The following is a 72,089-nucleotide window of genomic DNA, read 5'->3' on the forward strand; positions in this document are numbered from 1 at the left end:
GTAGTACTGCCTCCTCCATTTTCTCCCGTCCTAGGTGTCCTTCCCCATCATCCCCGTGAGCAAGGTGTAAGACCTGTTATCTATGACTCATGGGTATGACTAACTGTAAGTTTTTCCCTCCTGCAGTGGTGGGTCTTCTATACAGTAGGTTATTTTGTATTATGAACCTGGGACCTACCACAGGATTTTCCGTATTCAAGGCTTGCTGCCATGCATGTTTCAGTGTGGGGTCATCGTGTTGACTCCGCCGGAAGTCCCCCGAAATGGTACAATCGACACTGGCTGCTTCTGAGATGCCGGGTTTTGGGACCTTCTGGGGCTGGGTATATTTTTGCTGCTGTTCCCTTTTTTGCTTCCTACTTAGGATAACTCGGGGTTCTCTGCTCTCCCCTCATCTATTCCAATAGGTACCTCTTCCCACCATGTCTTCAGGGTGTGTTCCTGTCCTGCTTTTGTTAAGAGGGAGGGAAATCCTCATAATCAGTCCCGAGGATGATGTCCTCGCCCAGATGGGGAAGTATCCCACCCTTATTGTCTCCTCTTTTCCTCTCCAATTCAGGCGTACGGTCGCCACGGGATAATAATGTTGATCCCCATACACGCATGCAATTAATACTTGTGCCTGTGGGTCCCCTTGTGCTGGTAATACCAACTGCTGTCTGATTACGCTCTGACTACACCCTGAGTCCACTAAAGCTATTCTTTAAATGTCGTTGATGAGGACAGTTAGGGTATGCGTTGGTCTTTCCCCTCCAGCCCAGAATACCCGCCCTCTCGTTAACCCGATCTCCATGGGTTCTTCCGGATCCTTTTTTAGGGGGCTGTGTCTAGCGATATGGCCTCATTTGGAGCAGTGGTAGCACTGAGGTCCTGTGGCCAGATAGCTCGGAGACGCCGTCGCTGCAGACAGGGAAGGCTCAGGACCATGTATCATCACTGGATGTTGGGTAGTACTTTTTGCTATGGTTGGGCGGACGGGGGAAGGGAGAGGGTGGCTGCTGGAAGTAGCCCGGAAGTCTGGAGACCGGTGCTATGCACACGCTAAGACTACTGCGGTCTGATTAGTCAGCCCTGGGTGTTGTCTGACCCAGTTGCAGGTGGTAGCAGGTAAGGCATCCAAATACTGTTCAAGAACTATAGTGTCAAACATCTCTTCTCTGTTCTTTTCTGTCAGATGTAACCATCTTCCTGCTGCATGCTGAACTCTATAATATAAGGTGCAAGGGTTCTCTTGATGTTGCCATTTGATTTGGCGGAACCTTGTACGATAGCTTTCGCTATCCAGCCCGACGCGTTCTAAGATAGTTTTCTTTAGTTCTCTGTATGGAAGAGTGCCCCCGGGGTTGATAGCTTGGTAGGTGTCTTGTAAATGTCCTGTGAGTAAAGGTGCTATATACTGGCCCCACTTTTCCTCAGGCCAATTCGCTGTGCTGGCTACTCTTTCAAAATTCGTAAAGAAGGAGTCCGGGTCCTCCTGCTCTTGATACCTCTGGAGCACACTACTCGGCACATTTGGATGGACCTTCGTATGGGCAATCGTATCAGTAAGTTTGCCCAATGCTGTCTCGTGCACCAGCTGGTTATTTGCTATGATTGTCGCCTGGCTTTTGAGAGCCGTTTGCAAGGCCTCGCGTTCTTCCTTGGCCTCCTTCATCTGTTGTTCCCATACGATTTGTAAGTGTCGTTGCCCCTCAGCCAACTCGGCGATCATATCCACCATTGTCGGTTTCTCTTCCATATTGGCGTGTTTCTCAAATATCGCACTTCTGACACCACCTGTAGTAGGCTAAGGGACAATAACCACACGGATGTCTGGCGTCCAACAGATAAATGATGTTTATTGAAATGTATCTTTCAATTGTCTTTGGATTTTCTCTTTGCTCTTCTTGTCTCTCTCTCTCTGATGGGCTGATGCTCCTTTGCTCTTCTTGTCTCTTTCTCTGATGGGCTGATGCTCAGTTCCCTTTCTCTTATGCTTCTTCGTGGCTCTTTCCTTCTCTTAGCGCTCCCGGGAAGCGCATGTGGACAGAAGAAGAAACATACCGGTAAGTGCTTAGGTTCACTTGCTGGGTTTTCCTTTTCTTCCTTATCTATCTGTCCCTGAGTGTCACTCTTCTCTCTGCTTTTCTTTTGTCTCTTTTGGTCTCTGATCTTTCTGACACTCTGTTCTTTCCTGTTCTCTGTTGGTTTCCTCTTTTCTTTCCCTTCCTGTCCGTGGTTTCCCTTCTCTTCCTCCTGTCTCTCTCTTTTCTCCTTCTATCGTATTTTGTGGCCCTTCAATAGACCGTACTTCCTATTTTCCTTTGCTTGTTATCTTGGTCTCTATCACGCTGAGCCTCCTTGTAGGTACTTTTCACTACAAATGCCCCATTCCCTTCCAGCGTTATCTCAAAGCAACCCACACCCAATCGAGTGCTCGCCTCTTGTGTCCCTTCTCTTTACCACCCTCCGCCCGCAACCCTCTTGTTTCCCCGTATCACGCCTCCCCTCCTCCCTTCCCTCAGTATGGTGGGTCCATGCACCTGGTTATGCAACGCTTCTCCAGAAGCGTGGCAGGATCCTGCATTCGGCCTCCCAGGGACACCGCGGACTTCTGACGTCCGTCTGCAGTGTCGCCTTCCTCTTTTCCCCGGCCTCCGTTCTCCTCCTCGTCATCCTCGCGTTCCTCTGAGTCTCCTTCTCCTCATACCTCGACACCGTCCGTCTCCTCGTTGTCGTCCTCCTCTCCTTGCTCTGCTGATCTTGACCCTTTTGTCCATCCTCCTTCCTGCATCGTTTCTCAATCTTGTTCCTCATTGGCGCTCGTCCCATGGTGTTCCTGGACACCATAGGCAACGTCAGTACAAGTCGGCCTTCTGTGCGGGCTGGTTCCGGCCGGCCCGTCACACCCACCATGACTGAACTCTTCACTATTCTGTTCAGTCATGTCCCTATTAGTATTCTGTGCACCAATTCACAATAAATACCACCAATCACAAAGATTGTGTCTGCTTGCTTCTGTTTCAATTGTTGCTATATAGAGATGTAAGACCATGTGAAGCAAATGATGAGGACACAAGCTACTAGTACAAGGAGGGATGTGTTACAGTTACAGTGTCCTGCTGATGATTACAACCAACACACGCAAGCACATTGGTACAAGTGTCTGGTCACACCCAACATTTTATTTCACTATACAGCACATAGGCTGTTGAAAGGTCTGGACTGTCATAGCCAAGAATGGCTGACTCATTTTGTCACAAAGTAGGTATACAGAGGTAAAGTCATCCAGACCACAGAATGAAGGGCCTTGTCAGACACTGTCTTGTATAATAGGCAGAGAGATGAATGGTGTCACCAGCTTCAGCCTTATCACTTACCCACTTACCAAAACCAAGTAATCCAACATCACATACCCACATAGCGCCTTGAGACCCGCACGGGTGAGTAGCGCGCTTTATAAATGTTAATGATTTGATTTGATACCCAAGGATAGAGACAGAGGGCAATACAACAGTCCCTGATCACAGGTCCATCATAATCCAATGACCATGCATCTGGTGGTATGATACAAACATATGTCAGTGTTGTGGCACAGTCACTGTGGCCTGCAATGATGAAAAATACCTAGAGCTACATACAGGCCATACAAGAAGAGTATTTATCCCATGCGAAGGGTTAATGGCTGGCTTGCACTTGCTGACAACAGATTTCATGGCACATGTTCACAAACATGAAGCAATGGGCCCACCACAGCCCACTAAACAATTAGAATGTGGGCTTCAGTCCTTCCACCCACACACTATACAATCTGGCTTGGCACCGGTCTCATACACCCCAAATCTGTGACCTACATTACCTAGAATAATCCACGTCCAATTCCTATGTTGGAACAGCATACGATACCTGCCAATGTCACAACTCTGAAGTGCCCACATGAGGATGTCAGGGGAAAGGTATCTGTAAAAAGACAAAACAAGGAGCATAGATTTGAAAACATATCTATTACAGAAATCATATAGCAAGCATCTGGAAATGGTGTTACACTGCAATGAGACTGACACAAACAAAGCAACTACATTAAGGTGGGGATATGTCAGAGGCTAACTCTTCAAGCACCCTTTGGCTGAATATTGCTGAGCATGAGCATCCCATTGTTATGCCAAAACACTTGACTCCACGCATTCTGACAACTACAGTCCTTCGTCCAGTCACCGTCATTACATCACATGACATACTTAAATTCAAGAAAAGTAGTTAGTGATGAGATCTTCCTGATGGTCGTCTCCTTCCTCTTCACCACTGTCATCCTCACTTGGCACTTCAGGATGCTCACCCGATGGCACCACAGGCTCCCTCTCCTTTGAGATGTATAAGATGTTCCTCCTCAGGGCAATGTTGTGGAGCATGCAGCAGGCCGCAATGACCTTACATACTTTGCCAAGTGAGTAGAGGAAGGCTCCACCAGTCCAGTCCAAGACACCAAAATTTGACCTTCAAGAGCCCAAAAGTCCCCTCCACCACCTGCCTTTTTCTTACATAAGCCTCATTGAAGTGGACTTCCCCTGGCGTAGTTGGATTCCTCAGTGGCATCAACAACCTAGGACAGTTCAGATATACTGAGTCTCCTGTCAAGAAAAGGGGAGATATGGGCAACAATGAGTCCCTCTTAACAGAAAATCCTCACCAGACATTACACACACACAAACAGGACAGATGTGACTTACCAACCAGCCAGGCCCTTTCTGGGTACAGTTATGACATCAGCTGGGCTATGATGCTATTCTGCAGAATGAAGGCTTCATGGACTGAACCCAGAAAACGGGTCCAGACATGTTAAAAGTAGAGATCCACCAAACATACAACTTGGACATTGATGGAATGTCAGTTCTTTCAGTTGCACTATACTTGTTCATTGGCATGCGGTGGGACCAAGACAACATGTGTACCATTAATATCCCCCACCACATGTGATATGCATGCTAAAGCGTAAACGTTAGCCTTCACATGGGCTTAATCCCCACATCGGGGAAAATGGATGTAGCTGTCCTGGTGTTTCAACATTGCAGAGAGGGCATCCCTCAACACCAGACTGAACAAAGTTTGTGACATACCACCAGTTTGGGCCACTGTATGTTGGAAGGACCCTGTGGATAGGAAGTGCAACACTGCCATGACTCGTACAATGGGTGGTATGCTGTTCGGATGACTTATAGCTAGCATCAGATCTGGCTCCAACTGACGACATAGATCCACTATTGTATGCCGATTCAGATGATACAAGAGGATGATATGTCTTTCTTCCACGGCCTGAAGGTCTGGCAGTGGACAGTGGGAAACATCCTTAACAATACATCCTTAAGGACACAGACGTTTCCCATGTGAGCAAAACCATGCTTGCCTGAACAACGCATGTCTTTGTCTGTGCTTTAACCACGCAAGTGCTGAACTACGCATATGCGAGGTTAAGGCACAGAAAAGCCATGCAGTGTTCCGGAGAGGATGCGGAGGACGAGGTGAGGTAAGTGGGGCTGAGGCAGGGGGTGGATTATGGGATTGGGGTGGGGGTTCAGGGTTGGGCTATTTTTAAGGGGTGGGGCGGGGAGTTTGGGTATTTTTTGGAGGGATTGGGGGATGGTCATGGTATTTTGTTTTAGGGGCGTGGTGGGGGTTTGGGTATTTTTAATATTTAGGGCTTAGGGTAGGGGGGCGGGGTTGTTTATTTTTAAAGGGATGGGCAAAGGTTTAAGGAAGGGCGGGAGGAGGGAGGAGAGAAGAAGAGGACGGATCTGGTGAGGACACAGTGAGGTTAGTGGGGTTGGGGCAGGGATGGTGGGTAGGTTTTAGTGGTGGGGTAGATTTTTGGCTTAGGGTGGGTTGGGGTGTTGGGGTACTCTGGTTTTTAGGAGCAAGGGTGGGGGTCAGGTATTTTTTTTAGGGCTCTGGGTGGATGGAAGGGTCAGGGTAATTTAGTTTTATGGGGCAGGGTAGGGGGATCAGGATAGTTTTTTTAGGGCTTAGGGTGGGTGGGGGTCAGGGTAGTTCACTTATTGGGGGAAGGTTTTAGGGCTCAGGGTGGGTGGGGGGTGTTAGGGTAGTTTAGTTTTTAGGGTGAGGGGTCGGTAGATTTTCTTTAGGGTTCAGGGTGGGTGGGGGTGTTGGGGTAATTTAGGTTTTAGGGATGGGTTAGGGTTGTTTTTTAATTTTTTTTAGGGAAAAGGGTGTGTGTGGGTTTTTTGGGGTAGTTTGGTTTTATGGGGCAGGGTTTGGGGAGTCGGTGGTTTTCATTTTAGGGTTCAGGGTGGGTGAAAGGATCATGGTACTTTAGTTTATGGGGCAAGGATGGGGGTTAGGATAGTATTTTATTTTACGGCTCAGGACGGGTGGAGGGGTTGTGGTAGGTTAAGGTGGGGGTAGTTTTGGGCCTCACTGCAGGTGTGGAGTTGGATGACAGAACCATGCATGCCATTTCGCATGTGTTTCCACACATGCTTTCTCTAGGCATGCTTTTACAATGAAATTGGTTATAAAGACATGCATGGTAAAGACATGCGTGGAAATGACACAGTCATGGCTCTGACTGCGTTGTTAAGGCAGTGGTTAACCGAGGATGGTAGATCGGTGGTTGTCACATCCTCCCTCTCCCTTGGTACCTCTATGTGACCGGAAATGAGTTCTGACATTAGTCATTGTGTCCACACCAACATACATGCTTCATGTCAAGGTTAACATTTTGCAAGACTGTTTTGGAGGGATGGACATGACAAGCAGTACACATCACAGCTGCTAATGACACAAGGGTCACATGTTACCCCCCATTGGTTTCTCACACATGTGTACACATCATGTATCTGGATCTAAATCATAAATTTGTATCACAAATGTCACTCGGAATGTGACTGGATGTCCCGAGCACAAAAATTATCTTTGACGGGGGTAGACTGTACCCCATTGAAAATTGCCATCTGTGCCCTGCAACATTCAACAATGGTGTTTGAGTAGTAAGACCTACATGACAATATGAGCAGAATGTTTTGTAAAATTCAACATTTTCTGAGGTGTGAAGCAGTGTTCATAATCCAAACCCACATCTCTTGCCACTAATATGGTGGCTGCCTAACCTACTCCACTGGACATTAGGTACCGCCCGTGGCCACAAGTGGATGTCGTCATGGCAGTAGGCGGTTGCCACTGTGGCGGGCACAGCCAAAGGCTAACATTGCTGCCAGTGGTGTTTGCAGGCGAATGGCTGTGTCCGCCAGTGGTGAGGACTGCATATGTGACAGATGTGACCGCCATGTTCTGCAAAATCCTTCACATGACTCCTGACACTGCTGCCAGCAACACCTCAACTACTGAGCTGCTGTGTACTGCCTCTGTGAGCAATCATGCCACGTCCAGCAGGTGACTAGACCCCTGCCTTCTCACCAGCGGAGTTGGAGAGGCTGCTGACTGAGGTCCTACCCCTGTATGCCACCTGTGTGGTGCACCAGAGGAGCAGAAAAGTGCCTTGTGCGCACAGTTTTCTTTGAAGTCCTTCATCCTTTCCCTTCTCACAGGATAGAAAGTGCCCATGTGTGTCAAATTGAATACTCATGGGCCTGTAGGGGCGGTCTGTGTGGCATCAATCAGAGAGTCAATGTGCATGTATCAATGGAGAGTGCCACACGTTGAGTTCAGAATGACTCATTACCTTAATCAGATTAGGAATGGGTACTGGGTTTACTGATCTGTGACAGACGTGCACTTAGCATCATTGTCAATGTGTGTCTTTCACTCCTGACAAGTCCCTGACCACCACAGCCCTGTTGTCACCTTCAGACAGGGACAGGTCTGATTTTTCCTGTGCAGGCTCATTGTAAAACTAACATTTCTACAGTGCTGACAATGTGTTGATTCCTGGGAAACCATGATATATGACGCAGTAGCGTGGTCACATAGAAAGAACTGGTTAATGCATGCCTTTGTTTGTTGGATGCCATCTCTGTAGGATGGACACATATGTCCAAAAGTGTGTTCTGTGATACAGATTCATAACACAGAACCCCACCCCCTGAAGTGGCATAAGTCTACATTTGTTAGACCACATGTCCACACATGGACAGGGTAGACACTCTCTGTACCCACTATGCCATGCTTTCATTAATAGCCATGTGCGATGTTTGAGTTTCTACTCTGCCAGTAGCATGTGGGTACTGTATGCAGAGAGTAATTCTCACAGAGTGTGAATGTGTTGGTCCACTCATGCCCAAGGAGTCTATGTTGCAGAAGTCAAGGAAGTGTGAGATGTCTCATAGTGGCTCACATCTCAGTCATGTTGCTAAGGCATGTCCCACAAGATGTCACTAAGACTACCTAGTCATTGTATGCCCTCAGCAGGGTGGTGGGTTGGTCTGCTGATTGGGAAATGTATGTCTGTAGTAATGTCCCTGTACTTATTGGTTTGTATGCATCAAACCTAAGGAGTATTGACAAAATGGGAAATTTCTATCTTGATATAAGTGACATAAATGTAACTTAACCATTTGTGATGAAACTAGTGATCATGATCTCTTGATTTGTGTTTTGCTTTCATGTAGGTCAACACCCATTAAAAAAAAAGGATATGGAGAGCCATCGGAAAGAAGGTGCGGACCCTGAAGGTCCACAGCCGGCGGAGCGCCCACTGCAGATAAAGGTGAAAGGACCTGAGACGATGGGCCCGAAAGATCACGGAGGGCCAGCTGGGGCTGTCCTCCCAACATGGGCATTCTGGTGGTGACTGAGTGAAGTTTTGACTGATCCTCCTGACTATTAGGGATTAGCCATGTGTCACACAGTAGAGGAAAGATTGTTGGTGTTGACATGGCATGTGTCCTTTTGGACCAGGGACCTAGCACAAAACTTGGAGGAATACTCCCACCTCTTGCTCTGAAAGGACCACATGTGGCTGTGTACAGTTATCATTTACATACTGTTTGTTGTTGTAGTGTGTGTATTTTCAAGAGAAAGACCACTACTCCTCAGTGTTGCAGGCCAAAGGTAAGCATGTAATGGATCACTGTCCTCAGCCATTTGACTGTGTAAATGTGTACGTTGGCATCTGCCACCAAGCTTGTTTTTTGCAGTGTATAATAATGTTTGCAGGTTAAATCTTATATCTTAAATCTTGAATGGACTGATGGCAAGGCAGTATAATTTACTATTGACTCCTCCCTCAAATATTTATACCATTTGCTCCACAAATTTAGGAAAACTATAGAAAAAACAAAGATCTAGATGCCAAGAGAGAATTTCTATTAATGCATCAGACTGAAGTAAATGACAATTTGAATGAAGCCGTATAGAGATACAACTGGCCTGTTGGCCCTAATATCCTTGGTGTGGTTCCCCCCAACATTTTGCCTTTCTTCCTCCCGTTTTTGCAGACTTTGTTTTTGCAGACTTTGTTTTTGCTGACCTTTAGTACTGTCAACCAGTGATAAAGTACTTGTGCTCTCTCCTTTAGACATTCAAACATTGGCTTACACCCAATTGGCACTTTTTATTTACTTGTACATCCCAAGTAAAATTGTACTTTATGCACCCAGGGCCTGTAATTAAATGCTTCTAGTGAGTCTTCAGCATTTATTCTGCCACACAAATAAGTAGCCTTTTAACACATCCCAGGCCTGCCACTATAGCTTGTGTGTGCAGTTTTAAATTGTCATTTCGATACTCCTCTTGCTAGACCACAACCTCCCTTTTTAATAAATATGTCACCCCATAATGTAGGCCCTAAACTGCCCAGAGGGTTGGGTGCAGTGTATTTAAAATGTTGGCCATGCACCTTTAACTTTTACATATACCGAAAGTAGATGTGTTCTTCTTGGAGGCCTACCTCCCATAGGACAGCATTGGGTTCCCTTATTCCCTTATTGCGTTTAATAAGTGTTTACTTCCAACTGGGAGCAGATAGGACTGTCAAGTTTGGTTTCAAAGGAATTGTAATTTAAAACCCTCTTAAATAGCCAAGTTGGATTTTTAGTGACATTTCTCAAAAACAACTTTTAGAAGGTTGCCATTTTCTTATCCTAACCATTTGGTGCCTGTAGTATATATAGCTGGCAGCTGTTTTTTGTGTATTGCTCCCAGACAGCAAGACAAAGGGGGGGGGAATATGTTTTGGAAGGATGGGCCACCTCTGAGAAGATGAGGTGGAGGAGCTGTCACCTACCCACACATGCCCATCACAAAGTCTCTGCCTGAGAACACTCACAAAGGGTCTGTGAGAAAGATGAAGTGCTCAGCAGTAAAATCCATGAGAAGATGAGTGTTTGACATGTTCTTTAGTGTAGTAAAGAAAAACTCCATCCCCACCAGCTTTGCCTCCGCGAGCCACCCAGCAACTAACAAACATAAAGCCATAACATTGCTAACATTCCATAAAGAACATACCAACAATACATTACACTTAAACTACACACCCACCAAATTAAACAAAGAAAAATAAAATCACAAACAAAAACATAGAAAAAAATTATTAACAACTAATCTGTGGAACTATCAAATTCTCCCATTGCCCAATTGTGCACCTCCCTTGAAAACTTTTGCAAAATGATGAACATTGAAAGATTCAGAACCTCCATGCATCTTCTTCAGCAATTTAACTTTAACCATGTTGTCCACCTTGACATCTACTTTCTTTGTATATTTATGAACATCATAATGTTCCAGCCTAATTCTCTGCAATAAGAACTCTCCAGTCCTGCCCTTCATAATCTTTTTCCCATTAGTGGAAGACTGATCACAAAATGCACTTATGCAAGGAGAGCACACTTTAGTATTAGCCTCACATTTCTGAAATGCTTCAAAAGGATAAATTCCAGTGGTGGTATGTGGAGTGAACCTATATTCTTCCACTCTGCTCTCAACCATCCTTACCCAGGCCATCCCCTTCAGCCATGCAATTTGGATGGTTTCTTTCAACATTCTATTGAACTTTAACACCATTTCATTTGTTTTGGGATAATATGAGACAATTTATTGTGCACAGTTCCTCTCTCTTTCAAAACCTTCTCCATTTCCACAGAGGTAAATTACACTCCATTAACAGTAAGGATGCAGGATAAAGATTACCCTCTCTAAAAATACTTCCCAGACAAAAATTAAATTACAGAAAAAGTGGTTATGTCTAGCACAACTTTTACTTCAGACCACTGAGAGAACAACAATAAGTACAAGTAAGTACTTATTTGTATTTCCTTTAGTTTCCAAAAGACACACAATGTCCAGAACTATCTTCTCTCACATTTCAGTAGGTACCTCACAGTAAACCATGGGAGCTGTCTTCACCTTTTGAGACTCATCGCTTACTTTTCATTCACAGCACTCCCTGACTACACTCTCAAGTTACAGATTCTTGCCCTGCCACCAATATGTACTTCTCAAACGTTCTTTGTTTTGCAAATACCTTGGTGTCCCTCATGAGTTAAACACATCAAATGATCTCTTACATACTGAGGGGTGAACCAACCTATCCCCCCACATTAAATGTTTGTTACAAACAGAAAACCTTCTTGATTCATGCAGTCCATTCAACTTTTGAAACACATTAATCAGTAATCATATAAACTTTAAACTCTTCTTCCTTCCACCAGGTATACCCATCATCCACAGACCATTGTAATTTTTGACTAGTCTAGAAAGACAATCCACAGCCTTATTCTCCACTCCTGCGATGAGTACAGCAGAAAAATTACAGTCTTGCAATGCAACCAAGCATCTTGTTATCCGGGATGAAACATAATGCACCACTTTTCTTCCAAAAACGTCCTGAAAAGGCTTGTGGTCTGTTCCTACAATAAAATTACTGCCCACAAAAACTGTCTGAATTTTTTAATGGTCCAAAATGCTACCAATATTCTACTCTGGAGTACCTATTTTCTATACCCTTCAAAGACCTAAAGGTAAAGGATATGGTAACCTCGTCAACCTCCTGCTTCTCTTTCAGCACTGCACAGAGCAACTTCTCACTTGCATCAGTAACAACACAACATGACAAACCCAGGATAAAATTCTTCATATGTTGCACTAAAAATAAACTTTAATATCTGCAAATTCTTTCTCTCATGTCTCATACCAGTCAAATTGCACTTCTTTTTAAGCAGCCCTTTTATAGCACATGTGTGACTGGCAAAGTTAGGATCAAACCTACTATAAAAGTCATCCATCCACAAAAATGCTTGTACAGCCTCTTTCTTGTTAGGATGAGGTATATCCTAAATGGTCTTTATGAGATCATCCTTAGGATTAACCCCATCACCAGAAATAGTATGCCCCAAATAAGCAATCTCAGGCAGACAGAATTTGCATTTGCTGAATTTCAATGTAAATCCCTTCAAACAAAAGATCCACAATACTTCTCTAATCTTGTCCAGATGAGCAGCCAAATAGTTGCTGAAGATCAAGATGTCATTTTGAAAGAAGTTCACTCCTGAAACCTTCCCTAAAATATCATTCAGACGCTGCTAAGCAAAGAAAAAATAGCATCCAGTTGAAGCAAAATAACCCAAAAGGTGTCATGAATTCAGTGAGGTTCTCTGAGTCTTCACTGAGGCGAACCTGCCGAGGTAGATCTAGCATGGAAAAGAACTTATCACACACATACTCCTAGCACCCCTACCATCTCCATTATATTGAGAAGGAGAAACGTTTTCCACTAACTTTTTGTTGAGCTGTCTGAGGTCCACACAGATTCTGAGCTCCCTAGAGCTTTTAGTCACCACCACAACAGGAGCAACCCATTCAGAAGCTTCTACAGCTTTAACTATCCCTTCTCCACGCAAACATTCAAGCTTTACTTCACTTTGCAAGTTCTTGGGAATATTCCTAACATTACATATCACCGGTGTGCACCATCTTTCAAATGAATGTGGTGTATGTAACCTCTGACACAGCCAAATTAATTGAAAAAAACCAGGGAATTCTTGAAGAAAATTGTCAGCAAAATTGCTAGAAAGTATTGGAATAGAGTGAGTCTTTCTGACCTGAGCTTGGGGCTCTGAATTAGGTTCAAGGTAAATCCCTAGCATTTTCTGATGTGTGCAATTCAACACCCTATCCCCTTATCTGGTACATACATCTTACCCTCCACCATATTACCACAAAATTCAATTTGTGCCTCAAAACTGTAGGGCATGCCATCAGGATTCTTCAGCTCAACCTTCCTTTGAAAACAATTGGCAAAATCTTCATAGGAAACTAAGGAAATATTTGCTCCTGAATCATGGCCAAGAGATACTTGGTTAAATGAATGCTCACAAGCAATGCTGGACAGACAAATTATATCATTAATAACTTGAAAGACTAACTCAGGAACATCTGCACCAATTTTACAAATGTTCTCCTTATAGGCACATTAGATATACAACAGTTAACAAAATGCCCCTTCTTGCCACATTGCTTATGAATTACTTTTAAGGCTGGACACTCCTTGAAATTAGCAAAGTGATTAGGACTCCCATACCTGATGCAAAGATTTTTCCCTTTTATTACAGTTAGAGATGTTATATTCTATACGTCTGAAGTAGGATGCACAGTAGATGAAATACCCCTGTGTTTCAGTAGTTCCTGAATACACAACAAGGAATGTTCAGCTCTCATGGTAATAGTTAGCAGTTGGTTAAGATCAGGATCATTTTTGTCACGTTTCTATTTTAACATGAAATTGGTCTCTTATCCTTTCATCAGTGTTTTCCCCACAATTGCAGGAAGATGCCAATTTTTGCACTGCTGTGATAAAATCCTCAACTGATTTCTCACAAACTTTGGGAAGAAAATGATTATCTAAACTTTTTATTGAATTTTCAACCTCACTGTGAGCAATTGCAGAGCATCCCATTTACCTACAGGTTCTACTGGCACCTTTTCAAATGCATCTTGGCCCTCAGCAGCTAAGCAGTAGAACAGCATGGATGTTTTTTGTCTGTAGACAAATTCTGGCCACAAACTCTCAAATAATTCATAAATACATTTCTCCATTTGGTGTCAAGATCCTGCTATCCTGCCACTGGGTGGTCCTACATGAAGACCTTCTATACTCCTGCTGCCATCATGAATACTAGTTTGGAACCTGCTCTGAACTTTAGTTTTCAAACCCTCTCAGAAATCAGATCGACTCTAGATTCCACTCCAGGGTTTACTTATCAACAACTAATGCATTATGATACTTGTATGCCTCACCTGATCATGAGCACTGGAGAGGAGACTTTGGGTGATTCTTTTTATACCTACAACTCTAGCCTACCACTTCCAGCATGCCCATGTGCTGCCTTGCAAGAATTCCTGTCATATTACAAAATAAGCTCCAATCCAAGTTCCACTATGGCTTTTCATTCTGCCCACTGGTTGTTTCCTGGAACCTCTGTGCACTTCTTCAGGCAGAGCTGGAGGAGGGACTTTGACTGCTCTCACCTGCATTGTGCTGCAGCCTGCTCACACCTGTTCTGAATTCCAATCACCCTCTGTGGCTGTGAGCTGGGAGAAAGGAATTAAGCCTGGCTTCTGCTTTCAGAACATGTGCCTTAACTGCTGTTGCTGGATGTTCCTGCTTTTCTCTCCAGTTGCCTGCGCTCCTGAATCTTTGAAACCTTGGGAGGAGTTTCTGATTCCTAGTACTGATTTTTGCAGTACCCTGTTTTCTTGTGGCTGCCTTAAGCAGCATTGAGGTTATGTGTTTTCCTTGTTTCTCAGTCTCACCTTCCTTTTTAGCCTGATAGTTTGATTTCTCTGTTTTCCCTGTTGGGCTTCTGACCTTGTATTCACTGAGTTGGCAGCAGTTCTCTTTTTTCCTTGTTCTGAATTCTTGTGTTTATCCCATGTACCAGCAGGGCATACCTTGTTCCAGTGGCCATTGGGTACAGCCTCAAGTTCCTTGCTGTGATTCCTAGTTCCATATTCCATATACCAACATGGCATTACTTGTTCCATTGCCTGTTGGTTACATCCTTGAGTTCCTTGCTCTGAATCCTAGTTCCAGTTTCTGTGTACCAACATGGCATTTCTTGTTCCAGTGTCCTTTGGGAACAGCCTTGAGTTCCTTGCTCTGAATCTTAGTTCCAGCTTCTTCCACCAATGGGGCATTACTTGTGCCAGTGTCTGTTGGGTACAGTCTGCCCTTGATTCCTGTATTCCTGTTCTTTATTACTGAAGCCCTGTTCATAATGCATTGTCCTGTCTTGTCTGTCCTATATTCTGGTTAATCTTTCCTCTGGTTTTCTGTTCCATTCCTGGTTTGCTCTACTGTCTGTTGCAGTCCCACTCCATTTACAGTGTGGCCTCTGGCTTGGTCTCCATTCAGATTAGGTAACGGATAGACTTCAGTTGTTGCAACCAGGTCCTTTGGAGTCTTACCTGTCTCAGTGCTGTTATCAGTCTTGGTCCACCTTGCATTGAGTACAACAGTCTCTGTACAGCAGCCCCATTATTACTTGCTGTATGACTGTTGTTAAGAGTAATGTGCTGGTGTCAGTCCTAGGGCTTTCTGTAAGCTACCAAGAGGCCTCTTTTTCATGTACTAGTACACCCCTTAGTTTGATCATACTTTGTTGTCTATCTCCTGTGATGTTTAGTGGCTGCAGTTATACCTTGATTAACCTGGTATTACTTTATCTTGTCTCCTTGTTAAGTGTTACCTCTGGAATCACTTGGAGCTGACTTTGCTCCCTGACATTTGGCCCAAGGAAGAAGAGGATCACCAGGAAGGGGTAGAATAAATGGTACTATGTTATACGTGCCATGAATACGAATAAGAAGCAAAACTAGAAGAAAGAAAATAAGACAAAAACACAAACAAAGTGCTGAAGACATAAGTCTGTCATCAGTTTCACTTGAGGACTGGCTACAGAAGTCTGTCATCTGTTTCACTGGCAAAAGTGGGAGGAGCTATTCTGATCAAAGCTTCAGTGAAATCTGAACAATCCTCAAGGAAGGGTACCACCATATCTCCGAAACATGAAGATGAAGATCCTGAAGATCCTGAAGGTAAGTGAGTGAAAACTAGTAGCAGAGATTAGGCATAGACCAATGTTGAGGGACACATGTAGATGATTGCTTGCAGGAAGCACAAGACCAAGTGTGGCTGAATTCCAATGCGCTCCATGAATTCCACTATGTGATGGCAAGGCTGCTCTGAGAACAAGAAGCAAATACTGAGCACACACTGAGTAGTACTGTACACACTCAAGCAGGAGAAGGCACCTGCTTGAGCGCTCTGAAGAATACATGTAAGCAGTGAGTGCAAGGAGCAGCAACAGAATTACTCAGCAGCGCAAGCACAGTGCTTACAGATGAGACTCACTTGTGACACATAAATCACACAAATTTGTGTAAAGTCCAGGTGACAAAGGGGCACAACTTGTAGTAAAAGTACCATTCCTTAGGAGCGTAGGAAGAGCTACAGAAATCTAAATAGATGACCACAACAAATTTGATTTTTTTTTTTAAAGTGTTAAAGTTTCTCCTGAAGATTTGCAAACACAAGTAAAATACACAAATCATTGCCAGTGTGAAGGTTTAAGTGGTCACCAGTAAAATCCACAAGAAAATGGAAGTTTGACAAGTTTTTTATTGCAATTAGGAGAAACTCCATCAAAACCAGCTTTGCCTATCTGAGCCACCCAGCAACTGTCAGATTTCAAGCCAAAGCATCCCCAGCATTTCATAAAGAACATACCAACAATACATTTAGGGTAATACTTAGGAACACACCATATCTACCATAAAATTAATAACAATAACACAGTTTGACACTAGTTTTATGACCCCAGAGAAGCTGGGCTAGGGCAGGGAGGCAGGAAATTCCAGACACCTCTGGTGGTGGAAACCTCCAGAACTTTCTCCTACTTCAAAGTGGGTACCAGGTATCAGTATTGGACCCCCAGACCTAACTCTTCAGCACACCTCTGGATCTGGGGAAGACTCAGAAGAACTGCGGGGCTACTCTGCAAGAGGGACTGCTACTCTGCTGCCCAGCTGTCCAGGACCCTTTGAAGTGAGACTGAAGGTGCCCTGCCAACCCACCTGCAGTCCAAGCAGAACCAACGCAGGACCTTGCATTGCAGCCCTGCCGCTTATCAGAACCGCTGCTGCATGACGCATCCTTGGAGCAGGACCTTGAATTGCAGCCATGCTGCTTCTTGGAACTGCCGCTGCGCAATGCATCCTTGATGTAGGACCTTGCAGCTGCCATTGCGTGATGCATCCTCGACATGGGACTTCACAACGCTCTGCAAACCGTATTTAAAGTACTTTGTACAGCCGGCCGAACCTGGTCTCTGCATACGGCCACACTCCATCGCAGTCATCCTGAACTTGTGAGTTTGTCACAGCCTGGCACAGCCAGATAACCACAGTGGGCGCTTTGTGCTTCTTGGCACTGTCTTCACTTAAATATTTGAAATGGTATATTTCTGCTTCTACTGATTAGGATTATTTGGTTTTGTTATCAAATATTTCTTTTACATTTTATTCAGTTTTTCTAGAATCAGTGTGGAATTTTGTGTGTTCTGTTTTCAGTTTATTACAGTTCAAGGTACTGCATAAATACATTATACTTTGCCCCTAAGCAAAAGCCTTACTGCTTCTGTGACATACAACCAGAGGGTTAAGCACAGGTTCATTTAGGGTTTTGCTTGTGTAGCAAGGTTACGCAGAGGTAACAACTTTTCACCCAGGCCTAGATAACATTCTACCATGTATCAGAACCTCATGAAATAAAATGGCTGTTTGTCATTGGAGCTCTGGCCTAGGTCTTTGCTTAAGCCAAATTTATAATCAGCAATTTTCCATACCAGAACTAAGAAGCCGCTGGTGGTAGTCAATTACGGTGTGAAAACAAGCAGAAAATAATAAAACTTAACAAGCAGCAACAGTGAAGGAAAAGTAATTAATAAATATTTACTATAGCACGGTCTACTATAAATTGGTGCTCTTTCTTTATCTGCTTAATTCCTATACCTTTGACAACCATCCCAGTCAATAGAGTTTTCATCCAATGCAGATATTGGTGTGTGACCCAAAAATCTTCCCTTTGGTGCAAGAGGACTCATCCTCTAATCTGTATAGCAGTGAATGTATCTTTCTTACAAATGAGTAGTTTCAAAACCACGGGTTGTGTTCCTCTTGCTGTTGGAGATTATGTAAAAACAGGTTTGGTGAAAGAGAAGGTCACGTTTTTACTAAATTGTGCAATGCTGATGAATTTAATGAAACACGAGGGTCAACGTTTACACTGCACTGGTGGCGAATGAATGGTCAAGCTACACCAAACACTGTAGGTATGGCCTACCTTGTACTGCATGTACATTAATCCATTGCCTGGGGAGGACTCAATTCAATTACCTTTTATAAAGCGCAACTTTAAAGGGTCTCAAGGCGCTGTTGGGGTTAGATCCTGTGTGATTCAGCTGAAGAGCCAGGTCTTGAGGTCCTTCCTGAATTGAGGTAATGATGGTGACTGCCTGAGGTGAAGAGGCAAGGTGTTCCAGCTCTTTGCTGTGAAATAGGCGGAGGATCTTCCAACAGCCAAAGTCGTCCATATGCAGGGAATGGTAGCAAGGACTGGAAACGGATTGTGAACAGTGTAAAACTCCACCCTCTCACAGGATCCTAGTGTTCACTAGTAGTTTTTTTTTTAAAATATTCGTCAGCAGATATTTGGAACGGAAGCAGACACAAATGTATTTGCAATCATTTGACAACACATGTTATAATGACGTCAAATTGCGTTTGAAAAGGTAATAACCATTTGATGGGGTTGAATGGAAGCACCTGTGTGGGGAGCTATATTTCCCATTCTATAAACAAACCGCTACATGAAAGGTCAGAAATATCAAATCAATAATAAAGTAAGAAGAAAGATTGTGTGGATTTTTTGGTGTTCTATTTTCACTTTATTATAGTCTGGAGTACTGCAAAAATGCATTACACATTGTCCCTAAATAAAGGCTGGCTGCTTTTGTGCCAAACAACCAGAGGGATAAGCACAGGTTTATTTTGGGATTTGCTTGAGTAGCAAGATTAGGCAGAGGTAACAACTTTTCACCAGGCCTGGATAACATTCTACCACATGAAATGAAATGGATGTTTGTCATTGGAGCCCGAAATACCCTACAAAGGCATGGGCTTTTCTAAATGCGTTGATAATTGAACTTGAAATGAACGTTTTTTCTTGCAAGTGCATGAAGGAAAGAAAATGAAAATGAATATGAATACTGTAAAAGTTTCCAAGTTCGTTATATAATATGGTCTACTACACATGCATGGCCAAAAGCTTCAACACAAGGCTCCGGAAATATGAATTCTTGATTATTTTGTCTTCAAATCTGAAGTATAAATATGCTCGCTGAAATGACCAAAAAATGCCAGTTGATCATGTCGGAGAAAGCAATCATTATTTTAATAGAGTTCATTTAAGCTCAATATAGTGTCACAAGGAAGAAGCTTCTTAGAAGGATTGCCAAGTAGTTAGAATAGTCCGTATTTTGTCATAGAAGGAGCTTTGTCAACAGGAAGGGCAATTTTGGTTCACATGTGAATCATGGGGTCAATGTTGATTGCAGAACGACGCTGTATGTGCTGAGACCACTGGATACTAGAATGGGCAGAACTATTACATGCTCAAGGGCAATGCGAATTACTTGCTGGTTATCAATGCAAATTACTGCCAGATATGTTGTTTTACATACTGCGGTTAACTGTGGATACTGGCATCGGAATGGGGGAATCTGTTAAGCCTCTTGTTTTACATGCTGTGGTTAACTGTGGATACTAGCATCAGAATGGGGGAATCTGTTAAGCCTCTTGTTTTACATGCTGTGGTTAACTGTGGGTACTAGCATCAGAATGGGGGAATCTGTTAAGCCTCTTGTTTTACATGCTGTGGTTAACTGTAGGTACTAGCATCGAAATGGGGGCATCTTTAAACATGATAAATAACTGTGCAGCCTGAGGCCCAAGTCTGTAAATCACGAGCCTCAGTGCTAAATGTTAGAACCCCAAGAATGCATGCACTTCAACGTAATGCAACGGAATAGTTCAACTTTCTTGTATATATTCAGTATACCTTGTCATGGACCGGGAGAACCCCCGCTCATAAAAGCATGGATTCTTTTCTGGCACTAGAGTTGTGATATGAAATGAAATGACACAGAAAATCTTGGAATTTGTGTCCTCCCAAAACTACTGTTAATACTCCTGGTCGGTTAGTGCGAGGAGCGTAGCTCGGTCAGTATGGAGGGGTGTTAGTTTCAGATTTCCTGACATTTACGCTGACATATGATTTTAAAATACATTATACGGAAAGCAAGGCGCATGAGAGGTGCTTAAGCGACAGTGGAAAGAAATAGGAATGCGGATTGGTAGGTGTGCTAAAATGGGAGAAAGCGCTTTATTTTGTGAAACAACCAAAGGAAGTCTTTCCTGAGAGAGGGAGAGAGTGTGTTCGTTTCTGTGTGTGTAAAAATTATTGATGAAATCCTACAGACACCTTACCATACCCGACTTAAAGCACATGCATCCAACTAATTATCACAAAATACATTTACGCTACGCCCCTGGTTAGTGCACATCAATTCTAGTGTGACACAATTACTGAGACAGATGCTGTTGTACCAGTGGCTCAAATCAGTAACTGCCAATCATTCAGTGTATTCTATACAATACACAATGTTTTTATAGGTATAGAAAATGATTTTCTTTTACAGAGAACTGAGTGTGAAAATGTTTTTTTAGTTTGTCTTGGCATCTGGCATTAGTATACATTACGTTTGATCGAATATAAGTGAACAGTGATTCTCTAAACTGCCCATTTACCCAAGTATTTGTTTTGAAACCTTTGATAGACTCACACAGACACCCTTGCACTATAATGGCGCTTGGCAGTGTAATTTGTGCTGGCACTAGGGAGTCTGATTTGCCCTGACACTAGGGAAATAGAAAGAGAGCTCCATACCAATATGGAGCATTCCTGCACACTCCTTGTCACAGTGCAGTACAGCAACTTTGTGATGACTACTTCTTTGTTGTGACACTTTTGATAATCTGGGCTGTATTCTTATTTATTCCATTATAAAACATGACTACAAGTCCCAGAATTCAAAGAAAATACCTGGACTGGATCGCCACTTTACACATGGACCTCGGAAACTTGGCAGCTATGGTATTACCATCTAATTACTTGACAATTAAAAACACATATTCAAGAGCTTTAGTAGCTCATGCTTATTTTGTTTGTTTCTTACACTGACTGTAATATGCACAGACAATAGTATTTTTATTGTAAAATGTTGGATTTTGAACAGTAAAACACTGCCTAAATTTCCACTTACCTATAATGGCAGCACTCTTTTTAATCACAAATATCCCAATGGATATACATGGATCTAAAATCTTTCTATTTGACACAGGAAAAGCAGATTAGTAGAGCTTACCTTTTTTAAAATAAGACCCGGGATTTACAATTCCTAATCTAAATGTAGAAAAATGTGCGGTCTCATTGTAACACTTGGGTGTGATAATGGGTGGTCCTCAAATTACATGTTGTGAAAGGAGAATCCATTACAACCTGTTTAAATGTTTTAAGGAGATCTTTTATTCAAATCAACAACATGCGCAAGTTTGATAATGGTCGGGAAAACACTCTGTAAAGTATTGCACAAAAGATGGATGGCACTGTCCTAGTAATTAATGTAATTATCTTGTTTAGGAATGAGAATACTTTCTAAATTCTCATATTCACGTCCTGGCTTGTCACCTTCTTCACCATATCATTACTTTCTCAGCTTCTGCTAGTACTTCTCAATATGTTATCACATACCAAGTGAAGATGTAATATGCACTAAATTGATTCATAAAACATACTACATCAGAAAGGATGGTACAGGGTCTCACTTATGAATGTAAACCAGTGCTTTAAATGGGCAGGTACTATTAGGTATTCAGCAGCTGCACTTCTTTAATTTGTCAGATATAGTATTGGTGCTTCTCAGCACTACTTCTGTGCTTTTAATGCAAGAGCACTGGCTCTTCTCAAACAGGTACTCTGGAACAAGCAGTTCAATATTTCCATTTCAAGGCCTGCCGCACCCACAGTCTAATGCAACAGTGAAAGGTTAGAAGTTACTCTACAACCCATCTTGTCATATGATGCCCCCTAAAACTAAATATACAGTGGGAATGCAAAAACAACAAACTGCTCATGCCAAATAAAACACAACATGCAGATATTTGTACTTATTGTTCATTATAAAGCATTTATGTCATAGGCATAAATTACATTTTTTTTTTAGTTATAAGAATCAAGATTTTTACACAACATTTAACAGTGTGGTTAACCTATGTGCAAATCTCAAGTATTCATTTGTGCCTTGAAGGGCTTCTGAACAGGCATGTTCAGGTCTGCTGACATGTAAACCTTAAGGCTGCTTGCTGACATTAGGATCTAAATAAAATGCTGCAGTGTGAGCCCCTGCTGTGACAAGGTTAGTTAATGAGTCCCTGTCCTCAGGAAACTGGATAATTTGAAAACCCTACACCTGACACACATTCACACTTCCGACACACCCGCACACTGCACTATAAAACACACCCCTTCCCACCCCACAATCCCTTGCAACAAAAATACATACACAGCAAAAAAAGACCACACTCATAAATCAAAATCCATAGATTAGTCACCCCCATACACTTCACATAGCAGACATCACACACCTGCACAACACACCCAAAAAAACAATTAGTACCCCACCCATTAGATACCACTGGCCACCCACTCACATCACAGCACCCACACCTTATCACCAATTATCTTTTTCTCTCTTCTTTTCGTATCCTCCACCACTTCCATGTCATTCCTATTTCACAGATGATTAATTAATGGTCATGGTGGACCAAATCATCAGAGTAGAGACACACCTATTTGGAGCACAAGTCTAGCAAACATCTATCACCAGGAAATTGGAGTTGTGGCAAAGAATAGTAGACAGGGTGAATTATGTAGACACCTATCCAAGCACAAGGGAGGACATCAGGAAGAGTTGGAACAACCTCAGGGGAAAGGTCCGTTCCATGGCTGGCAGGCACCAGCTGGTGGTTCTCAAGACTGGCTGTGGGCCCCCACCTCCTCCCCCTACTTTCACATCATAACAGGAGAAGGTCTTGGCCATCCTGCATTCCGAGGGCTTGACAGGAATACATTGGGGGGTGTAGTTGGGTAAGTCACTATGCCAACAATGTCAACCTAAGGTTCTGTCTTGCCGGCTCACTGATCACCTTTTGACATCTTAACAGCCAACCCACTCACCACTCCTGTGTCAAACAGTCCAAATACCCCTCTCTGGCATCCCACATGTCAAATAAACTCACCTGGGGCCACAGTGCTTGTGTAGGGCATGGGTAGTACAGGGACCGACAACGCTACAACTCCCAGCAGGCACTGTTCCACCTGTAAGAAAACCAAAACAGTGTACTACAATTTAAATTGCATTGCATATTAAACTAACAATAAATTTCAATTCACTTCAATGCTCCACATTTGTACTGTCTATGGCAACGACAGAAATGCAATGGGCATCTGCCAGTACAATACCATCCAACACACAGCTCCAGCTGTGTTCCTTGCTAAACTGGCCTTTAAATCTCATTCAACCATTGTAATCTGCTCCAGGGGGTGCACACACACACATAGGAAGTTGGATGTAATTGGAGTAAACTCAAACAGAGGCCCAGGTACAATGGTCACTCCTTTTTCTGACAACCAGCTCTGTTTCCATAGTACATTGTGCAGCTGTTAGTTGACTCAATTATGCTATACACCTAACTTGGAGATAACATGAAAAATGAAAATTCATACAGCAGGCAAGATATGAGTCTATGAACTGACATCTAACAACCAAGATACTACAACATCCCGTAGCAGGGTGTATGATAGAGGGAATCTCTGCATCCCATATAGCTCTAACCAAGGTGTCATTGTCATATCAGGGGATCAAGTAAAGGCTTTCAATGTGTGGCACATAGCATGTCTACTGGTCAAAGTTTGATATCACTTGTTGCATTACTTTCAGTAATTCTCCTACAGGTAACCTAGCCTTTGTGGCCATAGAAAGGACAGCAGAGACAGTCACTTCCCCTCTGGATGAAGCCCTCAGTAAGGAAATCACCCCTAGATGTGTGGACATTGAGAATGTCACTGGCCCATCTGGGACTCTTGGTCAGTCAAAAACTGTCAGCCTCACCCTGTCTACGTCTACCCCTCCCAGCCCTATTGCTTCTACATCTCAGGCAACCATTCACCCCCAGGCCTGTGTTCCACGGATAGTTTCAACCATCATGTGTACCACAGTATAGGTACTTGAGTCACCAGTCGTAAACCCAGACAATGATGGACCTAGCATCAGTGGGAGTGGGAAAACTGTGCCAGAGCACAGGCATGTGGGGGCAGGGTGCGTGGGAGGAATTGTGTGGGCCAGAGGATAGATACTCCTAGGGATACAACTGGCCAGGACACCATCTCCCAAGTCTTGGGAGCTTACCAACAATCCCAAGGCATGATGGGCCAAGTATGTACCTTGATGGGGGATATCAAGCAGCTGCAGAGGGACAACTACAAGGAAGTTATGCAGCAGTTGAAGGCCAAAAATGTCAATTGGGCTGCCATTGCAGGGGTGCTGAGAGACATGACCCTGAGTAGGTTACGTGCACAATAGCTGGCCCCTTCCACCAACAATGTGACATCTGCCCCTTCTACATCTGTGGCAGCCAGTGGAATGGAGGCCCTGCCAGGTGAAGAACATACCTCAGACACTACTGCCTCTATAACTAAAGAACTCACTGCTGCAAACGTAGACGTCCACCTAATCATCCAGGAGGAGCAGATGCCAGGACTTCAACAACTGCAAGGAAGTGAACCTCTACTGATTGGTTCTCCTTGTGTGTCACTGATACACCATGTTGACAGTCCTACAACCAATCTCCATTTTCTGATGGCACAAGAACACTGGACTTGAAACTTCAAATGTTGTAGCAGCTACCCTGATGATTTCATCCACCATGACTGAACCCTTCACTCTTTATATTCATTTGATTTTATCAAATTCCCATCAAATGAATGTACACTCCTTAATAAACACTATTAAACCACAGATCCTGTGTGAGAGTCACTTTTCAGCTATATGTAACTGTAAACTGTAATATCTCTTGCACATAAAAGATATGCACAAATGTACCAAATTAGTAAAGTCCCATCTCACATGGACTGTTTAATCAGGATACAATTTACATTTGATGATGCTTATGGACAAACCAATATTCACAGTCATTGCACATTCCTACACATAGGTTTGGAATATGGCAATGATCACACAGTGAAGTACTGCTGTTCACTTTAGTGACTTAGCATAGGTGTGAATTACTAGCACCCCGGAGACCACTGACGTTAGGGACATGTCAGTCTTTCCCAGTCCCAATAGACAAACTGATTGGTTCAATGTATCATCAGCTAAGGACCATACCCAATGATTCAGACAGAGGTCAGTACTAATTCCCCCAGTCATGGAACATTCCACTCACCATGAGTCAGGCATCAGTAGGCATGCTACTCACCTATGTCAGTTCTGATGCACATGCACAGTGGTCTGCAATGAGGAAATACAGTGATAGCTACATACAAGTTAGCTAATACCAATAACAAGCCAATGTGAAGGTTGAAGTTATGGATTGTGCATGATGACACGTGTCAGAGACACAATACCACACACATGCACCATTGTGCCCACCTCCCATGGCAAATAGGTCTATAGTGTGGAATAGGACACTACCATCCCACACTCCTGACCGTCTGGGTATCGACGTCAAAAACTACAAACCTCATGCCTGACAGTACCTAGTTCAATCCATGTTCATGTCACATGTCAGTCTGCGAATCTCACATGCCTGTGACACAGTCAGATACTGCCAAATGAGGATGCCCTTGTGAAGTAATCTGCAAAATAAAAATGTCATACATAAGGTAGAGACAGGAATTGATTATAAAACATCATACAGTTATGTCCTATATACAATGGTGACTCTGATGTTGCATTGTGACAAACTTTGACTATGGTGATCAAAAAGCTTCACACTCCCCCATGTACTACTCTGGATGCACATCTGAGTTATGTGTTTTGAAGCTACTTATGACTTGTCTGATGGTCATACTAAGACCTTTATCAAACATCGCTAACCCCCCAGAATGCCCCTCAAAGTTAGTTAAGTTACATGCCATCACATACCTACAGTCAGGTGAAGTACTGATTGGTGAGATCTTTCCAGCTTCATTTTCATCACACCCCATTTGGCAAATCTGCATTCCCACCCGCTAGAACTGCTGGCTCCTCCTTATCTGGTATATATGGGATTTGATGTCTCAGAGAGAGGTTGTGGAGCATGTAGCAGGCCACAATAATTTGACATACTTTGTTGGGTGAGTAGAGGAGGGTGCCACCAGACTCATTGATGCTACAGAATCTTGCCTTCTGGAGCCCAAAAGTCCACTCCATGACATGCCTTGTCCTTCTCTGGGCCTCATTGATGTGGGCTTCCCCTAGTGTGGGTGGGTACCTCACAGGTGACAACAACCAAGGACGGTTTCGGTAGACAGAGTCCCCTATAATGAATAGTAACAAAAATGCAAACATAAATATTGGGCATCCCAACATTTGGTAGCAGATATAAGTTACAGACACACATAACATATACAACTTGCTAACCACCCAGGTCCTCTCAATCTATTGTCATGTCATCAGAAGTGGGATATTGCTGTTCCGCATGATGAAGGCATCATGGACTGACCCTGGCTGCCTTGCACAAAATTGTGAAATATAGAAGTCAGCCAAACAGACTACTTGGACATTAATGGAGTGGAAGTGTTTCCTGTGCCTAAACACCTGTTCATTGGCATTTGGGGGAACTAAGGTTGCATGGGTGCCATCAGTAGGATGTGTGCAAAAGCATAAAAAGCAGCCTTCACATGGGCCAAATCTTCACGTTGTGGAAATCGGATGTAGCTGTCCAGGTGTTACAACAATGCAATCAATACATCCTTCAAGACCAGACTGAACATAGGCTGTGACATCTCTGCAGTTAGGGCCACAGTATTTTGAAAGGAGCTTTAAGCCAGGAAGTGCAGCACTGACATGACTTGTACAATGGGTGGTATGCTATAATAATTACGTATGGCAGGCATCAGATCTGGCTCCAACTGAAGGCAGAGATCCATGACTGTATGCCTACCTAGGTGGTAGGTTTGGATGATATGTAAATTCTCCATGGTCTGCAGGTCTGCTAGTGGACAGTACGCTGGAGGTTCTCTCACTCTTCTCATGCGAGGGTAACTATGTGAGATAAAACCAGGATGAATGTGTATCACTCATTCTGTTCATTAAAAGTGTTAACATACATATGTCACACATTATGCTCGGACATGCCATATGAAAATGTAGAATCATTGTGCACAGCACATACCTAGGTAAATAATGGCATATTACTGCAATCACATCCCCTTTCCTCTATCATGATTTAGAAATGAATAAGCATGTCACTAAAAGTCTCTGTGATAAGGACATACTTACCATGTTTCACATTTATAGGACACAAATACCATCTTTCAGATTGCCATCGGGGTGCTTACTGTGCAACTAAAGATACATTACTTTTATTTCATCAATTTTACAACCTGTATATTAATCCTGCATATTCCTACATGTTTGCTCAAAGCCAGCACTTAACACTATGGCGTAGATATGTTTCACAGCTTGTGACACAACTTAAAATAATTTTTACAGATTATCTATGAGCCTCAAAATGGCAGCTGCCTGACCTACTGTACTAGACATTACGAAATGACCTACGTCCGCCAGTAGAAATTGTCATGGCGGTAGGTGGATACAACCGCGGTGGGCATTGCCATTGGAACATATTGCTGCCTTTGGCTGGCTTGGGCCAGTGGTGATGTCTGCCGGCAATGACTGTGTGTTACGTGGCAGACGTGACTGCCATCTCATACATCTTCTCTCGCTTGACTCCAGACACTGCTGCCAACAAGAGGTCCACAGCCTGAGCTGCTGTGTACTGCCTCTGGGATCAATCATGCCACATCCTACAGGTTATAGGGCCCCTGTCTTCTCCCCAGTGGAGCTGGAGAAGCTGGTAGAGGAGGATCTACCCCTGTATGAACAGCTCTATGGTGCACCAGAGGAACAGGTAAGTGCACCATGTGCACATAAGTATATTTGCTAATCTATCCTTTGCTATACCAAGCAATGGTTGATGATGTCCAGGAAATGTGAAAGATTCAAAGGTTGTGGTAATATGGGTGCATACATGAGCATGTGCATATGTGTTTTGATAGATTTTAAGTCCTGAGTCATAATAGAGAGTGTGTGATGTATGTCCCCTGACCCACCTACTGACTATAATACATAATCACTGAAGGTGGTATAACAAACTTTGCCAGGAATACTATGTTTACAGATGTGTTTGTGGTATGGTCATATGTAAGAAGCTGACACCTGGTGCTGGAAGTGCATTTTGTTTGCCTATTTCAACATCACACATGGTCTGACTGCATATGGTCATCTATCATTGAAGGGGATGTTGAGGATAGTCTGCGTATCACTAGTAGTACTAACTTGTTTTTAAACCTGCTTGTTTTGGTATGGTGCAAGTGGACATCACATTCTTTTCTTGTCTGTGTCATCCATGCAATTCAACACCCATGAGAAGAAAGGGATTTGGTGTGCCATCGCCACGGAAGTGCGGACCCTGGGGGTCCACAGCCAGCAGAGCACCCACTGTAGGAAGAGGTTGGAGGACGTGCAAGGCTGGGCCCAGAATACCACAGAGGCTCAGCAGGTGATGTCCTCCCAAAGACGACGCGGTGCCCATCGGACCTTGACCCACCTAATGGCCCGCATATTGGCACTGGACTACCCGGAGTTGGATGGGCATTTGAGGGTAGCACAGCAGCCATGAGGGGGTAAGCACAGACCTAACATAATTTCACCCCTTTACCAGGTTAGTGTCTCATGTGACATATTGTTAGCTCTGACAAAGTGGTAAGTGTCAAAGATCTCCTGTCAACACATTGATGTACAGTACCCAACAGTGGCACACAGGTGTGTATATACTAATGTGTTTAGGGATATGTAACTCACCTATGTTGTGCCCACTGTACAAAAGCATATAATGATGCACATGTGACTGTACCATATGTGTACCACTAAACAGCTTTTCATAACTCGGTGGTTGTTTATTCCTAGCTACAGGTCAATACCCCCAATATCATGATAGTAAGTTGTACATGTCCTTTCTCTCGGTCCATTGCAATGTCCCTTGATCCATGTAAATGTGTAACAATGAGTCAGAGATTTTGCAGTAATTCCTACTTTTCAAAAGGTTTCTGATGAGTGACAGCATCATGTGAGGGTTTGACGTCCATATGACATTTCACATGACATACTAACTTAACTTCTTCAGACCTGTTACAAGATGATCCCCTTGGTAAGTGAGGGATGTATATAGACATTTGTTATGTCTCATCTGAGTAGATGACCTACATGTTGGAAACCATGGAGGTTTTGCTACAGTACTATTGGATCACATATATTGGTGTCAGGGCTATAAATATTAGTACCATGTTCATGTTCTGCAGGTGGAAGTGGCTTCACAGCATTGTCCTTAGGCATGCTGTTGAAGGCATGATCCATAGGAAAATATGTCTTATTCACAGTTACAATCTTAACAGATTTTTGCCATCATGTGTAACTTAAAAGATCCTCTAACGATTCCACATTGTAAATAGTTATATACATACTTTCTGTTGCTGTCACGGTCTGCACGTCTCTTTTTTAGTTAGAATTTGAAGGAACACCCGGTCTTTTACTGGTTCTGGACTGGCCAAGATAGGAGCAACCCTTTCTAGTAGCCACGGTGCTGCTGACTGGAAAAGACGCCAAGGAAGACCGTACCCTCCAGAAGGAGTCCCAGAGGAAAAACCCCAAAATTGGGAAAAAGCCTTTACCACAGGAACTCCTGAAAAAGAGGAAAAAACATTAAAAAAAGGGGAAAATATAATCTTGCAGAAAGAAGCAGGAGCATGGAAAAACTGAAAACAGGAGTGAGGATCACCACCAAAACGGGAGTGTTTGCAACGCAAGGAAGAAAGGAACTGCAGTGCTTATATATCAGAAAACAGGAAGTGACACAACAGGAAGAATTTATGATACCATCTTGGATTGGGAAAGACCATATAGAAATGAATAGGAAAAAAGACCAAGTAGAAAAGGAAAAGGAAAAAGACATGCAGGGATGAAGAACAAGGGGGAAGAAGTCAATATGAAGACCAAGAAGAAAGAAAAGACGAAGTCAGAAGAAAAAGAAAAAGGACGAAAGAAGAGGAAAGACCCAAGGAGGTGAGTAGAGGGAAAATCAGGGAGGCTGGCAGGGGCTGCAGTGAGACCCAGACCATGAAATGTGCCTCCTGGGCCGCACCACAGCAAAATGAACACAGAAAAACAGGCTGCAGCGGTGTCCGCATCCCGAAACCATGGTCTGATAGAGAGACACCGCAGTAGTTTGCGGCATCACAGTTGCTATTAAGTATATGTTTACTGAATCCTGGCTGTATGGGAACCTATTGTTTGCACTGACACCAATGTGGTGCAGGTGTGGTAGTTCACATACACATGTGAGTGGTATGGTATGTATATTTAGGCATTTGGCTTGCATCATGATAGGTGTACCTGTCATGGTAGCATCACATATGCTTGGTCTCTCAGATTTCTTTGCAGACAGATATAAGGCTAGTCATGTCTCATGTTTGGATAGCGATGTTGCCACCCAGTCAGTGGGCTATTGATGAAATAATTGCATGATTAGTTAAGGCTGATTGTCACCTTCATGCACGTAACAGTGGTCCAGTGACTAGAAACAAAAGATAGACAACCTGTTTTTGTGTGTGAGACACTGCTCTGAGCTTATTTGGCTCTCATATGACTGATAAAGTTTGATTTCTGTAGGACAATGACTTAGAGGGATTGGCCCACAATGTAATTGCAATCATTCATACATCATTATTGGTACATATGTGTGTGTGTCTGTGTGTGACATGTATTCAGACTCTTTCATCTAAAAAAAATTAAGTATGCCAATTAGAGGAGTTGCATGTTTGCATATATGGCTTGTATACACCAGGCTGTTTTGAGTTTACTATACAATAAGTTTCATTGCCTTCTACAAGAGATCAGGCTTAATTATTTGCATTTGTTCAGTTGGTGTATTTGAATTGTGGAAATCAATGTCATATTTCTGAACTATAGCTTGATTGGTGCTTGATTATGTTCTGTGGATAGGGACCCTGTATCATGTGGCAAAGTCATCTTGTCATGGAATGGTCAACGTGAAAGGTCTACTAATATAATGGCATTGTAGGTAAGACTTAGGTACCTTAGCTGGTGTGTAAAAATGTAATTAAAGAGAGGACTACTTTGTATCTCGTTGTGGCATGATGTTGGCACTTAACTGGTACTACCTGGGGGTGTTGGTCAACTGAATGTGATGTTTCTAATGTCTAAAGTATGATGGAAGTGTAATCTAGTGAATGTGATGACCATACCTCACTTTCTGTTTTGCAACATCAGCATTGGCAGGAGAAGGAGATGGGGCACAGCTGAGGGGGAAGCTTCTGGCCACAGGACCTCCAGTCACGAGAACACCAGCACTGAGAGACCCAGTGGACCGGAGGGTGAGGGGAGTACCAGAGGGGAGACCAGATCCAGGACATAGTCACTGGAATCCTCCTCCAGTGGTAACTCCCGGGTAGTGGTGGTGGACCCATCTGGGACCACCCCAGCACCATCTCTGTCCGCCACCCCCCTTTCTATCACTTCCCTCCCTGTAGCTCCCCACCCGGTCGGCCGTGCCCACCCATCCAAGAGGCTCCTTTACTGCAGGTACCCCTGCCCCAGCCCCTGTAACACTGCTGCCCTCAGAGAGGAGGCTATTGACCTCCTGAGATGATCTCTGTGGGTCAGTCGGCCATTGTGAATGACATCCAGGGACTGGCAACTCAAATACAACAGAATAATACATTCCTGGGGGGCATTCACTATGCAATGGCTGGCCTACAGAGATCTTTTTAGGGTCTGGCCTCCATACTGATGGCAGCCAGTCATCCTTTGTCTACCATCCCCCTCCTCCTTCCTCTTCCTCTTCCAAATCCCCCTGACCCACCCAAAGCACACAAACAGACAGTCATGCATCCACCTCAACATCCAAGGGTAGTGCAGACAAACATAAGCACCACAAGACACACCACCGGCATACACACAAGCAACATCCGCCTGCAGACACAGCAACAGTCACTACCTACCCTGACACCCCCACCACCCACAGAATCGCAGACACAACACCTGACACACCTGTAGACACCACACCAACATTCAGTGATCCAGCCACTACACCTATCCTACCCACAGACAGCACCCCAGCAGATCCTCAGAAATCGACCCCAGTCACCCCACCCATAGACACCACGAACTCTGACATGCCTACATGCAGCACATACACCATACCTGTAGTCACCCCCCCAACAGACACCCACACTCCCACCACAGCATCCCCCAGCACCGCCACCTCCTCAGCCCAAGACACATAAACAAATGTATGTTGGAACAATGCATGCTGGAACAACGCATGCCTGAACAGCGAGGTCGGAACAAGTCATTCCTGGTAAAGGCATTAGTGATAGGCATGCATGGTTCCAGCATGCGTCCCTCCTGGCCCCCCACCCCTAAAAATTACCACGACACTCCCACCCCTCCCCTAAAACCACCCGACCCCCCACCCCAAATACAAAAAATACCCGACCCCCCAAAACTAAAAGTGCCCGACCCCCCCTCCCCGCCCCTAAACCTAAACCACCCCCACCCCTAAAACTAAAAATACCGCGACCCCCCACCCTCGCCCATAAAACTAAAAATACCCCTCCCCCAAACCTAAACTGCCCAACCCCCACCCCTAAAACTAAAAATACATCGACCCCCCACCCCACCCCTAAAACTGAACCACCTCTAAAACAAAAAATAACCCGACCCCCTCCCCTAAACCACCCTGACCCCAAAACTAAAAATACCCCAACCCCCCACCCTCACCCCTAAAACTAAAAATACCCCTCCCCAACCTAAACCGCCCGACCCCAAACCCTAAAACTAAAAATACCCCGACCCCCCACCCTCGCCCCTAAAACTAAAAATACCCCTCCCCCCAAACCGAAACCGCCCGACCCGCACCCATAAAACTAAAAATACCTTGACCCCCTATCCCGCCCCTAAAACAAAAAATACCCCTCCCCTCCCCCCCCCGCCCCTAAACCTAAACTGCCCGACGCCCCTCCCCTAAAACTAAAAATACTGTGACCCCACACCCCGCCCCAAAACTAAAAATACCCCGACCCCCTTCCCCCACCCCTAAACCTAAACCGCCCCTAAAACAAAAAATAACCCGACCCCCCTCCCCTAAACCACCCTGGCCACCAAAACTAAAAATACCCCAACCCCCCACCCCGCCCCTGAAACTAAAAACACCCCGACCCCCCAGCCCCTAAAACAGACCCATTTACCTGACTGATTGTGTCGTCCTCTTCAGCCGACTCCCTTCTTCTGTGCCTTAACCACGCATGTGCATGGTTCAGCACATGCGTGGTTAAGGCACAAAACAACAAAGTCGTGGTTAACTTCGTTGTTACAGAGTCGTGGTTAAGGTTGTTTCCCCACATAAACACCCTCATTCCCCCACCCAACAGACAACCACCATCCACAAGCATACCTCCCACAAACATGCACCAAGACATTCACCAACACCTCTTACAACCACATTCCCTCTCTCTCCATCCCCAAACTTTTTTGTTATGACCATCCCTGTGAGTGTAAAAAAGCTTTCCTGTTGGAGTTTGACCTTTTCCCTACTCTTCCCCTGCGACACCCCTAAGAGATCCATTATCCTCCCCAAGGCCATCTCTACCACCTCCAAACCCTCTGTACCCCCCTGCCACTACCCATTCCCCTCCCCACCAAAATGTCGACCTTTCCCAAAAAGACCCAACCCTCTCCCAAACCAAAACCAACCCACCCCAAGCCTAAGCCCAAACCACTCCCATCCCCAGCCTAAGGACCTGATTATGAGTACGGTGGTCCTGGTATCACTGTACCCTTGGTAGCAGTCCAACTGCAGCCTCCTAGATGGTCCAAGCACCAGATTACTAGATTACTAGGATAGCGTTTGGATGGCCACAAGACCACCACAACTGCCAGGATCTCGGATCCCGTGGCTGTAGGGAAAGCTGTTGTCACACAGGGTTTTGCTCATGCCAACAACACCATGCTGATCATGACTTGCTTCTCTGCCAAGCTTTTCATGGCATGGACCACGTCATGAAAAACTCAGCAGAAAGGCAGAGAAGGGCCCCAAACCTGGCTCCAGGGTGATTTTGCCATTTGGCAGTGTAACTAGGGGCATATGTTGTGGCCCCTATGCCTGCACTGTTGGTGCACACTGTTTGCCATGCACAACATTGTGCATGGCAACAGTGCCCCAATGTGCATCTGGCATTCCACTGCCATAGCATGTGCTTCAGGCTCACTTTATGAGCTGAAGCATGCTGCCGCAGTGCCACGGCTGCAGACATTACCACCAGCCTGGCAGTAGTGTTGTTATGCGGAGATCAGGACCTGCCGGCTTGGCAGCTTCCTCCCGACTGCCACACTTGAAATCAGGCCCTTAGTCTTATCTATTCAATTTTTAAATTTTCTTGGGTATGTAATATGACATACAGATAGTTTTAAATTGTTGTAATTTTAAGTTAATTGAGTGCCACGATACCTCATCCAAATCTTGCTCACTGAATCATGAAATACAGCTGGAAACGCAGGATTAAACCAGAGTGGCCTGTCTGCATGGTTTAATGGCAGGGAAAATATATCTCACCAAATATACTAATGTCACAAATGTACTTGAACCTAACATGCTTGAAATAGTTGGGATCCAAAAGTCTGTACAGAAACAGCCTATACTTAGACCCTAATGCAAAGTGATAACAAAAAGCTGAGGAGTCTGGTTCGCCTTGTGTAGCGGATTGCACAGGTGCTCAGCGAATGTAGCCCAATATTACAGCATAAAAGTGGGTAATTGTAACCCACCCTTCCCATAAAGAAGTTTTAGTAAACAAATAGCATGTCAAGCATATCTATAGCCCCAAATAATGCTACCTATAGCACCTTCCAACAGTTTAAGAAATTAATTTGGCACTCAGGGAGGGGCTGCCAGAATTTAAATAGCACACTCATTTTGATAATGTTACAGCGGTCGATAATGCTAATCAAGAGCCTGTTCCAAATTTTTAATTTATGTATAACCAAAGATAATAAAGGTTCATAATTCAATTTGACAATTTTATCAACCTGGAGACTCAACTGCACACCAAGTTATGTAGCTGTTTGAGTGACCCCCGACTAATGGAACATCCGGCTCATAATTGAGCAGCACTCGAGTTTTGGCTGTGTTAAGCTTATAACCAGAGAACGTTCTGAATCTCTGGGTTTCATCTATTCTATGATCTGATGCATATGAGGGATTAGTAGAGAAGACTGCAACATCATCCTCATATTCATCCGCAGTGATTTTAAGTTTGAGGTCTCCAGACCCAGGGTCTTCAGAAACCACCAGACCCAGTAGGTTGTATGCCCACATTCAAGAATTGAAATCCCAGATGGAAGGCAGTCCTAAGACCTCAACATAGTCGTGGAACTCAGATGGATTGAGCCCTTCAGACTGGCTAAATAGCCCTTGATAGAAGACAGAGAATTGTTCAGCTATAGCCTGAGTATGGGTATATATGACACCATATTTACCCTTGCCTTTGGTAGCCACCTTACTTTTGCCTTTTGCGTTATTACCCTCTGTGTTCAGGGCAGGTATTTGCATGCACATCCGAGTCAGTTGAGTTGTTTAAGCAGTATTAGAGGCTTGACCAGCACATCTATTAACAGTAACATTGACACTGCGACTGTCAACAGCAGGAGAAGGGATAGAGGCCTCTACATCAGTAATACCGGGAGGGGGGGGTTTCCATTTGGGTCATGGTGGAACACCCCTGCTGAAGTAAAGTCAGTGCTGAAGACATACCTCCCTAAATTGCTTCCCCTGTAACAACCACTTGTTTGCCCAGGCCCCCCTCAGAGTAGCTCACTGTGCTGGCTGAGTTCCTTATGCCAGGATCATAGACTGCCACTTCGTGCTGAGGTCAGGTCACCACCGGGCGAACTTTCATAGTGTCAGTCACCTCAGGGGTGATACATTGTTGCCGGCGTACGGGTTCCATACTTGCTAAGAGCGCTGGAGGCACAGAGAACTCTGCAACGTTGTTTCCTTTATGTGACCTTGTTGCTCCCACAACAAAGTTAGCCTGCCCAGCTTCAGAAGCCACGAGCAGGACGTTAGCAAGTGAAGTTTCACCACTGGAGACAGAAACAGATTGCTCCTTGTTGCATGCCTGAAGGAGGCCCATCACTGTGCCAGACATGAGTAATGACAGTATCGGACAACCAATCAGAGAGGGGGGCTGGCTAAATCATCCACCACATTGGCGTGGGCGGGGTCGATAACCTGCACCCCTCGAAACCCCTCTTTTCCCCCCCCCGGCGAAACAGCTGGTCACTGCGGCTCAATCGTTCCAGAAATGGCTTCGGTGTAGCCGTTGAAAAAACACAGGAATGTAGGCCACCATATTCACCACCGGGAGCCCCCAGCTGTATAGCTGCCACATAGACTGATGTCAGCTGTGTCAGGCTGTTGGTGGTTCTACAGACTGGTGATTCTAGAGTGGTAGGAGCCTGGAGCAGAAGCAGCCTGGTTGTCTGAGGAGCTGCAAAGCAGTGCAGTGATGCAGCAGGTCAGCTGGGGTCCGGGAGGAAGGGAAAACGGTGTTAGCAGCAGCTGATTGATTCTGCATGCTGGACTGTGATTCTACCGTAACTGAAGCTGTGATGACATGGAACTCACAGTCGAATGGAGAGCAGTGGAGCAGTGCAGTGATGCAGCAGGGCAGTGGCAGTCCAGGAGCGAGGAGAAGAGAGCACTTACATCTGCAGCATTAGCCTTCCATCTTTCCACTCCAGGCAATTCTTCTTCGTTCTTCAGCATCTATTCATAATGGAAATCTGACTGTGCTGTTAAAGTAGCGTTACCCATGGAAACTTTAATGATAGTTGTTTGAAAGGCTACTACTGCAAAATCTTCCAAAATTGTTGTCCTGAATTATGCCTGTAGCAGTTGGGTATCTGGGGTCCTTTTACTTGCATTTTGACATTCTTCCTAATGCCATTATAGGCTGGCATTTTAAAGTGGGCCCAACGCAAATACTTTCTGCCAAACATCTGCACCTGTTTATAAAACATTTCTGTGATGTGCAAGGCAATGCCTTGCCTGCTTTACTTATTGGGTGATGTAATTGATTTTGAGAGCTAAGAGCTCTCGAGAAGTTCCATGTCGAGCCTCGAGATGTTCCATGTTGGGACATTTTTAAACAAAATCTACAAATACATTACATAAAATGTAAAACATTCAATATAAATATAGTAGCAAAGACTTCCCTGTAAACCCAACATCCCACTAATAAAAATATTATAAATATTTTTATGTAAAAATTATTAAATTATGTAAAATAAATGCTTACCTGAAATGTATAGTAAATACACATTTTTAATTACTAAAACAAACTTAAACAGCACTTACTTTTTCTAAATAAAAAATAGCTTCGGATTAATGAGGGTTTGAAATACAATGTAAATAAGTATTACAATAATACATAAATTCATGTTTTAACCTTTGACATTTTATTAAACATAAACACATGATATACATCAGATACCTTAACATAAACATAAATGTATATAAATAAGAGCTATATATGCAACATTTGTAGAAATACAAGTTAAAACATAAATATATAACATAAATTAAATACATATTAAAAATTAAAACATTATACAAAATCCTTTATATATCTTTAAAAGGTAACATTTCAAAAATGTAAAATCTCCATCTTAAAAATTAAAAAATACATTTGAGAATCTATTTACAAAAAGATTTAAAAATCTTAGCACACTTTAGCAAAAGCCTGCTACTAAACAATTGAATAAAGAACTATTTGTATTTCAAAATGCTTCACTAAATACATTAAAGATTACAATTACGGTTTTGAAATACTTGTACATATAACTATTATAAAATTAAATACATAAAATAAATGCCTAATTTAACAAACTTTTTAAACACAAATATAATTAAAAAACATCCTTATACACTATGAATTTTTATTAAACAACATGGCCCAGATTTAAGAAAAGTGCGCTTCATTACATGAAGCACCACTTTTTTTGCGCTCCATTCCGCCCCCTAAACCACCATGTTTGTGCTGTATTTAACACACACCCCACGTTAGAAACAATAGCATCATAATTTCTCACGTCACTGTGGTACTTTGCAGCATTAGCGCCAAAAAATGTTGGCCCTAATCCTGCAAAGTACTTAGAGGCCCATTATTATAAATAATGTTGTGCCTCATGTTAATGCCTGCTCTGAGCAGGCGTTAAACGTGATACTAGAAATGGCGCAGTGGAATCTCAAAGATTCCACTGCACCATTTTTCTGGGCCTCCTAACGGGAGCACAGGCATAATGTGGCACTAGGGTTTACAAAGTGGCACAATGCATGTATTGTGCCACTTTACAACTATGGCGCTTCATTTTTGCCAATTTAACGCCACATTAGTTTTTTAAAAATGATGCTAATGTGGCGCTAGTTGGTGCTAGGCCCTTCTTAAATTCGGGCCTCTATTTTACAACAAGATTAAAAAAAAGACTAAAAATTATAAACTTGCCATCATTATTTATGTCCATGATATTTTTTACATCACAATAGTCCTGTAACAATATTTTTATCACAATGTTTTTTTCGATACAATATTGTGTCCAAACTCTGGGAAAAACATCCTCAAGAGAAAACCAAAGAAGGCACAAATGGCAAATGCATTTTAGTGTCATGTTTTCTCGTACAGAAATGTACACTTGCACATTTGTGTTTGCTTAACTATGATACTCATGGGATTTGTTCAGAGCACTAAAAAATCAAAAAATTACTCAAAACTGATGTGTAAGTCCATATGAAAACATTTTTAACTGTACTTTTCCAACAGCATTTAATTAATCTAGCCGTTGTCTTTTTCTTTACTCATTTACCATTTATTTATTTTGGGTCAGTTGGTTCAGAGTGCAAAAATGTCATTTTTATATTATTTTTGATTTGCTTACTTTTTATGAATTTCATAATACATTTATGAAATATTATTGCATCGTTAAAAATTAGAAACGTTTCACTGTTATTGTCTATATGGCTTATTGTGCAGTAGCTAAAGTGTCTGAGCTTATTAGATAAAGTGCCCTCAAACTTAAACCCTTTTATAAACACTCCCACAGGTTACAATCAATATCTGGTGCACCCTGTAACCAGTACAAATGCTAGAAGTGCATACATGATCTCATAAAGTGCATTCTAATGGAAGTGTATTAAAGAGACGTACTATATCATTTTATTAGGAGTTTTCTTCTTGTTTAATAACCGGATGTCAGATGTAGAAAGCATGGTTAACATTGCAAATACTCCGATTCAGAGTTTGAGGCTGCAAAAATGCCTTTTAATTACCTAAGTCAATTTCTGGAGTCTGTAAACTTTTAAGAACTCCTAAGATGTCATTTTGACCTCATGGCAATTCAGTTTTTGATATGGCATAGTGTAGGCACCTCTTTCTAATACTGAATCGGTAGGACATCTTTCTATGTTTCTATGTTTTGGGACCAAAATCAGGTTGCAAAATATGGAACAATTATAGGCTCCTGACTTGAGTTGACACACTATATATAAAAAGGACAGGGTCCCTTTGGTGTCCCTTTAATTTTGTTAATGTTCAAAATAAGTTTGTTGGAGAGTAGAGAGTGGTCCAGGAGACCACTAGCAACTTTCAGACAAGTTTTTTTTAAAAACAATGTAAATAAATGTAGCATTGTTTTCTTTAAGGAAAACTGGAAGCATTTAACAAAATGTTTATTTTATTAAGCGGTTATTAAGACATTGTGGTCTGCTGACCATTGTATGCCACCTACTCTGAAACGGCCACTAGTCAGTAGTAATCATGAGCTAGGTCAGATTACAACTCTAATCCAAAAGAAAGTTTTGGGCCAGGTATAGAAAGCATTTTTGCAGTCACAAATGGCACAAATCATAGAATCGGTATGCTTGTGATTGCAGAAATGCCTTATCTCATGGAAAAGCCACAAAATGTGTTTTTTTAGCAAGTTACCAAATCACATTTTGAGTGTGCAACCCAACACCAACTCAAGAGATGTGGTATGTCCTTCCAAAAACGGAATTACAGTTGTATGTATTAATCTTTTGTGATCTTCAAAGGAGGTGGTAAGCCATTCACAAATTAAATGATGTAAATCTTGAAATAAAATATTTTTTCAGAGTATGCAGTGATCTAGGGGACCACTACTTACTCTTAAAAATGTTACTGCTGCCAAGTCTCAAAATGTTAGTTGAACTTTTCATTTTTTTCAAATGCATCCCGTTTTCCTTTAGGGAAGAAAAGTTGCAATTAAATAAATTGATTTACTTAAACGCAGTCTCAGACATGGTGTTTTACTGGCCTCAGCAGGCCACCATCCTGGTGATGGCTGTGATTTATAATAGATCACATTTTGCAACCAACCTCATTAATATTCATGATGTGGGTCAAATTTCAATCCATTCGGAATTAGTTTTGTGCAAACCGACCTAATAATACTTAGGTTGGTTCTCAAAATAAAACACTGGTTGCAAAGACAGTGACACTACATAAGCACAAAACTATTAATCCATAGATTAGGTCATAAAATTCTATACTGATTTCAATTGTGACCATGTTTTGTGACCACAATTTAATAATTTGGCCTCAAATCTTAATCCATAATGAACAAATCTATCATACTGACTCCAGGAATCACCCTTTTTCTTTCCCTGGATAATATTTCCTTATGTTTTACAATATTATTTTTGCTCCACTATCCAGCTGAGTCTGGGGAGCATTAGCTTTTCGTTGTTGGCGAATTAGATGTTGGCTGCAATTAATGCTACAAATTGAAAATTCATCTTTCAATCTGGAGTTCATATAGCATCTCCTTCCTCTAATTTCAAGCCCAGCATTGTCCATTTTTTACTTAAACTTACCATTTACTTAAATGGATGCCTCCTGCCCTCCTGCTTTCCTAAGATCCACAGACAACAACAATAAGGAAAAGTTAAACTGTGGATAATTGTAAACCATATGTTCCTAACCCTCCGTCTGGGTTCTGCATTTTTTACATTTATTACTGGATTGGGGGAAGTGTCTCGGATTCTCCCAAGGGCCAGTATAATAAGTAAATACAAGAAAAATCATCTTGAGTTGGCACCAATGAGTGCCTTCTGTATCATCGTATTCTGATATTCCCACTCATTCTCAGTAAATTCAAATCCCTTTTTTGCCATTTTTTTCAGGATATCATCATGTGTAAGGAAATATGAAATGATTAAAATGTTATACATGCTTGATACAAAATAATGCAAGCAATGTAAGTGTTTGGTTGAAAAAGATTGCATTCTGACTAAAGAACTACAAAATCTTTAAATTTTTTATACTTGATCAACTGCCCCAGCCTGTCTTTAACCTGCTTAGCCAGTGAGTGGAAGCTTTCTGGGGCCACCAGCTCTAGTAGCGGAGATGATTCATGCCATTCAAGCAACTTTCTGAACTTTGTACCAGCCATCCAAATCTTGTATAATTTTTTTAGTACCCTAAATTTGATCTTACATAAGTATTTATGACTCTGGAACCTAGATTAAATGTCTTGCAATTCTTGCTTTTTCATCATTTTCTCCAGTCAATAATTTTTAATGACCGCAGCAAGGACAAAATCTCATATTCTTTTTAAACATATCTTTGCAGCAGAGTGATAATAATATCCATCTATAAGAGACCATTCTTCTCTTTCTAGCAGACCTACAAGTTTCTGGTGATTAATCCAGTGGTTTTAACTAGCCAGATGAACTATTTCCTAGTCACATTTTTAATAGACATATCCTCCACATTATTGATAATGGGAGCTAGTTGAAGGATTCCAACTGCAGCCTTGCTCTTACTTACAAGGCCTTTTGATTTCAGTGGTATAAAAACGTATGCTCTGACACAACTGTGAACTGCTGTCCCTAAATATCTAACTGGGTGTAACATGTTTCAATGTATAAGTACTGAGGGGAGTACATTTTCATTTCTATATACTATGATTACTTCAGTTTGTTGCAGTTGATATTATAACCACAAGCTTTTTCAAATGACTATATAGCATGAATTACTATATTTAAATTCTTCCACATGGGAGCCAGATAAAGTACCATGTTGTGTGCATATTGATGAATATTTTTCCTGGAAGTGCCATTAGTCATAAGACATATGCTGTTGTTCTTACCATAACTGTTAATTGGTCTATAAATAGATAAGAGTGGGGAGGAGACAATGGGTACCCTTGCCTGGTGCTTCTTTTTTCTCAATAATTTATAATCCAAAATAAAACGTTATATACGGCATTAGGAGTCGCAGCATATAGGCCCTTTTCCAGGTTTTAAGAATATTGGGCCTCATTACGAGTTTGGTGGTCCTGTGACCGCCATGTTGGCTGTGGTGGTCCGACCGCCAACAGGCCAAATTATGAGTTGGCCGGTGGTGCACACGGAAGATTTCCAAAGCACCGCCAGCACCGCGAGGCAGGATAGACTGCTGTGGTCGAATGGAGGCATGGACAGTCCAGTGGAGACCATGTTTCCCATTACGAGGTTGCACACCTCCGATGTGACCGCTGAGTCAAACTACCACAGAGCACCAGGCAGAAATGAACAGTACAAAAGGGGACACTCACCTCCAGGAAGCCATACAGGTCCAGAGCCGCCATGGAACCAGAACTAGACGTTATCCTGCTGCTCCTGCTCACTGAAAGACAACAGAATCATTGCTGATGAGGACAACAACCGTAAGTACACCCACTCACCTGTTACATATGTGCCATACCATAGGGAGGGGAACACAAAGGGCTGCACTCACATGTAACAGCACAGTGACACACACACACACTCACATACTGCGCCAGGACTGTGGAGGACACCCAGACATACACATCATGCACACTGCAGCCAGCACACACACACACACACCACACGTCATTAACACACAGTTACACACGGCAACAAAGCACAGGCCCAAGCTCGCAGATCCCTACTCAACAAACAAACTTGTAACAACAACACAACAACTGCACAAATACAAACACATGTCACACACTCACAACCAACACTGGCCAGGGACTCAACACATACAGTACAATGCACAGCTATGTGTGATGTCACATACAAAACAACCCCATCATACAACCTAGCAATCGACACACTCATCACACATGCAAACAGTACATCAAACCTATTATGCCATGCACAATACATGCAGAATCAGTCAAAACACGCAAAGCGACACCGAACAGCAACAAACACATATCACGACAAAGACAATACAATACCATGACACCAACATTTCAGCTACATGCACATACCTATCACACAACACACACCCTACCCCTTGGGGACAACAACACTGCACACAACCTCACATACTGCTAAAACAAAACACGAAGCAGCGAGCAGCACACAAAACAAAATCCCAATGTCAGCCAAGAACAATTCACATCTAGGAAAGGAAATGCAGAACAAAGATGTAACCAAAAACACCAACAACTAGTTGGCATTAGTGAGGTAAAATGCAATAAATATGATTGTCCAAGGCCATAGGCCAGTCCATATTCTTCAATAATCGCACCAAAGGCACACAATGGTGCCCCTACTTGACTGCTGACTGCCATGTAACCTCCACAGGTAGGACCATCAAGGGGGCAGCCAGGCACCTCAAGGATTCTTGGGGGTGATGTCGGAGGGGGGTTTGTGCTTGGACTTTGGAGGGGGGCTTAGGCTTTGGTTTGGGAGGGGTTGGAACTTTTTGGGAGGGTGAGACTTCTTTTTGGTGCGAGAAGGGGCATGGGTGCTGACAAGCATGTAGGGAAGGCCTTGGAGGTGTAAGGGATGACCTTGGGGATGGAAACAGTTCTTCTAGGGGTCTCACGGGGGAAGAGTAGGGAAAAGGCCAAGGTTACAAAAGAAAAAGAAAATTTACTTAGACACAAAGGGATGATTATCAGAAGGTGGTTTGGGTGTGGAGGGTGAGGGAGTGGTTGTCTGATGTTTAGTTGTGGATGTCTTGGGTGCATGTTTGTGGGAGGTGTGCTTGTGGGTGTCTGTCGGGTGGGTGAGGGAGGGCATTTATGTGTCTTGGGCTGAGAGGGGATGGAGATGCTGGGGGATGCTGTGGTGGGTGGGTGGCTCTCTGTGGGGGAGTGACTGCAGATATGGTAGATGTGCTGCATGTAGGCATGTCAGTGGTTGTGGTGTCTGCGGTTGTGGTGACTTGGGTGGATGTCTGAGGGTCTGCTGGGGTGGTGTCTGCAGGTAGGATAGGTGTGATCGCTGGATCACTGAATGTTGTTGTGGTGTCTGCAGGCGTGTCAGGTGTTGTGTCTGTGATTCTAGGGGTGGTGGGGTGTCAGGGCAGGTTGTAACCGGTGCTGTGTCTGCAGTCTGATGTTATTTGTGTGCATGCCGGTAGTGTGCCTTGTGGTGCTTATGTTTGTGTGCGCTTCCCTTGTCTGTTGAGGTGATTGCATGTAAGCCTGTTTGAGTGCTTTGGCTGGCTCAGGGAATGGGGGATTCAGACTTGTAAGAGGAAGGTCGAGGGGGGACAGTAGACAAGGGGTGACTGGCTGCTGTCAGTGTGGAGGCCAGAGCCTCAAAAATCTCTGTAGGCCAGCCAGTGCACTGTGAATGCCCTCCAGGAACGCATTGCTGTATTGGATCTGCGTTGCCAGCCCCTGGATGGTATTCATGATGGTGGATCGACCCACAGAGATGGTTCTCAGGAGGTCAATAGCCTCCTCACTGAAGGTAGCAGGGGTGGAAGGGGAAGGCGCAGAGGTGCCTGTGGCAAAGGAAACACCCACCTCCTTGATGGCCAATGGTGATCTACGCCGACGGACGTGACTGCCATTTTCTATCTGATTCCTCACTTGTTTCCTGACCTTCCATAGGAGAGGACCTACACTGCATGTGCTTCTGTGACCTGTGTCTGGAACCTACCATGGACTGTGTGACTGGGGAAAGGGTCCCAGCCGTCACTTCTGAGGAATTGGAGAGACTGGCGGATGAGGTCCTACCCCAGTACGGACTGCTGTATGGCCTCCAGACCAACTGGTGAGTACACTGTGGGCACGATGCATGTGGCATGAATGCATGGAGGTGTGTGTGTGAAGGCATCGTGTTAGGGGGAGGGATGTCCTCTTGGCTGGGTGTACGTTGAGTGCTGTGCTATGTGTGTGCTAATAGTGATGGAAACGGGTATGGTAGGCCATTCGTGTTACTGGCTGGACTGTTTGCCTAATGGTGTTCTCCTGTCTGTATTTCCTCTGCAGGTCAGCACCCATCAAAAGAATGGTGTATGGCGTGCCATCGCCAAAGAGGTGCGGACCCTGGGGCTCTATGGCAGACGGAGCACCCACTGTCGTAAACGGTGTGGAGGACCTGAGACGCTGGTCATGGAAGACCGCGGAGGCCCAGCTGGCGATGGCCTCCCAACGAAAAAGGGGTGCCCGTCGGACCCTGACCCCCCTGATGGCTCGCATACTGGTGGTGGCCTATCCAGAGCTGGATGGGTTCTTGAGGGCATCACAGCAGCCAGAAGGGGGTGAGTACAGTGGCCATCATTGAAGGAAACAGCAGGAGGGGTGGTATCTGGGTGGTGGTTGTGTCAGTGGGTGCCCCTAGGCCAGGCCAGACAAGCAGCATAGGTCCTCTGGTGGCTAAGGGTCTGAAGGGGAAATACTGCCTACCTAGCTTGTTAGCATCCACTGCTGGTCAGGGCTGCGTGGATCCCAGATGTGCTGCAGTTGGCAGTGTGTGCTGCTCCTCATGCCTTGGTGGCTAGCAATATCACTGGTAATGAAATGCATAGTGTGTAGGCCTTTTCCCTGTGTGTAAGGGTGCTGTGTACACCAACGGTGGTGTTGGTGCAGTCATTGACCCAGTGTATCTTTTGTCTCTCACCCCCCTTTCTTGTTTTGTCATCCTGTCCTTATGTGCATTAGCATCATCTGGCGGCGGAGCAGAGGCACTGGCGATGGAGGGAGCTGTATCCCACAGGACCCAGGAGGCAGAGTCCACTGATGCTGAGGGCACCAATTGGACGTAGGGCGAGGGAAGCACCACGGCGGAGACTGGAGGAGACAATACAGACTCAGACACCTCCTCCGATGAGAGCTCTCTGGTGGTGGCGGGTACTTCTGTGACTACCCCAGCCACAGGTACAGCCACCACCCCCGTACCAGCACTGCCCTCCCAGCAGCCCCTCAGTGAGTTTCCTGTGCCCACGCACCCAGGAAGGTGGGCATCGCCTCCGCCTCAGGCACCTCAGGCCCTGCCCCAGTGAGCCCTGCTGCCCTGGGTGAGGAGGCTATTGACGTCCTGAGATCCATTTCTGTAGGGCAGTCAACCATTGTGAATGCCATCCAGTGGCTGGCAGCCCAGATGCAGCAATCTAATGCATTCCTGGAGGGCATTCACAGTGGATTTGCCACCCCAACAGAGATCGATCCAGGCTCTGGCCTCCTCTCTGATGGCAGCCATTGTCCCTGTTTCTACCGTCCCCCCTCCAACTCCCACTTCCCAGTCCCATTCTCCTCAGCCCCAAACCATCCCAAGCACACAGCCAGACGAGCATGTACACAAGACCACACCCAAGATTGTCACAGGCAAACACAAGCACCGCACTTCATCCTATAGGCACTCACACAAATACCATTCAGTTGCAGACACAATAACATCCACTATTTCCACTGTCTCCCCCTCCTCCTCCTCCTCCTCCTCCACCTCCCACCCAGTTACGTCCACACTCACACCTGCATGCACTACATCATCATCCACTACATTCATCATCAGCACACCAAGCAGAACACACACCTCACTGGCAGACACCTCCACAACATCCATGCTTACGTCCCCTGTGTCCTCTCCCACTGTGTCTGTCCTCCCCTCCTAAAGTACACAAACGCAAGCACTCAGACACCCAACAGCCATCCACCTCGCAATAGCATACAATCCATGCACCTGCACCCAAATCCATCAAACACCTCCAACAACCACTCCCTCATCCTCCACTCCCATTATTTCAACCTCTTCCTGCCCCAATGTCCCTAAAAAGCTGTTCCTTTACCAGATTGGCCTCTTCCCTACCCCCCCCGCTCCATCCTGCACATATGACCAGGGTATCAAAGTCCCAGCCAAGCACCTCAGCCAAACAGTCCACAAGTCTATTTTCAGCAGCACCTACTCGTGGTGGAAAGGATTCCAGGCCACAAATACTGAAGAGGAAGGAGCCTGCACCAGCCAGGAAGAAGGGGAAGGAGCCTGCACTAGCCAGCAAGAAAGGGAAGGAGCCTGAACCAGCCAGCCAGAAGGGGAAGGAGCCTGCACCAGCCAGCAAGAAGGGCAAGGAGCCTGCACCAGCCAGCAAGAAGGGAAAGGAGCCTGCACCAGCCAGCCAGAAGGGAAGGAGAAGGCACCAGCAGCTGTCACAGAGACCACACCGCCAGCCGTGGTTGTGCAGCTGTCAGAAAATGCAGGGGCTGAGCAGGAGACTCCCACAACCACCACCACAGAGCAGCCGTTGGAGGGTGCAGGGGCTGAGCAGGAGTCTCCCACAACCACCACCACAGTGCAGCAATCGGAGGGTGCAGGGGCGGAGCAGGAGCCTCCCACAACCACCACCACCACAGTGCAGCCGTCAGAGGGTGCAGGTCTGAGCATGAGCCTCACACAACCACCACCACAGTGCAGCCATCAGAGGATGCAGGAGCTGAGCAGGAGCCTCCCACAACCACCACCACAGTGCAGACGTCACCGCCGGAAGACGCCATATGATCCAGCCTCTAATGGGCTGCTGTGCGGCCTGCCCCCACCAGAACCAGTGGGAAAGACACCCACTTGAGAGAATGTGGCCTTGCACTCCCCGGGACAAAGCACAGGGCATGTTGCCTCCTTCGAGACCAGTGGGCAAGACACCCACTTGAGAGACTGTGGCCTTGCACTACCCAGGACAAAGCACAGGACATGTTGCCCCCTCCAGAACCAGTGGGAAAGTCACCCACTCGAGAGACTGTGGCCTTGCACTCCCCAGGTCAAAGCACAGGGCATGTTGCCCCCTCCAGAACCAGTTGGCAAGACACCCACTCGAGAGACTGTGGCCTTGCACTCCCCAGGACCAAGCACACGGCATGTTGTCCCCTCCAGAACCAGTGGTCTTGTTTCTGCATCCAGCTGAGGTGCCCCCTCTGCCCCTGAGGTGACTGCCTATTTGCCAACTGATGCCCCTGCAGTGTTCTCTCCGTATTGGTGCAGGGATCGAGTGGGGCTTAGGACTTTGCCCTGTGGTCATGTGGCCCCTGTGAACTGTGGACTGGGAAGTGTGCCTTTTTTGTACATTTGTACATATCTGTTGCATTGCCACATCGACTCATTATTTTTGATGTTGATCTTATTCCAATCACATTTGTCAATTCCTGTTGTCCTTGCATTATTCAGCCAATTACTGGGGACAAATTGTTTTCTTGTGCAGCTGGTTGTGTGTGCGGAGTGTGTATGTGGGGTGTGTGTTGTGCGTGTGTGTGTCACTGTCATTTTCCTCCCCCCTCCCTTGTGTGCTATGCAGCTGTACTTACTGTCATCGTCTTCGCCGGCGTTGGTGTTCGTGGTGGAGTGTGATGTAGAAGATCATCGGAAAGACTTGCAGTTCTGGTTCCATGGCGACTTGGTTCTTCCCTGTGTCTCCAATGGTGAGTTCTTTGAGTTTTGTGCTCTGTTTCCACTGTGTTGGCTGTTGTTTCCGCCCTGGCGGTCGGTGTGGTACATTGGCTGTCTTTCGGAGATATCATCGCCATGGTCATACTTTGGCTGTACTTACCGCCAGCCTGTTGGCGGTATTACCACCACTTTATCACCAACTGTCTTGATTGTAATGAGGGCCTAAGAGTCTTACTCCATTGAAAACATTTGAAACAATGACTTTGTACAAAGTACCTGGTTAGCGTCCAAAATAAAGTGGCACGTGCAAGCGTGTGTCAGAAAAGACAGCGATGCGTTGATTTCTTCCATGCAAGGGAGGCCGGGCATCGTTTCTTCTCTAGTTGGGTCGGCGATGCATAATTTTTCTCCTTCGCAAGAGAGCGATGCAGCGATTTCCGGACGGGACAACCTGGATTTGCCCAGAGTCTGGTTGACTTTGACATCAAGGAAGGACGCATGGAAAATCCAGCAAGCAGGTGTTGCGCGTCGTTCCACTAGCCATGATGCGTCGATGTCCCAGCCATGAAGCAAGTGGAGCGTTGAAGTCGGAGGTGCATCGTTTATCAGCCATGTTGTAGATAGTGCGCCAAAACTTGTTCTGTGCATGGATTTTCAGCTCTTGTCTGCCAACTTCACCTTTTCAAGGGCCCCGGGACTGGATAGGATAGGACACCACTTGACGGGGCAGGAGTCTCAGCAGAGAGTCCAGATGTTAGCAGAAGAAGCCTTTGATGTCCATGAGACTTCAAAACAGGAGGAACGCTCAGTTCAAGCCCTTGGAGATTCTTCACAAGCAGGAATATACCACAAAGTCCAGTCTCTGTCCCCTTTCACAGGTAGAAGCAGCAACTGCAGGATAGCCCAACAAAGCACAGTCACAGGCAGGGGTAGCACTTCACCTCAGCACTTCAGCTCTTCTCCTTGGCAGAGGTTCTTCTTGATTCCATAAGTGAACCAATTTTCAGGAGTTTTGGGTCCAATACTTATACCCCTTTCTTCCTTTGAAGTAGGCATACTTCAAAGGAAAGTCTCTGCTGGTCACAAGACCCTGTCTTGCCCAGGCTATGACCCAGACACACAGCAGAGGGTTGGAGACTGCATTGTGAGAGGGCAGACACAGCCCATTCAGGTGTAAGTTCCCACTCCTCCCTCCACTACCACAGATGGCTCATCAGGATAAGCAGATTGCACCCCAGATCCCTTTGTCTCACTGTTTAGAGGATATTCACAAACAGCCCAACTGTCAAACTGACCCAGACAGGCAATCCACAAACAGGCAGAGTCACAGAATGGTTTAAGCAAGAAAATGCCTACTTTCTAAAAGTGTCATTTTCATACTAACAATTTAAAAAACAACTTTACTAAAAGATGTATATTTAAATTGTGAATTCATAGACACCAAACTCCAAATTTCGATCTGCTCTCAAAGGAAATCTCACTTTAAAAATACTTAACAGAAGCACCCATGTTAATCTATGAGAGAGATAGATCTTGCAACAGTGAAGAACATGTAACACTCATCAGTACATGTCCCACCTTTACCATACACTGCACCCTGTCCATGGGGCTACCTAGAGCCTAACTTAGGGGAGCCTTACATGAATAAAAAGGGAAGGTTTGGACCTGGCATGTACACTTACCAGGTCTAATTGGCAGTGCCAGACTGCACACACAGACACTGCAGTGGCAGGTCTGAGACATGTTTACGGGGCTACTTTTGTGGGTGGCACAACCAGTGCTGCAGGCACACTAGTAGCATTTGATTTACAGGCCATAGGCACCTCAAGTGTACTTTACGAGGGACTTACTAGTAAATCAAATATGTAAATCATGGATAAACCAATCACCAATACAATTTACATAGACAGCATATGCACTTTAGCCGTGGTTAGCAGTGGGAAAGTGCCAGAGTCCTAAAGCCAACAAAAACAGGTCAGAAAAAAATAGGAGGAAGAAGGCAAAATGTTTAGGGATGACCATGCAAAAAGGGCTTTTTCCAACACCGTGCTTCCTCAGTCTTGTCCTATTCCAAGATTCCTTGGTGCTCTTAACCAGTGTACATGTTTTTCACCCAAACAGTAGTTGAAAGGGGGAGTAACCCAGGCAGGTTTGGGTTTGGGCCCTAATCACAAATAAGGCTAAAGGCAACAGCTGATCCCAATTCCTCCCTTCAGAGGATAACATTTTCTTTAGGATGACATTAAGGGTTCCATTATATTTTTCTTCAAGTCCATCCATCTGGGGATGAAATACTAATGCCTTAAGGTGTTTAAAATCAAGTTGTTGGCAAACTTTTCTCATTAGTCGGGATACAAAAGGGGTACCTTGATCTGTTAGAATCTCTTCTGGAAACACGACTATGGGAGAAAATTTCACTGAGTATCTGGACTTTCACCTTAGTGGGAGTAGTCCTTAAAGGTACAGCTTTGTGGGAATGAGTGGCATCATCAGCTAATACAAACACATATTTATACCCCTTTGAAGAATAGTAAAGAAGCCTATTAGGTCCAATCTCATCTATCTTTTTAAAAGGTTTGCTTATAAAGGGCATGGACTGTAAAGGGACCTTAAGAGGTTTATAAGGGTTTATGCACTGGCATACTTTACACTTTTGACAATATTTTTTTGTTTGTGCCACTATCCCTAACCAATAGAAATGTGTTAAAATGGCTTGGGTAATCGTTTCTGTTCCTGTATGTCCAACCAGTAAATGAGAATGAGCATAAAATAATATCTGATCTTGGGGTTCTCTGGATACTAATAACGGGGGTGAGTCATGGTCTCCTCCTATTCTGTACAGTAACCAATTCTTTATCTGGAAGTAAGGATAGTTTTGTGGGCTCCTTCCTTCATTTTGTCTAGTGCTTGGCCAGACATTTTTAAAGTAGAGTCATTGACTCAGGAATCCCTAAAGTTTTGATGTAAAGCCCAAGGTACCTGAGTAAATGGGACATTCTGTACCCCTCCTTTTAGATTAGCTTGTAACATGTTAAGAAATTGGGGTTTATCAATCCCAAGGATTACCACTTTAGGTAGGTTCCTGAGCACTCCCACCACAACTATATTTTCATGTCTTCTATACTCGTATTTCAGCTACTGGGTATGCCTTCACATCTCCATGTATTCACCTAATGCAGCTTATTTATTTTTTTATTATTTGGTCAGGGAGGACTAAATCGTCTTTAACTGTGGATTGTCTACAACCGGAATCTAATAAAGCAGTTACCCATTTCTGTTTTATCTGTAGACTCACAAAGTAGGTGGGTCCCATCTCCTGTGTGTAATGGAATGGGGTACGTAGTTAACTTCTATAACTTGTGTGTCACCTTTCTTACTCCTGCAGAATCTTGCACCATGGCCCCACTCTCCAAACTCATAACATAGTGGACCATTAGTAGGGCCTATCTCTACATTTGGTGGAATTTGGTTTGACTGTTCTGCGAGAATATTAGAATTTTTACTACCATTCCAATTATAGACAGAAAGGTGTTTTTGACGTAAACCTTTTTCCCCCCTCTATAGGATATTGTCTAGATTTGGCCCTCACCAAGGTAGTAGCCATTTCGACTGCATGTTCTAATATCAGTCCTGAATGCTGCCATAGCCATCTCTGAGCATTCAAAGGTAACTAGTCTAAGTACTGTTCTTTAAATTGTAGTCATTATTTCCTCTTTAATGGAAACTTGTAGTTTAAGCCTCCTATCTGCAGCATCTTTCATCTTAAAGATCAATGTCCATGGCATGTCCCTTGGTACTCCTCTCTCCTTTTGAAACCATATTCAACAAGTCTCTTTGTTCATTCCTAGATGGTCAAGTATAGTTTTCTTTATGTCAGCATATGGAGTATCACCAGTAGCCTTCACATTTGGTGCTACTACTGGTGCTACTTCTCTACTCTGTGATTCCAGATGCTAATTGGAACTCAGACATCTTTGTCAGCTGGTCAACCAGGGTTCACAGTGTATCCCAGAAGACACTACAGGGCTGATTTAAGGGCCCCTAGCACTTCATTGTGCCACATTAGTGCCATATTTTTTTTTAATGTTTAATGCTAATGTGGCCCAACGAGGCTAAACTCGCCATGCCAAATTTACAAAGTGGCACAATGCATGCATTGCACCACTTTGTAACTCTTTGCGCTAAATTATGCTTGCGCCAGGCATAATGTATGCAAAGGGGGTGTTCCCCTATTAGGGGGACCGAAAAAATGGCACAAAGAAATCCAAAAGATTTCTTTGAATCATTTCTTTTGACACTTTTAACTCCTGCTCAGAGCAGGTGTTCAAAGGAGGCACACCATCGCTTGCAATGGGCCTCAATGGGCTTTGCAGGATTAGTGTCAAAAACTTTGATGCTAGTCCTGCAAAGCTCCAAACTAGCGTCAAAAATATTGATGCTAGTTTTCCTAACTACCGCTACTGTGCACCGTATCTTAGCTATAGCATACACATGGTGGTGTTGGGAGGGTGCTAAAGGGTGCAATAAAAGTGGTGCTGCACTGAGTAGATCCTCCACATGTCAGTATGAGACTGCAGCAAAGAAAGGGCACAATGATAAGTTGGAGAGCTTGCACAATTTATTCTTCACTTCTTTTCAAAATGAAACAGAGTCTACTTGAGGTCAGGAGAATGTAAGGAACTCTCCGAAGGCTACAATTTACTTTTATAGGCACAAACAGTCCAAAGCAAGTACAGTCCTTTTTATAGTCTCTTCTTGTCTTATCTCTTATAGGATATTTCTCTCTTTCTCTGTCTGAACCCCCCGGAAGAAAAAACAAAAGTAAGTAAATGGTTCCCTTTCTAGGACACTTCCTCTTCACTTCTTTTATGTCTAACCTCCTCTGTTCTTACAAGAGTTCTATTGTTGTATACTTTTCCTAGTTTAATCTACGTTCAACTTAATCTCTAGTTTAGGCTGTTCTTCCTTTGGTTGTTCTCTTAATCATTCTCCGATTGATGTAGATACAAAAAATACAAATTATTTCTGGGATCTGCTCTTCTTCTCAATAGTCTGCACAAATGCTTTACTCAAAAAAAAAAATCACAGCTTCCTCACTCTTAAAGTCAAACTTAAATATAATAAGCAAAGTTGGAGATCAGGAAAACAACTGTCATTGTCATGCACAACTCAATGTCTTCGATTCACCTCACACATATAACTGCATTATTTGTATTCATTCCACCTTTCTCGGTTATGGCCCTCCTCTTTCCTCTAGCTGCACACCCAAACATGCACCTTGTGCAGCCACGCTCCTCCCGGAGCATGGCGGGTTTCTGCAGCATGCCTACTGCCTCTATAGACACAGGTTTTTACTTGGGGAGCAAGCTGTCTCTCCATCCCTCTGCGATTTCTGGTGGTTCTCCCTCTGTTCGCCGTTCCTCGCTGTCCGTGTCTTTTTCAGATTTTCCGCACTTTAGGCTCCTCTCTTTCCGTCTGACCCCACCTTCGCTCTACCTCTTCCTCTTTAAGATTTTTTCGTCTGTCTTCTCTTTCGTGGGTTTCTTTTAGCTCTCATAAAATGAAAAGTCCTTCTTTTGGTTTTATGTATCTCTGAAGGTTTTGTTTAACCTTCTCCTTTCCTTTTTTAGGGTCGAGCGCAAAGCCCTCCGTGCCTTGGTGTAATCTCTCTGTGGGCTTTTCACCACACCAATGTCAAGCTCATCCGTTTGGTTGGTTCACGGGCTTGCCTTTTAAAATTAGCTTGATTTCATTAGTGGAAGGCGAGCATATGTCATGCCTCTTCCAGTGGTTAGCCTGCCTCGAGCGCACCGGGCAGCTACCGAAAACATACGAGGCTCCTTGTTTTCCGTATGGTTTCTGCACTATTTGTTCTCTGTATTTCATAGGCAGCGCAATCTTGCTGTGCAGAAGTAAAGCGCTTTGCACTGCGAGTGGACTTCTGTTTCCTTTTGTGTGTTTACTTAGCGCTCATCGGGGTGGTCAGCTCACTTATTTGAAACTGTTTTACTTTTTAGTTTATGTGGCAAGAAAAGTCCGCTTAGGAGTTTACAACTCTAATAGCTTTAACTCGAGTAAACACGAGACCCATTGCATTGCAAATGCTTGTGAAGTAGATTCTATCCAAGTCCCATTGTTTTATAAGGCCCTAGTCTGCTTATTAGAAACTAAACAAATGAAGATGTTTACCTTTAGACGAGGATGGTGCCCCTTAGGAAGTTGCTGTGCTGTACTCAGTTCAGAGGTCCTTTTTCTCGCTGAGGAGGAAATGGTTTAAAACATGTTCTTTAGGGAAGCACGTTATGAACAGAAAATGTTTGAGCATTATTCACACACAAATGCAAAGAACATATCAGACCGAGGACCCAGCGCGAAGGGTTCTATGTCATACAACGGAGTCCATATACTGCTACATAGAATCTACTACATTAAAAATTAGCCCCTCTGAGATTACCACTTCTGAGGTTATCACTACTGTGATTACTACCTCTGAGATTACCAGTGCAAAGATTGCCTCTGCTGAGATTACTACCTTTGAAATTATCACTGCAGTGAATACCACTGCTGAGATTACCACTACTGTGATTACTATGTCTGAGATTACCACTGCAGGGATTACCACTATTGTGATTACTACCTCTGAGAGTATCACTGCAGGGATTACCACTGCTGAGATTACCACTGCTGTGAGTGCTACCTCTGAGATTACCCCTCCAGGGATTACCACTGCTGAGATTACCTCTAATGTGATTACTACCTCTGTGATTACCACTACAGGGATTACCATTGCAGAGATTACCACTACTGTGATTACTACATCTGAGAGTACCACTGCAGGGATTACCACTGCTGAGATTACCACTATTGTGATTATTAATTTTGAGATTCCCACTGCTATTACCACTACTGTGATTACTACCTCTGAGATTACCATTGCAGGCATTACCTCTGCTGAGATTACCACCGTTGAAATTATAACTGCAGGGATTATCACTGCTGAGATTACCACTACTGGGATTACTACCTCTGAGATTACCACTGCAGGGATTACCACTACTGATATTACCACTACTGTGATTACCACTGCTGTGATTTCTACCTCCGAGATTACCCTTGCAGGGATTACACAGCTGAGATTACCTCTACTGTGATTACCACCTCTGAGATTGCCACTGCAGGGATTACCACTGCTGAATTACCACTACTGTAATTACTACCTCTGTGAGTACCACTGCAGGGATTACCACTGCTGAGATTACCTCTATTGTTGTCGCATAGGCTCTCATTATCCTAATGAGACTACTGGATTCGGGCGGCAGAATCACTTGCGATGTGGGGGACTGAGTATGAACCCACTACAGTGACACCTGTCAGCCTAATCAGGGTTTTGTTCCGGCTAACTAGCAGTGCCTCATCTCCACCCAAGAGCAGGGATGATTGGGCAAACAAGCGCATGACACAAATGACTCCTCAGGCAAATCGTGGTCCTCAGATCTCATCCATTTCTCTCAGTTACATTAGTCTCACATATGCAAGGACAATCAGAGGCAGAGTATAGTTCAATAAGGTTTTATCTAGTAACTTCATCTTAGGTAATAAAGCTTGTAATGCAATAACTAGGACGATGAAGCATGACAGGACTAAAATTGTGACAAGGAGAGGGAAACATAAAAATAACGCTATCATATTGTCACTAAGATCGGTAAAAATAGCTTCTACCAAGGCTATGTTAGAGCACAGCATGTTAAGATCTAATTATGCCCTTCAGGTTCCCCTGGGAAGACATCATCCCTCATACCTGAGCAAGAGGCCTGTGGTCTACATAAGCAACTGCAGCGAAACACTCAGCAATCAGCATACCATCGTGGTCATCTGGCTAGTTCTCCCTCTAATGTACTTGGGTCAAAGTAGTGTTTTTATAATAAAACAGCTGATGTTCCAAGAAAGGATCCCCACGTAAAAGTGTGTATGTTTTTGTGAACATTAGAGACAAAGCGTACCACTTTTGCCAGCAATCTATCTTACTGCAGCCTTGAGAAAAGCACAGAGTGAAAGAAATGTCTTGTTTAAGAATGCAGTTCTGGCCTAGGCAAAGAACAGCTAGATAGAGAAAATAAAACAAGACCGCAAATGTGGCTATTGTTAAAATAATAAAAACGAAGCTGAAAAAAATATGTCTAGGTTAAAGTGCACAGCGGCAGGCCTAGTTTGCTAAAATAACGTATATGAAGCAGTAACTAGAATGGCTACACAACACTGTGATTACTACCACTGAGATTACCACTGCAGGGATTACCACTGCTGAATTACCACTATTGTGATTACTACCTCTGAGAGTACCACTGCAGGGATTACCACTGCTGAGATTACCACTACTGTGATTACTAACTCTGAGATTACCACTGCAGGGATTACCACTGCTGAGATTACCACTACTGTGATTACCACTACTGTGATTACTACCACTGAGATTACTACTGCAGGGATTACCACTGTTGAGAGTACCACTTCTGAGATTACCACTACATTGAGTAAAATAGATTCAAGGGTAAATGTACTGACCCTATGCTAACCTGCAATTTAAAATGAAACCCTACCTTATAACTACCCACCACCCTATCTTTATGGCCATACAGTGCCCTCTCCTTAACCCAGTGGTTACATTGCGCCAGGGGGGTGCCAGTAGGCCCACCAGTACATATTTTGGAGGACCAGGACTCTTCCACTCTGTCCCATGGTGGTCCTATTGGTCTTTACAATGCGTGGGCTTCCCCTGTCCATTAGTCCCACCCAGGCCCAGGCATAGACATGACTGTAGCATTTTCATGTGGCAGGGACACCAAGCGCTTCATTTTCCAGCATCCATTCTTATGTTAAACCATTCTGTGCTCAGGCAAAGACACACTTTCATTTTCATAAAATAATATTTTGTACCCTGTAACAAGTCCAGCATTTCAGGATTTTTATTGAGTATTCCCCTTTCTTTGTCCATGTACACAGGCATGTTTTCAGTTTTAGGTGGACCAGCCCCTTTGATATTTCAGTAGATTGTGCTTTGTTTCACTCTTTTCCTTTTTTCGGTAGAACACTAAAAATGTGCCCCGCATGTTCTAGACCTGCTTTTGCTTCATGGCGGGTCTTTGGGAAAAGGCAGCTGTGTTTACTTCTTCACTTCCTGTCTCTCTGTAGTTCTTAATTGCTGGGTACCTCACTCACTCTAACTCACATTCTCTCACTTTCTTATCCTCACTCCCACTCAGGGGCGTAGCTTCGGGGGGGGGGGGTGTTTGGGGTGTTACACCCGCACTAATGAATGTATATTCTCATGAATTGTTGGATACATGTGTTTCAGTTGGGTATGGTGATTTGTCTGTCTGGTTTCACTTGGGATTTTTGCACGCACACACTGACAAAGCACACACACTCTCATCTCTGTTTTGAAAGCCCAATTTTTTAAAATTATTTTACAAAATATTATGTTCCTCTCGCTTATTAATCATACCAATCTGCACTGCTCTCTCTTTCCACTGCCGCTTAAGCCACTCTCATGCGATCTGCTTGTCATATGATGTATTTTAACAATATATGCCAGCCAGGGGGCGGCTCCTGTAGTGGCAAAGCTGTGGGGTGGGGGCACAACAACATAAAGGACTTTAAAAAAAGGAAACTCTCCTCTTCCACCGCTGCAGCCTTGCCGCTCTTCTTGCTCCCACTCCACTCGCTGCAGACACAGGCTCCTAGCCTGCCCAGTGACCACTTCTGATGCTGCTGTCAAATGAGAGCAGAGTTAGGATTGGCCGGAGTGCCCTGGCTTGGCGCTCCGAGGCAGAGTGGGAGCCTCTGCCTGCTCTCTCCAATCCGGCAACACAGTGCTGAGTTGGACAGAGCCCTGTGTGCATGTGTGTTTGGCCGGTCCGAGACGGCCAGCCAAAAATACATGCACACTGAGGGGATTGCTGTGCACTCCCCCTCTGTCCTTGTCATCGCCCATGGCCCCACCCCCTGAAAAATAAAAACGATAATAAACACTGTTTATTATCATTTTAATTTTTCATTTTGCAGCTCCTGCTGCTTGCGGGGGTGGGGGGCGACGCTCCACCGCCATAGTTGAGCAGACTTCTGTTTCCTTTTGAGTGTTTGCTTTGTGCTCATGGTGGCCATCATCTCATTTATGTAAAACTGTTTTACTTTTCAGTTTATGTGGCAAGAAAAGTCCGGTTAGGAGTTTACAACACTAATAGCTTTAACTCGAGTAAACGTGAGACCCATTGCATTGCAAATGCCTGTTTTTAGCTGCATAGTATGTCGCCGACTAGAAAGGAAACTCAGGCAGTTCGGGTTCCTTGGGTGGATGTTGTCAGGTGTGACAGCAGAAGTAAAAGTAGAATCAGGGAGTTATTTTGATGGATCAGTATGGATAAAGACATAGAAAAAGTTGGCAAGGAATGTTCATTTTGCAATAAAAGTGACAAAGTTTCCAAAATGTATTGCCAACTGCTTCAACCTGTTAACTATGTGACTGGACCACGGGTAACATTTGCTATGGATATTATGGGGCGATTGAAGATCATGAGTACCTATAATAGATATGTGCTGGTGACAGTGGATTACTATTCCAAGTGGTTTGAGTTGAGGTTCGTAGGAGAGTTTACAAGTAAAATGGTTATGGGGTTTATGGAGAAATTATATATCAGTAATTGTAACAGGTAATTGACCACAATTTTAATTTGCAGCGGTCAGTAGGTATGTGTCACAAAGAAATATAATGCGTTCCAAGACTTCATCATATAATCCCAGAGCCAATGCTCTGGTAGAAAGTGTAAGAAAGGTAATTACAGAGATTATTTAGATGGCGGAAGCTAATGACAAGACTGTTATTGACCATGTTAAAAAATAATGTGGTCATGTAGAACTAATGCACATTGCACAACTGGACAATTGCCTTTGAATTATTGAAAAGAATAAAACATAACATTTGTTATTCCTGTGTGTTGGAGTGATGAGGTAGTAGAAATTCATGAAACCAAATTGAAGGAAAAAGCTATGGCTGAACAGGAACTATATAAAAGAAATGTTGATTAAGATTTGGATCAAAGGACTATATTGTATTTGGAGGCAAAAAGTTAAAGTAAAATTCTCATGATGTGTTCACAAAGGGAGTCTACTTAATAAACTATGGCCCGTATACAATTGTATTTTGTAAGTTTGTGCTGATTTTGCGTAAAAAAATGACGCAAATGCGGCACTAAAAAAGTATAAATACGGGCCTATATGCGTTATGGACTTCAGTGTTCATGTGTTACATTCATAACTACAATAGTGACAGTCAGTCCAGGAAGGACAATTTTCATTTGTAACAGAGTGATGAAACATGCCGACTGATGGTCAGCTCAAATACTTGCAGAGTGAGGAAGTTGGTGTGCTTACATTTTCCTTTTTACAGGCCACCACTAGATGCGCTATGTCATGCATTCCCAGAGTTAGTCTTAAGTGTTTTGATGTCTGTTGTACTATGTGGCCTAGTGTTGCATTGGCTGTGCAAATGATACTTTATGACTTTACGACTTAAGACACCAGCACAATACCCATCATCAGAGTTCAAGGAAATGGAATACCTCTGTTTTGTGCAAAAAAACTTATGAAAATGCATTAGGTTTATGTTTGATACATCAGCAGAGTGTTGTCAACAGAAACGAGACAAAGAATAAAATAATTGTTACACTGATTTAGAAAGCGATGTCTTGAAATCATTTACTAAGCTCATAAATATCGCTCATCCAGTGGAAAAAATACTTTTATTCTTTGTGACCTTCTGAAGTGATGCTCTCCCCATCTACTACATAGGATTTGTGACTTGTGTCATTTTTCTCAGCAAACATAACACAAAGTTAAAGCAGTCCCTGTAGATTGTCATCTGGCCTCTACTATAGTTTGTGGCTGAACGCACTCTGAGGGACCGGCGCAGCCTGAGGATACAAATAAAGGAGCAAGTGGTTGCTCGTGTCCACTGCTGCACAGCATAAACCTAGGGAACGTGTAATTATTGTCTGCAGTGTAAGCAAGCCACAGCACAACCGCAGCCAAACAGGCCAAAAACAAAACACTGGCGACAAGGATAGCAAATCATCCCTGCATGCTGTGAGCCCCGCAACCCGAAGACTGCCTGCACCAGCTCCCATAATGCACACTGGAGACCAGCTCACCTGGCACCCCCTAGGGTAGAAGTATAGGGCATACAGCTACAGCCATACTCATTTGAAGTAATGCACTACCCAGGCAACAACCTGGTGCACTACTTATCAAGGCACCCGCCCCTCCTGCAGAAGAAGACCAGATGGAGGATGACGACGGAGCAGAGGATTTTGTGTGAATGATCGCACATGAAGCATGTCCCAAATCAATAACCATCCAGGAAATCTAGAACGCAACAGAGAAAGACAAAAGCATCTCCAGAGCAAAAGAAGCCCTTGCCAAGCAGCAGTAGAAACACTTCCCGTACGAGTTTAGGTTGCTGATGCACACAGACCATATGACAGGAACCGAGCTATGGCGAGTACGAAGTGAGCTGAGCACAAGTGAGGAGGGGCTACTACTCAGAGGTTGGCAGATCATGATACCATAGAGTCTATTGACCAGGGTGATTGAGCTGGTGCACCTACCCCAGTAGGGAGTGGTCAAGACAAAGGCTCTGGGACAAAGTGTGGCTCAGTGATGGACTCTCAAATAGATGAAAAACTGTGCTACCACTTGTGGAGACTCGCCCCCACCCCAGGTGATGACAGTGGATCCCAGCCTGAAACCATGGTTGAAAGTGATTAATGGACTTTGGGAGACTCACTATGGTTCTCATAGACTCACACGCTAAATTCCTGCTGGTAGAACTGATACAGTCGACTGCCTTCTCAAAGGTCAAGCTGATCTTGTAAAAGATCTGCACACTGGTCAACCTAATTTCAGGGCAGGAGTTCCAAGAATACCTGGCACCCATAGCCATCAGATACAGGACCAGCTGGGGAGCAAAATTCTGACCTATTAAATCTTGTACAGATACCATTTCTATAAACCTACATGTTGTGCATTGTTCAGTTGTCTAATCATGACAACTATCATAATGAATTTAACCTGATAAGGTGGAATCAGTTGGTGTATGACTTTGAGTTATGCATGTAATTTGATTTTAATTGTTAAATTCAATTTAGGTTCAACAAGCACCGTGGAATTACAAATAGTGTCCAAGTTTTTAAACCTATTTTTCCAAATGGATGAAAAGTCCAATGTGAATAGGTAGGAGAGTGCATTCACAAGCACTGTTTTTGAATTTGCAGGACAAAAACATGATCATGTTGGCCTCTGCCAGCCCTGGAGTTTGACAAGGCATCCGGTTGCAGGTTGCAGGCATCAATTGACATCATAGTGAGAGAGATCAAATGTTATTAATATATTAGTGGCATATAAGTTAGCATATGGCGATTAACTAACCTACATTTAAAAGCCTAACAGAGAAATTACCATGGAAATGTAAAATGTGTACATTTGAATTGTGCTCGCCCATGTTGCCGCCATTCATATTGTGCGCCACATTTGAACATGAGAGTTTTGCATTTGTCAAATGAAGTAATAAAATTAGATAATGTTTAAGAGTGTTTTATTAACTTGTAGATTAAGAATTGAGAGTATTAAATTAATATGAATTAAACGTGCTTATTTTGAATTAAATGGATTTTACTAATGTGAGTTACATGTGTGCGGAAAAATAAATGCACATTTAAATTTGTTTCAATCTGTTATAAATAATGGCTGCAATTAAATAATATTGAATTGTAAGGTGCGCAATGGGTTTATTAATGTAAGAATTGTATTATGTGTATTAAGGCTTCTTAGCTTGACTAGGCGTGAAAGATTCCTTTTGCAGCAGTAATGGAAAATCACTTGTTTATGCTGTCACTTCTGACCTGAATTCTTTTTCTAGGATGTTAATGTAATGTTGAATGTCCTAGTGTATTGAAGGTAAGAAACATGTTTGTTGATAACAATGTTACACTATTTGTTCTAGCTGTCGAACAGGACAAAAACTCATGATCCCTATGTGAAATAGGTCTAGTTTCATGAGAGAAGAACCCAATGTTGCAAGTTATTAGAGAATGTAATATTTTGTCGGAGCTGTATGAAATCATGGAAATGACAATGCACATTTGCTGAGAAAATCTGGAATAGCAGCAGATTTGGTGATACCATCAACAGCCATTGGTCACCGAATTTGACGTCCAAAGTGCACCCACCTGAAGGACCAATCAAGAGGATTGTGGTTGTTTTAATTAGTGCGAAACTTTGACCTTGGAGTAAGTCACTGGGTCATCTTCTCTCCTGCTTCGATGCTGTTTAGAACTCTGTCGGAGTTTGTCTATTCTTGCTTAAGTCTGCTGTCACCTTCTGATTCTTTAAGTCCCCAGTTGAGTTTTCTCATCTTAGTCTAATTTCCCTATTGAGTTACATGGTTCAGTACTAATAAATCCAATTAATTCTGAACTGCGGAATCGTCCTATGTGCAGCCCATGTTCTGCACTGTCCTGATGCTGCTGTCAACTGATGCCGGAAGAAGGTGATCATCCTGTCTGATGAGCTATCACTGTCTGCTGTCCCATGAGGAGAGGTATAATTAAATGGGGTTTTGTATTTCCTTTTCAGTTAGATAATAAAACCAGCATAATTATTATAGTGAGTTGCCCTAGATAGATGATTTTTCAAATTATCTTTGACTTTCTTCTATTTTTGCTTTTGCCCGCATGTGTTAGTCCGTTCCCATACATGCAAGTCCTAAACTGTGTTAGTGATAGGAGTGGCCCAGCCCTGAAATCCGAAATTGATTATTAAAACTGTATTTTGGTGATTTACTGATGTCATCATCACCTGCTTTAAAATCTAATAGTAATGTGCAAATTGTGTTGTTGCTAATTTATATCATTCTTTTGGAGTGTTTAACAGTGTAGATGTTAGTAGATTAAATCTTTTCAGACATTTTGGTCAGCTTATGGTTTTTATGTATGTTTATAATTTTGCTTTGTGCACCAAATATGTGACTTTGATTTTGAGATTGTAATAAAGCTTCTAAACTTTATTCAGTGTTAAATTGTTCATGGTGTCTAGAATTGTTTTTATGATATAATGTCATTGATTTGTGATTGAAGGATTCTGACAACTACACTCTTCACCAAGTCCACAGATCTAGTCGACCTCGATAGGTGAGTATAGCGATGGTGTCTCACCTGCGTGTGTGTGGTTTATGAACCAGAAGCGGGGAGAAATCTTCCCAGCACAGAGTTATCAAATGAAGAATATTAAAAAATGTATTTAATTTAAATAGTTATCATAGTATTTAGTACATTTAGAAAATGCATATATGGGGTATTCATTTCTTGTTTTGCTAAAGCAAACTCCTCCTCTGGAAGTGTTTTTTTAGAAAAAGAAAAAAAACGTTTCCAGATTGTAACCAGTGGGATTTCTTGTAGGTAGGTAGGAATCTCAAAATATGGTGGTCTGTTCTGTGCCAGGGAATAGGAGGCCAAGGCCTCCTCCAACCTGGCCGGATGGTGGGACTCTAGGTGAAGTGTAAATGTTCCCCTAGGTGTTTAGCAAAAATGCCACTATCTAATTCCAGTAGTTTTGTTTTTCTCTGACTATAGCATTGGCTTTTGCAACAAGGTGGTCTACTGATAGCAGTCGCTTAATACTTAATTTATGTTGTAGTGATTTGACTATCTGATATCTTTAATGTGTGGTTCAGTAGTTATCAAATACCATATTGTTGTTTCTAGAGTTTTATATTTGAACACTATAGCAATGTTGCATCTCTGAAATGTGATGGGTTGATAAAACTGGTGAGCTTTTTGAACATTTGTCAGCGACCAGCACTGCTTAGGCTTATAATGTATTTATCATTATGTGTCTGATGGCAAGACAGAGGCATCCAAGGTGAACCCTTTCTTTGGTGGCAAGTTAACTTTTGCAAATTGTACTGTCTTATGGGGATTGTGTTGTTAATGTGTGTAAATGTGGATATTTGTTGGCAAATAAAAGTATGCCAATACATACTTAAAATAAATTAAAATGAGCAAGAACAAGTTTGTTATGGGAAATAACATGCTAGTGTTCTAAATGTCATCCTGTCAGTAAGATATTTCAGTTCATCAATCTATTACTTCATGTTGATTTATAAAGCTGACTAATATATCTATCTTGTTAGTTTAAACAACCTGAATTTGAGACCTGTAATATCCCATTGATAGGTATTTACTAAATCAGTACGTTGCTATTAACTGCTTCAATTGGAAGGCAGATTTATGAAACAAGAAGATGGAAAATACTGGAAACCAATTCATGTTACGGAGCTATGGGCCTGATTTAGATCTCAGCGGAGAGGTTACTCCATCGAACGGTGACAGATATCCCATCCACCCAAATCTAAATATCATAGAAACCAATGTTATTTTGATTGTGGCGGATGGTATAACCCCTCCGACGAGATCTAAATCAGGCCCTATGTCTTGTGGCATGCATTCACTTTCTCCAACACACAAACTCTATCAAAGATGAAATAGTCCAAAAGGCTAATAGCCTATGCCTGTATTGCAGCAAGAAAACTGAGAGAATTAAAACTGCTTTGAAATGGCTATTTGTATTTTTACTTATTTATTGTCTATTACATAGCTCTTAGCAGGTGCTGAAAAATGCTAATGAAAATGACGCAAATAAATCTCTTGGATTTCTTTGCCCCAATTTCCCTCACCATCCTAGTGCCAGAACACCCGCCTTGCATACATTATGCATACATTATGCCTGGCACACTTTGTAAATATGCTATGCCACCAGATTCAAGTTAGCCTGGCTGATGAAGGGTGATACCCTGAAACCGTTTCAGTATGCTTGTTTCTGGTCCAGGTAAGACCTGGCCTGGCAGTACGGGCTGGACTATTCCCATGAGGAACATGGTCAAGACTGATTTGCATATGGCTGGGTCCAAACTGGAATGGCATGGCATGGCAAGCAAAAAAACTGATGGATTAAACCCAGATCTGTGACTGAGGGGGACTGTTTGATTTGCTCTGCATTCCGTCCGTCATCTGTTGTTTTTGCATTGGTTGCCCCAAGTGAGAAGGGTATGCCCAGACGTGGGTCCCGTGCTTGCTTGCCACCAGATTCAAGCTAGTTTGGCTGATGAAGGGTGGTACCCTGAAAACAGTCCCAGGATGCTTGTTTCTGGTCCAGGGAAGACCTGCCCTGGCTATTTGGACTGGTCCGTTCCAATGGGGAACAGGGTCAAGACTGATTTGCATATGGCTGGGTCCAAACTGGAATGGCATGGCAAGCAAAAATACTGATAGATTAAACACAGATCTGTGACTGGGGGTGAATGTTTGATTTGCTCTGCATTCTGTCCATCATCTGTTGTTTTTCCACTTTGTAAATATGGCACAGCATTTTTTGGCCTTCCAATGCCGCATTAGGGTAAAAACAATGCCCCTAAAGTGGCGCTGGAATGGCGCTAGGTGCACATAAATCTGGGCTTATGTATTAACCACACACAAGCAAACACTAACAAAGTAACACCCTATGAATTAGTGGTGCCTCCAGTTTGATTGATGGACTTTCCAGAATCACCTAAAAGAACAATGGAGGTTGGTGCTATACAAATGCTAATAACAAAGTAACATGGAATATTTCCAACGTACTAAGATAATTTTGGGCTGTGCCTTGCATGCGCTGGGCACATTAGTGGTTTTAGCCACGTGGGATTACAACTAGATTAGTTTAGTAGTGATGTGTGGAAGAGTGGAGACAAAGATGGAACCCACTGCCACATATAAATTTCTCACAAAGCTGTTCAGTGTTTAAGATGTTGCCTTTAAAATAGGGAGATCTAGGTCTTCAGCAGGGCTTCCCTGTTAGAAAGAAAAATGGGCGACTGGGCCTACCAAGTATTGTTAACTTTAAAACGACGAGAGTCCTTGGAAAAGTGCTAAGCTTAAATATACAGGGGCAGATTTAAGAGCCCTCTGTGCCATCATATCACCACATTAGCGTCATCTTTTTGACACCAACGTGGCGCTATTGTGGCAAAAATGCATAACCAGATTTACAAAATGGCGCAATGCATGCATTGTACCACTTTGTAAACCCTTGAGCCACATTATGCCTGCTCCAGGCATCATGTATGCAAAGGGGGAGTTCCCCCGTTAGGAGAGCCGAACAAATGGTGCAAAGAAATCTAAAAGATTTCTTTGCATCATTTTTTTCTGCATTTATAACACTTGTTCAGAGCAGGCATTAAAAGGGGGCACACCATTATTTATATTGGGCCCTTATGTACTATTCAGGGTTAGGGCCAAAAGTGTGGCACTAACACTGAACAGTACATCAATGGCGTCAAACATTCTGACGCTATTGCCCCCTACCCTGAGCCATGGTGCGCCATGTTTTAAATACGGTGCACACATGGTGTTGGTAGTGGAGCGCTAAGGGGCACACGGAAAGTGGCGCTGCACTGCTTGCTACGTCATTTTTCTTAAATCTGCCCCTAAGTGTGAGAATAGAACATGTCATGTGCGCCTGTAGACTGCTGAAATATATTCTTGAGCAGATTGTAACAGACAAGTGGCACAACTATAATAAATCCGCTAAGGTCAAACTGATGACCGCTGGCACTTATAAACTAATGTATGAGAGCGTTACTGTTTCCAGATTAACATGATGCCTAAACATTTTTCGATTTAGTTCTCGCAAAGACATATTTTCCGTTTAGTAAGAGTTTCCATTGTTTTATTTCGTCTCTGCGCAATGCTACGGGGCAATTGGTTATATTTAACATGTTATACAAGGCTACTGTTGCATCAGAGAGATGGAATGCCTTTCTTGGACTCAAGTGCCAATAATTGCCTTTTGACTGCTGCACAAAGAAAGTTTTGGTTTTTCTGTAAGGGTTTGTCTCTAATTGCTTTAATGTGCAATTGCTCCAAGAATGGACGAGAAAATTACCCATGCTTGAAAACTTCAGAAGGGGCAGTGAAAACAATTGATTCTATTATCTGATATTGGTAACAATTTTCCGGTTCTTATTTTAGCCCCAAATTGGTCCATTGCACACCATAAGCAGAGTTGTCAATAAAGAAAATGCATTCTTGAAAAAATGAGAAATCACAAAAATATCCTTCAAATTATTCATAACTGTCTGCATAAGCATGGCTGAACTGTTTGCCATCTTTAACAAAAGGGTGCAGCCAGAGTGCAGTGCGAAGGCACTGCCAAATGCACTTCTGAAACTCATATAACCATAGTACATGTACACTGACAGAATGCTCATGAATTAGATCGAGTTATTATTTCTGTAAATACTCACTTCACACAGGGGCAAGGCACACCAGTGATTTTTTTTATAAATAGTGTATAGAACATTATTCAATGGGCAGGCATTCTCAGGTAGTTACTGAACAGGTGTGGAGTCTGTTATCAGTCAGGGGGGCGGAAGTTCTGTTTACCACTGTCAGGACCAGATTCACAAGGTCCTAGAACCTTCTTGCGCCACATTAGCACCATTTGTGTTTATGCTAATGTGGCTCAACGAGGCACAAATCGCCGTGCCACATTTACAAAGTGACACAAGGCATGCATTGTGCCACTTTGTGACCCCTTGTGCCACATTATGACTGTGCCAGGCATGATGTGTGCAAGGGAGCGTTCCGGCATTACGAGGCCAGCAAAAATGGTGTAATGAAATCTACAAGATTTTATTGCACCATTTTTGGTGTCATTTTTATCACCGGCTCAAAGCAGGTGTCAAAAGGACGCACCCATAATAACCTAAAGACCTACTATCAGTTTGCTCCACTAGTGTCAAAATTGTTGGCGCTAGTGGAGCAAAACACCACAATAGTATCAAATATTTTTACATTATTGGCCTAACATGTGCCATGGTGCACATTATTGTAAATACAAAGCATTCATGGTGTCGTTAGGTGGCAGTGGGGAGCGCAAGAAATCTTGTGCATTAGTACTGATGTGCCAGATACTTGTAAATCTGGGCCTCAGTCTCATTCACACGAGGTGAAGGAGCAGTATAAATGGGAAAAATAATAAGAAAAAATGTGTTTGACCTTCAAATTTTTTTGCTAATACACTTAGGGGTATATTTAGGAAAAGTGCCACTGCACACAGTGCAGCGCCACTTTTTTGCACCCTTTACCGCCCCGTACCCCCACCATGTGCGTGCTGTATTTAAAATACAGAGCACCATAGTGCAGGGTAGGGGGCAAAAGTGTAAATTTTCATGGCGCTACTGATGTACTCTGCAGGAGTAGCGCCAGAATTTTGGTGCTACTCCTGCAGAGTACATAGGGGTCAATTGTAAACAACGGTGTGCCCCCTTTTAACTCCTGTTCTGAGCAGACGTTAAAAGTGCCGCAAAAAAATGACAAGGAAATCTGTTAGATTTCCTTGCACCATTTTTTTGGCTGCCCTAATGGGTGAACGCCCCCTTTGCATACGTTATGCCTGGCGCAGGCATAATGTAGTGCAAAGGTTTACAAAGTGGTGCAAAGCAAGCATTGCACCACTTTGTAAATATGGCATGGGGATTTAGGCCTCGTTCGGCTACATTAGCGTCAGAAAAAATGACACTAATGTGGCCCAAGCAGGCACTAGGGGCTCTTAAATATGCCTCTTACTGTTTCTGCAGGGGGGATAGAAAGATGATTAAATCAGGGCTGGCTTTAGAGCTGGTGGCGCCGGGTGCAGCAATCTCTTTTAGCACATCAGACTGACCACCTTCTCCATGGATTCCCTCATTGCCACCATCGCACAGTTCCCTTCAACTCTCCATATCCCTTCGCACATGCTTTTAATTTGTTTTATAGCTCTACCTATAACAGTGTAGGGAGTCTGAGCACTTTACATCACACAATACTGAGACGATGAATCATATGCGTCTAATGCAATCACTCTATAGGAAATGTTACATAAAACAATGAAGATTACAAGGTGTAGGAATCACATTAACCATATTAGTAGGCAGTACATTTTAAGAGTGTTTGGTCATGAGAAGCACAAATTTGGGATTTAAAATGTGCCACAGCGGTTGGGCTTGGCTTTACTAATAAGGATGTATTTCTATCCAAACAACCTTTTTTAGCAACATTAGGATAATGAAAAACTAAGAAAAAAATATGTTTCTAACTTATACCATGCAGTTTGGATGCAACTCTTTGATGACAGCTCATTGGTTACCATGCTATATTAGGATTGTAACTCATAAACTACATGTAACAAAAGGATGTCTGTGACAGAAGCAGTAACCCAATGGGCTATCCACACAAAAGGCAGTTCTGTGATCTACATGGTACACATTCTTTGCAATGGGTATAACAATCTACGCTACTTCATGATAACAAAAAATATCCACTAAACAAAACGTAGATCTGTCTCCAGCAGGGTCATTAATCACCAGAGTTAGCATTTTTCTTGTCACCTGAAAACTGATGCACCAACAAGGAACTCTGCAGCAGGTGCTTTTAAACCCATGTGTTATTTCTAAACACAGACTCCTGTCCTCTCCCCGAAGCTTCACGCCAGGTGTGGCTGCACTGGTCGCACTGTCATAAAGCTGGCCCTGAATACAATGTGCCCTTAAAATGTGGATAATGTGAATGAAATATGAGGAGAAAGTGCTGTTTCAACACACATTTACCCCTCCCCCCCCTATTAATGGAAGATGAAATGTCTATCACATCATTCAGATGGAGGTCTTGGACTTGCCATTGGGTTAATCAAGCAGTGCCCCATGGGCTGGTCTGACAGAGCAGTTTATGGGCTTGTTCTGTGGCTAGGTAGGAAGTTCTTACTGTTGATTACCTGATGTTACCTCAAGAATTGCCTGCACCAAACACAAATGCATTGAGTCTCCCATACCTTGCAAAATAGCCATACAGCCTATCTTTACAAGTTCAAAATTGTCCTGATTTGCAAATGTGGGCCACTTTTTTTTTTAACAATTTGATTCACTAATGGGGGCTACTTCTAGTTTGGTGTCCAGGCCTATTTTCAGCTCTAGTCCAACCCTGTGCTTGCCTCAAGGAAAGGGAAGCAAAGAAGAACAAGCATTTGCAATGAAATGGGTCTCGCATTTGTTTGAGGTAGAGCTATTGGCATTGTAAATTCATAACTGGACTTTTTTTGCCACATAAATTGGCCAACCCTGCCTCATAATTTGGTCTTTTCCTGCCACATAATTCCAGTGGCCCTGAATATAACTGAATCACTTCCATTTACCTTCTTCCTCTATCTTCGGACGAAAATTAAAATGTTGTCATGTAGCATCCTAATTTAAATCTGCTATGCTAATTCCAATAGAATACCACGTTCACTACCCCACCATCAGAGTTGCTGGCTGGCTAACACAATTTCCAGAATCGGAGGGGTAACGAGTGAAATAAACTAGAAGGGTCACACAAAGATATCAAGAATGTTCAAACAGTCATAGGATAATAAGGATGTTACGTTGGCCTTAATCATGGTCATAACTGCAATAAGGGAACATTAATAAAATATATACAGATATCATATAAACCCAACAAAAACCTTTATCAGAAATAAAGGTTGGTCTCACATCAGCCCATAGAGAACACCGCAATGAAAATAGTATTTGTAAGAAACATGATCAAGTTTCTATATAGATAGCCCCTAGAGGACATAACCACATAAAAAAAAAATGTTTGAAAGCATTGCAGTATAACCATATATTTAGCACCTAGAGAGTGAAGTGCATTGCACCTTTTCAGAACTACTGCAATGACATTGCAAACTAGACCCTTAAAACATAAGGTACTCTCAACTATTATACAAAAGTTCCATCCATGAGAAAGATTTAAAAGACAATGAATAGAGGGAGGAGTTATTATTTTGGGGTCCCCACTAACATAGTGTGGGGACCCAGAGATGAT

The sequence above is a fragment of the Pleurodeles waltl genome, chromosome 1_2 (genome assembly GCF_031143425.1).
Source record: "Pleurodeles waltl isolate 20211129_DDA chromosome 1_2, aPleWal1.hap1.20221129, whole genome shotgun sequence".
In the NCBI taxonomy this organism is placed as follows: domain Eukaryota; kingdom Metazoa; phylum Chordata; class Amphibia; order Caudata; family Salamandridae; genus Pleurodeles; species Pleurodeles waltl.